This window comes from Heterodontus francisci, chromosome 11 (assembly GCF_036365525.1).
Source record: "Heterodontus francisci isolate sHetFra1 chromosome 11, sHetFra1.hap1, whole genome shotgun sequence".
Lineage (NCBI taxonomy): Eukaryota > Metazoa > Chordata > Chondrichthyes > Heterodontiformes > Heterodontidae > Heterodontus > Heterodontus francisci.
Genome location: NC_090381.1, coordinates 42,469,711 through 42,538,010, shown reverse-complemented (window position 1 = coordinate 42,538,010; position 68,300 = coordinate 42,469,711). Strand labels below are relative to the sequence as shown.

Genomic DNA, 68,300 nt, shown 5'->3' with positions numbered 1-68,300 from the left:
GGGATCGGAGCCTGGTGTGTGGGAGGATCTGGGTCTAGTCGTGATGGGGAGATCAGGGCCCAGTGTGCAAGGGGACTGGGGGCTGATGTGCGGGGGCATCGGGATCGGGGCAATTGGGGCATGGTGGTATTGAGGGAATCAGGGCTCGTTGTGAGGGAGAAAGTTGGTGGCCTCAGGGCGAAGGTCATTAGGACGTGGAGCCCAATCACGGAGGCTCCTCAGGCAGACATTTAGATCCAGGAGTATGTTTGCAGGCACTCACCTCCTTAATCCACCAAGTCACCCCCTCGATGAAGCTGCAAGGTTACCGGACGCTCAGGGAAACCCACCCGAGAGCAATTAAATAGTAAAATCAGAATGACAATGAGGTTCGCAGTCTCATTACCATATTTAAAATTGCAAGCCACCTCCTTAAAGTTGGAAATGTGTAGGTTGGAAGTGGGTTTGTGTCAGGAAACAGATTTCTAAAACTTTAAACCCCCCTCCACCGGAACCAAACCCACCCATTTTTAAGTTGAAAATTCAGCCCATTGTTTCCATTGACTTCATTGGAAATAAAAATCAGGGCTGCCAACTCATTAGCACATGTCTTATACCATTGCATAACATCAAGATCTACCCCAGTGGGTTTGAGGAAGAAATCAGACCGCTGTTTATTTTACAATGAAATTGGTGTATTAGTCATATTGAACTATTCGCACTGTCTTGGTAAATAAGATAATGTTTTTTTTTGAAGGAAGAGAGAAGGATGCACGACCAAAAAATTAAAAGAATATTAGTGACCACAATGTTACTTTTAAACCACAATCACAATATAAGAAAGTAATGTGAAATCTCAGGTAAATCGGAACATTTTGGAGACTTAAGAGCCAATTATACAATGTTCAGTTTATGGGGATACAGGGGCCTGAAGCCTGCTCAGCATTGTTCTATAATGTGGTGCAGACATGCCTGCGATACTCAGAGAACAACATATCTGTCATACTATAGCCTATCAGCTGCCCAAATTTTTTAAAAAGTTGGTAATGGTTTTATAATGGGTTTGAAGCACTCAGTGTTCCAGATGCCCTATGTTCATATAAAATGGACACCGCATAGGTCAGTCTTGCCATTTGTTGAGTCAATTCTCTTAATGTGATCTTATAAGTAGCTATTGTGTTTGTTTTCACCTATTCCAAAAAGTTCCAAAAGTAAAATTGCTTTACTTAAAGGGGTACTGTCTATGTCAGAAAATGTTCATTAAACTTCCTTTCTGAGTGCATATGATGATCGGAATCATATTTGAAAATGACCCATTTTTTCTCTCCATCCAACAAAAACGTGTTTCCCAAGAACTTCTTCTAAATACTTCTTAAATGTCGTTTAGATGAGCACCTGAAACGCCATAGCATACAAGGCTACGGGCCAAAATGGGATTAGAATAGGTATGTGCTTGATGGCCAGCACAGACACGATGGGCCGAAGGGCCTGTTTCTGTGCTCTATGACTCTATGACATTGCAACTTAATCCTTCTGCAAAATAGTTTACATATCAATACAAATCTTTACTGTGTGTTCTGGATGGTTTTCAGAAGAATTTTCCTTGCACAATGACAGTTGCATTCTCGAATTTTCTCAGTAAAGTTTACAACATTTTATCAAAGAAAAATGATCACTTTTGACTATGCCTAGGGAATGATGCAGTTAACCTTATCAAATAAAGCTTTTCAAGTACCAGGGAGCCCTTGATAGTATCTTACTGGGCTGTATTCCCACCACTCTTAGATGGGTGTCTTGCTTTCTATTACTGGGTGCCTTTTTAACAGTACCTGAGTTACTTTAAACTTGCAATGAACAGATCTAAATGGTAGTTCCCTTATTCATGCCTTTTAACCCTCTAAACTTGACTATTCCAATGCACTAAAATAAAAGCAATATACTGCGGATGCTGGAAATCTGAAATAAAAACAGAGATTGCTGGAAATGAACACAAAATGAACTCTGTGGAGAGTTCTGATGAAAGGTCACAGACCTGAAACATAAACACTGCTTCTCTCTTCACAGCTGCTGCCAGACCCGCTGAGTATTTCCAGCACTTTCTGTTTTTATTCCAATGTACTCCTGGCTGGTCTCCCACATTCTATCCTCCATAAACTTGAGGTCATCCAAAGCTCTGCTGCACGCATCCTAACTTTGCACCAAGTCCATTCACCCATCATCCCAGTGCTCGCTGACCGACATTGGCTCCTTGTCTAGCAAAATCTCATCCTATTTTCAAATCCCCCCCATGACCTCGTCCCTTCCTATCTCTGTAATCTCCTCCAGCCCCACAACACTCTGAGATATCTGTGCCCATCTAATTCTGGCTTCTTGAGCATCCCCGATTTTAATCACTCCATTGTTGGTAGCCTTGCCTTCAGTTGCTTAGGCCCGAAGCTCTGGAATGTCCTCCCTATACCTCTTGCCTCATTACCTCGCTTTCCTCCTTAAGATACTCCTTAAAACCTACCTCATTGTCCAAACTTCTGGCCATCTGACCTAATGGCCCAGATTTTGCAGTCAACAGCAAAACAGCAACAGTCGCTGCAGATTACACAGGGAAATGCAAATTTAACTGGTTCATTGGCTGCAGAAAGAACTTCTTGCTGCAGGAGAGCAGTATCTGGAGAAACAGTGGGGGTTTCCAGCGTGGCGCAATATGGGCAAAGCCACGTCTCTAGTGACGTCATGAGCTGAAGATACACCCTTTGAGGTCAGTCTTCAGCTCAATTGCAGATGAGTTTTTTATTATGTTAAATATTTTAAAACAGTTATGAAACTTTTTAAAACTGTTATAAACTTTTAAATACTTTTATTGACTTTTAAAAAGTTATAAACTTTTAAATACTGAGACAGAGGGAGAAGGGGAGAGCGACTGAGAGACACAGATACAGACGGAGACAAAAAAGGAAACAGAGACTGAGAGAGGAGAGACAATGAGACAGACACCAGACTTCGAGAGAGAAAAATAAAATGAGCAAGTGGATTGAGACGCAGATAGAGATATAGACACACACACACAGAGGGAGAGAGAGACTGAAACACCAGACAGACAGAGAGAGAGTGTGAGAGAAAGAAAGAAACCCTAGACACACACTGATTCAATGAGAGAGAGAGACTCAGACCCACAGAGACACTGAGACAGAGGGAAAGACTGAAAGACCAGATGCAGAGAGACAAACAGATAGATATAGAGAGACCTAGAGCCAATCTTGTGAGTCTTGATTGCAGTCAGTAAGGCCATTAATTTCAAGGTATACAGGATGGGCCATTAAACCAGAAACATTAGAAGCATGTAGTGAGACTGAAGACAGAGATAAGAAGGGCCCAAGCTGACTGTGCCTGGATATATATGTATCATCAATATGATTGGCTAGATTGGAGAGAGTATGGGAGGAAACATGATTGTGCTTCAAGGTCCTGTTTGTGGGGTAGAACCAGGGGACTTGGGGCCACTTTCAGTGTAGATGATTCAACAGTGAGTACATGGAGGTGAATGAGGATGAACAGTATGGGAAACAATATCTGCCCAAGGAACATTGAGGTCATAGAATTCTCAACTGTACCTTGTAAACCGCTGCTCTAATACTGTACCAAATAAAAAAAACACTGTTGCCAATATGGTCTCAGCTTTGGACAATTGGAAAGAGTCCAAAAGAGCAAAAAGGCAAACCAACTACCCCTTTGTTCGACAAATTTATTAGAAATCTTTGAGGATGTAACAAGCAGGGTGGAAAAAGGGGAACCAGTAGATGTGTATTTGGATTTCTGAAAGACATTTGATAAGTACTATGTACAGTTTTGGTCTGCTTATTTAAGGAGGGATATACTTGCATTGGAAGCAGTTCAGAGAAGGTTCACCAGACTGATTCCTGTGATGAAAGTGTTGTCTTATGAGGAAAAGTTGAGCAGGTTGTGCCTATACTCACTGGAATTTAGAAGAATGAGAGGTGATCTTACTGAAACATATAACAGGCTGAGGGGGCTTGACAAGGTAGGTGTTCAGAGGATGTTTCCCCTCGTGGGGAAATCTAGAATGAGTTTAAAATAAGGGGTCTGCCATTTAAGATGGAGATGAGGAGGAACTTCTTCTCTCAGAGGGTCTTTAATCTTTGGAATTCTCTTCCCCAGAGAGCAGTGCAGCCTGTGTCATTGAATATATTCAAGGCTGAGCTGGACAGAATTTTGATATACAAGGGAGTCAAGGGTTATGGGGGGTCGGAATGAAAGTGGAGTTAAGGCCACAATCAGATCAGCCATGATCTTATAGAACAGAGGACCAGGCTCGAGGGGCAAATGGCCTACTCCTACTCTTATTTATTATGTTCTTTTTTGATTTTCTTCCCTAAATCCTGGCCAACTAGGTTTATGGTTCATTCAGACCACAGCATTAGGATGGCTGCAGAGTAGTTTGCACTTTGCAATGATACCAGAATTTTAATATAAATCTAGAAAAGGGATTCATACTGAAACTTTTGTGGTATTGTAAAGTATTTGAAGCATGGAGTTGCCGCCGTGAGATTTTAATCTTGAAGCTTCTCTGCTCTCCCAGGTAGCTCCACACCTCAAAACCTTGACCTTTGCGGCATTCACCTCCACATTCAACTTTGTGTTGCTCTGACTTCCTCCCAAATTCTGTAACTGTGAACAGTTCTGCTCTGTGGGCTGTTGAGTTAAGGCACTGCAAATGAGACAGCAATTGACTCTGTATATCACATCAGTAGATTTTCTTATGCTTGGTCTATAATCTTTCAGTTAAAAAAAAAATCTCTGGTTATGGCTAATTGCACTAGGGTGTACCTCTAAATGCAGATTTGTTTAAAAAAAAGAACCTTAATTACTTGTTATGTGTGTATATTAATTGTTGAACTAATTTTTTAACTGCTTTTTGTAAATTCATGTGTTGATGTCTCATACCAACAACCCCCAACTGGGGATTTTCCATATTTTGGCTCCTCTATTATGATTGACCACACAACAATGGAATCAAATCATTTCTGGAAGTGGGACTGAGATCGATTGGTGTGTGAAGGTGCTTGTGGAGCTGTACAGCTGGTCTGTTACTGAGAGCAACAAGTATGTTGGTAGTTTTCACTCAGAATTCAAATCAGACATGGAAAATGACTTGGAATTTTACTTCTACACAAATGTAAAATGGTAAGACTGACTTCAACACACTCAAACACCAGTCTGAGATTGGTAAATGTAGACTGTGAGGTGCAGCATTTCTTTACATTCACTCGTGGGATGTGAGCATTGCTGGCAAGCCCAGCATTTATCACCTATCCCTAATTGCGCTTGAGAAGGTGGTTATACTGAACAGCTGCAGTCCATGTGGTGCAGGTACATCCACAGTGCTGTCAGGGAGTTCCAGGATTTTCACCCAGTGACAGTGAAGAAGTGCATGGGCTGTACTTTCTTGCAACATGTATTCTTTCAATAATTGTCCAGGGACTACTTTTTAAAATCAAGTCAGAGTAGCTGGTGGCATTGGTTTTTCCATAATATTGACAAAAACAATCTCAGCACTAAGTGGACTGAATTTAATGAGTCCATCGTTGGTCCCTGAAATGGGCGACGTTCCCGTACATCATGTGTGCAGCCACACTGTGGCCATTTATCATAATGGAGACACCGGTCACCCCCAAACACATGGTGGGTGCAGGAGGAGAGACGCCGATTACAGCATCAACCTAAAGCTGATCACGTGCTGGTGCCATCCTTATAAGCCTGCCATCCCTGCAATCAGTCCTGCCTTTCAGTCAATAGAAGCTCTATGTGCTATGAAGCATTAAACTTTACAGAATTGTTACCTACACCACCCAACCTCCCTAGAGTGTGTGGACAGGATGGCAGAGGGTAGATACAGGGTGTCCCCAATGCTTCAGTGATGCCTTCCTGCAGATTTTCCTCGGGGCTGTAAGGGAAAGATGGGAAGTTCTCTCCCTCAGAGATGGTAAGAAGAGGTCCTCCCACCTGACCAAGCAAGCCTGGATGGAGATTGCAGAGGAGGTCAGCAGTCGTGTGGTCACCCACCGGAACTGGGTCCAGTTCAGGAAGAGGGTCAATAACCTCCTGCATTCAGCCAAGGTGAGTGCTTCATTTCAATGTTCTTTTTGGGGTTTCCATGTGACCACGCGGCAGGGTGTGTGACATAGTGAGGGTGACACTACCAGCACAATGGCAGAGAGGTTGTGACCTCACCATGATGATGCACAGCTGCATCTGGGCCACATGCCACCCTTGTTCATAGCTCAGCCCCAGTAAATCCCATGACAGCACGTATCATCATGAGATATATCAGATCGCCCATTTGGGATGAGAGCCCATAGAAACAGAACTGTTATTGTGGTATTTATGCCAATTTATAATTTCTCCATCCTTCCTCTTGCAGAAGAGGGCACATAACAGGAGGGAGGAGGCCAGGACTGGAGGAGGGGTCCCTGACATTTGTCCTCTAAGCCATGCCAAAGAAGAGGGTTTAGAACTGTTGGGGAGCCAGGGCAGACGCGCAATATCTGATGGGGAGACTGCAGTCCTGGCACAAGAGAGTGATTATTGCCATTCATTGTGTCTGGCCCGACCCGGACCCAGCCTGAACTGGACTCGGCCCGACCCAACACGTGCCCGAAAGCCAGACCCTAAAGAGAGGCCCAACCCGACCCAACCCGAACCCGACACGTCATCAGGCTATGTGCAGTCTGTCCTAAAGGCTTACTCAGGTCGGGAACGGGCCCAACCCAGACTCGACCCGACCCGATCCTGTCCCGACCATCCCTTTACTTACTTTCTGACTCAGAATCTCCAGGAAGCTGCAGCGCATACATGGTGATGTCATAGTGACATCAGTCGCTCACTGTGCAGACTCAGTTTCATCCCGGACTCCCAGCTCAGGTAAGTTTTTTAATTTCAATATTTACCAGCAGAGCACTTACCTTGTGTGTCTCGCCCGACCCAGACTCAGCCTGAACTGGACTCGGCCCGATCCAACCCGTGTCCGAAAGCCAGACCCTAAAGAGAGGCCCAACCTGACCCAACCCGAACCCGACACATGTCATCAGCTCCCGTCGGGTTCGGGTCAGGTAGCAGGCCTTTAGTCTAACCCACACGTTTGTGTTCTGTCACGCAGTTCGGCATTCACAGGTGACTGCAGCCCCAGAAGGACACCCGTCAACCTTGAAGGAGGAGAACCACTCAGAGAATACACCGTCGCATGACTCCTGCACCTTCCACCAGTGCAGATACTTTCACCTCAGTGGGTAATCTATCAGGTTTAGATTCGGGGTCACAAGCTGGTGAGAGCACCACACACATGCCTGAGCAGCTGGCTGACACTGAGATAGCCGAGGGCTCCGATAGTCGGAGAACTGTGGGTGGCCAGGCCCATGCTGAGCCCCAGGCTGATGACAAGCCTCTGGTGTAGACAGCACAAAGCATGCTGCAGTCTCAGAGAGGGGTTAGGCAACATATGGCAGAGATGCCAGAGCCCATGGTAAGGGTTAAGCGCATGCTGGACACATCCATCCATGTCATGAGTGCTGCCGTGTCCCAAGCAAATGAGCGTATGGCTTCATTCATCAAGGAGTTGGTGACCCGCTGGAGAGCCAGATCTCACAGATGCACGCAGACCTGCACACCATCACCTTGGCCATGAGCTCGACAAAGCAGTGGCAAGGCGACAGAAGGACCAGGAGCCTGGAGATTTCTCCCGCTCTTCGTCCTCTGGTCAGCAGGGAGGTTCAAATGAGCCTTGAAAGGGACGAGGGCCCTCTGAGTGTGGACAGCAGCTGTTTAGCCCTCTGCCAGCTCCAGCATCCGCCACACCTGAGGGGAATCCTGCACCAGTACAGGAAACCCTCCAGCAGCCGGGGCCCTCCAGGCCTCAGGCACCCGGAGGACGGCTGCCAAAGTCATCTCAGGCCAAGGGACAGCCTGACCAGCAGCCTGCCTCCAGCCCAGCTGCTACTGCAGGGGTCACATCATGTAGCAGCACCTGAAAGCATATTAAGTAAAGCACCAAGTCACACTCAGGGATTCACAGGTGTTCCAAATATGTACTTTGGAATTTAACTAAAGATTCTTTTGTACCAATCATTAGCCAATCATTGTGCAAAACCCATGTTCCATAATGCCATAATTGTGAAACTTCCACCCTACCCCTTAGTGCAGTGCCAATGCAACCATGACCCTCATTATCATGGCAATATAACTGCAGACCTCATTAACGTATGTTCTCCCATGGGCATCAGTGTCTATTGCAGCTAGTCAGCATTCAGGGAACACAGATGGAATGGAGGATGCAGATTACAAACATGAAGGTGAGTCTTTCTTGGATTCTCAGTGAGTGGACATAAGGGTGGCTGAAAGCGAGTCATTATGAGGTTGTCTCTTGCCTCCATTACCATGTACCCATCATCCATTGATGGTTGCCCCTGTCTCTTTTCCGCGTCCTCCTCATCGGAGGATGCGTGTTGCTCATGCATAGTTTCCTCATGCAAGGCCTGCTTCCCCTGTAGTGCTAGACTGTGCAAAACACAGCAGACCACCACGAGACATGAGACCCTCACTGCAGTATACTGCAGGGCTGCACCAGATCGATTGAGGCAGCAGAATCTCATCTACAGCAGCCCAGTGACCTGCTCAATTGTCACTCGAGTGGAGGCGTGGCAATTGTTGTAACTCTCCTCCACTGCATTGCAAAGGTTCCTCACAGGAATCAATAGCCATGTCTTCAATGTTCTTGTCCCCAAAAATCCATTCCCAAAGGCATGCAGGAGATTGAAAACCTGAGGGACCTGGGACTGTCCAAGTATGTTGATGATTTGGCTGCTTCTTGGGAAGCGGGCACACACTTACAGGAAACATTTCAGGTGGTCACAGAGCAGTTGAACATTGATTGAATGTTGATGAAGGCAGCTGGCTGGTCCATGGGAGCCTTGATGGCCACATGCGTGCAATCTATAACACCTGGCACCTGGGGGAATCCAGTGATGGCCCCGAATCTGATGACCCTCTTGATCTGACCATCAGGGTCAATCTGCTCGCGCACATAGCCACTGGCCCTATTATATAGGGCATTGGTCACCTCCTTGATGTAGCGATGGGCTGCTGCTTGGGAGATGTCACACATGTCTCTGGTGGTTCCCTGTAAGGACCTGGATATGCAGACGTTTATTGCCATGGTAATCTTCAGCGCCACTGGCATATGGCTGCCCCCAAACCCCTTAGGTCGCAAAGTGGCCTGCAGAAAGCCGCTTAAGTCAGGGACAGCCGACCGAAGAGCTGTAGTCTTAGCTGACAGTGTCACTTGGAGGTAGCTGATGTGAGTCCTGTAGACTCTCTGGCATACAGTGACCATAATTCCATAAGTTTTAAGGTACTTGTGGATAAGGATAAGAGTAGTCCTTGGGTGAAGGTGCTAAACTGGGGGAAGGCTAATTATAATAATATTATGGAGGAACTGAAGAATTCAGATTGGGGGCTGCTGTTTGAGGGTAAATCAACATCTGACATGTGGGAGTCTTTCAAACGTCAATTGATTAGAATCCAGGACCAGCATGTTCCTGTGAGGAAGAAGGATAAGATTGGCAAGTTTCAGGAACCTTGGATAATGCGGGATATTGTGAGCCTGGTCAAAAAGAAAAAGAAAGCATTCGTAAGGGCTGGAAGGCTAGGAACAGACAAATCCCTTGAGGAATATAAAAACAGTAGGAAGGAACTTAAGCAAGGAGTCAGGAGGGCTAAAAGGGGTCATGAAAAGTCATTGGCAAACAGGATTAAGGAAAATCCCATGGCTTTTTATACGTATATAAAGAGCAAGAGGGTAACGAGGGAAAGAGTTGGCCTGGTCAAGGACAGAGAAGGGAATCTATGTGGGGAGCCAGAGGAAATGGGCGAGGTACTAAATGAGTACTTTGCATCAGTATTCACCAAAGAGAAGGACTTGGTGGATGATGAGCCTAGGGAAGGGAATGTAGATAGTCTCAGTCATCTCATTATCAAAAAGGAGGAGGTGTTGGGTGTCTTGCTAAGCATTAAAGTAGATATGTCCCCAGGGCCTGATGGGAACTACCCCAGAATACTGAGGGAGGCAAGGGAAGAAATTGCTGGGGCCTTGACAGAAATCTTTGCATCCTCATTGGCTACAGGTGAGGTCCCAGACGACTGGAGAATAGCCAATGTCTTTCCTTTGTTTAAGAAGGGTAGCAAGGATTCAACTCATACAAGTTACTTAAAGGGTAATAATAAGGATCATGTAAGAAATGACACAGGAGAAGGTTTTGGTCACCAATAGCATTACGATGCCACCAACAGCTGTTTTACATTGTTAAGCCTAATTTTAAGATATTTTTATTCTCCTCTTTTAACTCTATTTACAGACAATATCCACAACCAAAAGCATGGACAGGTAATCGGGTTACAGACCTCTGCCAATGTCTCTCTGTAGTTGGAGATGAGATTATGGGTCAAGCTGACATGCTCCTTCACCTTCCTTGTCTCCTTCTCTCGAGGTGTCAGACCCAATAGCTGGGGATTTGTTGGAGGTGGTTTGAGGAGCTCATTTGTGTCCACCCCTCCAAATAATAATGACTGAAACTGTTTAATACTCCTATTCCACATGACATCCATGGCCTGTCAGTGCTATGTTATTTTCTATATTAACCAAAAATACCCGAAGAAAAATAATTACAGAACAAGTATGAATTTCATTACAAACAGCACTAATTAACAACGGGTTTGCATGTACTCTGCCAGAAAGGAAAAAATTGAAACTTAGTATGGACATTGTTTATAGTTCTGTGTACAAAATAAACAAGTCTGACAATGGGATGGAAAGTACAAGGCCCTCCTACATACACTCTTATAGGCAGCATTTGTGGTTCCTATTTATTTAATGTCCTTTCAAAAGCTGAACGGAAATTGTGCAGGGCAACAGCGTTACTTATATAATCAAATGGTGGGATTGTTTTGCAGGAAGTGGCTGTGAACACACATACATATCTCTTCAACAGTCGCGGCTTTTTTTTTTAAACAAAGGTGCTGGGTGTTTATTCTTTGTAATGCCCAGTGCAGAGCAAATTGGTGTTAGCACTCTGTGAACGTCAAGTCAGCCTACACACAAATAAAAATGTAGCGAATAAATAAATAAAGGTTAGAAATCATAATTCGCCTACGCCCGTGAAGAAAGTTGTGGATACACAGCAAGACTGTAGTGGGTGAGATGGCATTTTAAAAATTTCAATATTTTCACATTACATTTTATTGACGCGGCAATTAAAATTGTAATTTCAAATTAATTAATAGTTTTAGCGGGTTGATGCAAAGAGGGTCAGAAAACAGATGATTCCACAATAACTGAACCTGTGTTTTTAAAATTAAATTCAGAATCTCTTTTACCTTGTTATAATCTCTGGATCAAATATTTTCGCCAGCTTTTTTTAAAAGCCCCAGTCTGAAATCAAAGAGTGCAGTTTCTAATAAACGAGCCGCTTCGCACTCGGTCACTCTTGACCATTTGTCCAGCCCGAGTCTCTCAGTCTCACAGCCTCCCTCTTTGACAGTCACTCACTCACTCACTCACTCTCTCACTCCTCTTCCCCAGGCGGCACCTCTCAATTTCTTTGCACTAGCTCCGATGCAGGGTCACAGACCTGAAACATTAACTCTGCTTCTCTCTCCACAGATGCTGCCTGACCTGCTGAATATTTCCAGCACTTTCTGTTTTTATTTCAGATTTCCAGCATCTGCAGTCTTTTGCTTTTCTTTAACTGAACCTGTTCCTCTGGTTAGTAAATGTAGTTGTTTTCATCAATCAGTACATTGGTATCTGTATAAAATCTATACATCCTGGGATAAATCAAAGATTAAAAAGCTACCTGTCTTAGTTCTAAGTTCACTTTGGAACGATTCGGACTTTGATTCAGACATTCCCCAAAATAAAATTCTGATACCCACATCCACACTGAAAATTAACTGTTGTCAGTCAGAGATGAACAAAGACCACATAAAACTAGAATTTAAACATTCTTAGCCCTGCCAGATAGTTTAAGATGAGAAGTATCTATATATGCTCATCATTAAACAGATCTCCACACACACAAACACACGCAGACACGTATATGAATGTACAAGGAGTCCCTTTATAAATGTCACATTCTATTTCCCCAGTGCCGACAGCTTAGAATCACTCACAGGACAGAGGATGTGACCGGACAGAATTCATCACACGTCACTCAGCCAGAGGTGCTCTGAGCTCTTGTTTCTGACCCGCGCTCAGGACAGTGCAAAGAAATTGAGAGGAGCCGCCTGGGGAAGAGGAGTGAGAGTGAGTGAGTGTGAGTAAGTGAGTGAGAGTGAATGAGTGTCAGAGAGTGAGTAAGTGAGGGTGAGTGTCAGAGAGTGAGTAAGTGAGGCTGAGACTCGGGCTGGACAAATGGTCAAGAGTGACAGAGCCGAGCGGCTCAATGTAAACTCGTTTAATAGAAACTGTTCTGATGAAAGGTCACAAACCTGAAACATTAACTCTGCTTCTATCCTCACAGATGCTGTCAGAGCTGCTGAGTATTTCCAGCACTTTCTGTTTTTATTATTAATAGAAACTGCACTCTTTGTTTTCAGACTGGGGCTTTTAAAAAAAGCTGCCGCAAATATTTGATCCAGAGATTATAACAAGGTAAAATAGATTCCGAAGTTAATTGTTTTAAAAAGCAGGAGGATAATTAAAACCAACTGGAAACGTCCCGTTTTCCTTCAGATTGAAGTGAAACGCAATCGCCAATTTTCTGGTAAGGATTTTAAAAATTCCTTTTAATGTTTGGAATACGAAAGTTTTCAAGCGATGTTTCTGAACTGGAATAATATTTTATAGTTTCGTATAAAACGAGTTTGTTGAGTTTATCATTTCAATGTTTTGTAATATATTTCTCCCTCGAATATAATTCTCTGCAGTGAATTACTGACTGATGTTTAACATTATTCTTGTTATCTACATTGGAGGTTAGTGATTATATTAAACTTTCAAAGCTCGGGTGAAGTGCAGTGGGACTATCTTCAAATCTGGATGAACTAATAAGGAACTGAGCTGAAGCAATAATACTGCGGATGCTGGAAATCTGGAATAAAACAGAACATCGACCTGAAATGTTAACTCTGTTTCCCTCTTCATAGATGCTGCCTGACCTGCTGAATATTCCCAGCATTTTCTGTTATTATTTAAAGAATTGATCTGCTCTGAAGTGTCTCTGAGCAGATTATTGTAGCGCTGCCTTTAGCGACTCGGATTTATAAATCTTGCCGGAATTTGCACTGTGATTCCAGTTGCTCTTTCTCACGCCCTGTTTTTATTTGCTGCACATCTGTATTTTGAGAAGGGAATGTTATAAAGTGTATCTCGAGGTAAGTGCTCACTGGACCCGACGGGCAGAACACATTTAGCGGGAAAGCTGCATTTCTGCTGTTCTGCGGACTTTGCCCATGTTTTAAGAGGTAAAGCCGCGGTAATTATGAAAACTGTACATTGTGCATTACCGGTACGGTTCAGTGGATTGTTACTCAAGAGGGAATGGGATTTTTATATTTATCAATCTAAAATCGATTATGTGCGATCTGCTTAGGGACCTTTCCCTCTATTAAAGGCGCTATATAATTGCAATTTGATGTTAAATATGAACTGAAACTTGGAATGTCCTTTGGTATTAATTTTTAAAAAACAGAGAATGATCAATTTGTGAAAGTAACCGTTTGGTTGCAAACCTGTTCCTCACCTTAACTTCAATTCCAGAGTTCCTCCTGGTTAGAATTCTCTTGGTTTTAAAAAGGGGGAAATACTAAAATTGAATTATAGTTTTGTGAATTGCTTTGACGATAAAGCAGAATCTAAGGATAATTTGTAACATCACAAAATTAAAGACCGTTGTACAGGAATTAATTCAATATTCACTGTGCCGGCTAAATCTGTTTTTTACATGTGTCTGTTTTAAGTGAATCCTGTTCCATTTGTATTTTGTACTCTTTAGTGGGACAGTTTTCTTCAATGGGTGAAGATTTCATCCGTGCATTAGCGGAAACAAAATCCTTATAATCACCTTTTTAGTGTTCTTCATTTCGTCTACAGACACAATCCTTACCTGATACATTCAAATTGGAAATATTTCAGAATCTTCCATTCTCCTTGTTAATATCATCTTTGCGTGACATTTGTAAACTTTGAGAAATACCTCAACTTGTTTAATGTCAAAAAGACAAGTATTGTTTTCTCTCACTGCACTTTGTTGGCCGATTATTTGTCAAAGTCAATCATTCCACTTAAATTGTGATGATAAAACTCAAGAACATGACTAAAATGCGGGGGGAGGGGGATCAAATGAAAGGAGATGCAGCGCAGCCTCGCTTTCTCTCTCACACACAGTAGTTGATATTTGGAATAAATTTCCATTCATAGTAGATCAATGCTACTCACATCTTTAAGAACGAGCTGGATGATTGAGAGATAGATTACTAATATTGAATGGGGTTTCTGGGCATCAAGTAGACATAGATATAAAAACAAGAAATGCTGGAACCACTCAGCAGGTCTGGCAGCATCTGTGGAAAGAGAAGCAGAGTTAACGTTTCAGGTCAGTGATCCTTCATCGGAACATAGATAATTATTTATACTTCAAACAATGGATCCAGCTCTGTTCGGATCATGGGAATGTCCTGTGCAATAAAACTACTCCTGGCTGGAATACATAGACAGTAATGTTAGATTGATCTCCTGGAATCTTGTGTTTCTGTGACTGGTGATTAAAATGTATTATTTATTCTGGTTATGTGACCAGATTTTAAAAATAAGATATTATTTTGTCAGCTTAATGGCTGGCTAACATCATGCAGATCTTCACAGTCATTTGGCTTTATTTTATGTTACTAACCTCCAGTTCATTATGTGTGTACAGGAGGTAAAATTAAGTCAGAAATGGAAACTAACTTTTCTGCTATTTACTGTTGTACACCCAAAATTAAAAGGCTGAATCAGAAAAAAGTAGTCTATTTGCATACTTTAAAAGCACTCATTTATCTTTGTATTTGCACTTTATAGAAAGCTAGACTGAGAAAGTATGCATCGCTGTTTTACTGAAAATTTGAAATGATCCTTTAATTACTTTGAACATAGTCTATGAGAAGGTGAATAGGGATAAGGTGGGTAAAAATTGGAATCTGCCTTAAAGTTAGCATATCTGTTGCATCTGCACATAGCCATTTGCCTTTGCGTGGCCTGCTTCAGCTGCAAGCTCTCTGTGGTCCCAACCACAAGCTTCTCAATATAGCAAATGTATCTCTTAATAGGTCAGTAGGACGTGTGATATTAATGGCACGAAGCAAGCAAAGTGAATTTATTCTCCCCTGTAGTTTAATGCTTTGCTGTTGCAAATTCCTCCCCCATGCCTGGGACTGATGAGACTCAACAGACTTGAGAATGTCAAATTGTAGTGATATGATACATTCCCATTTAAAAACATAGCAGTCAAACCACTGCTTGGAGTTGGACACCATACTATATATGAAGAGCCTCCTAACACCTTCTCACACTCGTGGACAAGATGCAAGAAAAAGCTTGCATAGGGCAGACAATATTTCTCTGCCTACAACCTTTTTTTGTCACACATTTGTCTTTCTTGATTTAATTGATACTATTCTGATTACCAAACCTCTGAGCTTTCCGATCTTGTTTCTTGTAAATTCCAAATGCATCATTTTGCGAACTCTTTATCTTCTCTGTATTCTTCATTCTTTTCCGGGACCTCAAATTTGTACATCTCACACTATTTTTTTCATTTGCCTCTTCTTCCCAGAATTGTTACACTTGAAACCCAAGCTTGGCAGCAAATGCCCAAATGCTTCTCAAATGATTAGATCTCAGTCTTGGTTGTGCTTTGTACCATAACCAGTGGCCATCACTGATTCTCAACTTACAAACAAAATGCCTCAACATACTCCAATTGGGTAAACATTAAATTCCCATGAAAGGACAAGTGCTGTTACTCAATAAATTTATTTTATTCTTCTGCAGATGAAGTTCTTTTAGAACCAGCACTGCAAACAAGAAACAAAAAATAAACAGTACAAAGCACAGATATAAAGAATTTTCACCTGTTCAATGTGAAAATGCTGGCACTGCTTTCAGGTAAACACTTCTGGAATTATTAAGCTATTGTCATTCAGAAATATAAATATTCATCAATTTAATGTCGATATATTTATTTTCCTTTCCAGTATTTCATTTGCTTACACTGTGTGGGTCAGAGATCTCAGCCGTGCCCAATAGCATCATTAATGCCATTGTGGGAGAACAGGTTCTGTTCCCTGTACATAACCATTGTGGAGCTCAGTATGAAGTAACATTTCTGACTAAATCACCAACTCATGCTATACTTGCTACATGGGGATTCAACAAATCTGACAAACACCCACTGTACGAAAACAGACTGGAAAGAAGCACAAAAGATTCTGTGGTGTTGTACAAGGTACAGATTAATGACACTAAACTATATGGATTACAAGTCGAATGCTACAGCAAAACCATGACAGAGACAAATGAAAGATTATTTGATTTGCGAGTGTTTGGTAAGTTACTTGATAATATAACTGTAAAATAAAACTGAGGTTTTTAAACTCAATGTCTCTCTGAGACAATTATTAGAAGGCACAATAGTGTTTCTCTCCATGAGGAGGTTCCAGACCTCTACTCAGGACTCCAACTGATAGCAGGAACAAAGTGGAGAGGGAGGAAGGGAGATTGCTCACTCTGTGAGAGGCCTTCTCATTATCCCAGATCTGTTAGTTATCTGGAAGCTCCATCAACATCTGAAAACAGAATCTCTAGGCAAACATTTTGAATAAGCCTCCAATGTCAGGGCCTGCTGTGTGTGTCCAGCTTTTATATTAACTCATTTGAACTGTAGTAACTTCATAAAATTAACTGGAGGTTTACTGTGGACAGATTGTACCAAAAACGGGCTTGTGTTTTGTGAGGAAGATTGACCAAGCATTTTCAGCAATCCAGTTATAAATATTACAGATTTGTATACTTTACTAGACTTAACCAATCACTTATTCTACACTAAATTTCATGGTTTGGAGGACATACAGGCATTTCTGTAACCATCATCGTGAATCCCGCTTGGTGTGTTGCCTCCCTGGTGCCACGATAAAGGACATCATGGACAAGGTGCAGAATATTCTGCAGTTGGGAAAGTAGTGAGCCAGAAGTTGCAGTACACATTGGTACCAACAACATAGAGAGAGCAAGTATTGAGGTCCCACGGTCAGATTTTCAGGAGCTAGGGATGAAGTTGCAAAGTAAGACCTGAAAAGGTAGTAATTTCTGGATTACTCCCAGTACCACACACCAGCAAGAGTAGAAATAAAAAGATAGGGAGAATCAAAGCATGGCTTGAGATATGGTGCAAGAGGGATGGCTTTAGATTCTTGGGACATAAAGGAATGAGAGTGTTGGACAGTGCGAGAGATGGGAGTAGTAACATATTAGATAGAAGCAGACTAAGAGGACTAAGAAGAATAGAAAACCAGGTTTAAAATGCATGTTTGTAAAAGCACAAAGTGTGGTGAATTAGGTTAATGAGCAACAAGCATAAATAGCCATGTGGGAATATGATGTTTTTTTGTTTGTTTTGCTGGATGTGGGCGTCGCTGGCTCGGACCGCATTTATTGTCCATCCCTAATTGTCCTTGAGAAGGTAGTGGTGTGCTGCCTTCTTGAACTGCTGCAGTCCATGTGGTATAGGTACACCTACAGTGCGGTTAGGAGGGGAGTTCCACGAGTTTGACGCAATGACAGTGAAGGAATGGCGGTTTAGTTCATGTTAGGGTGGTGTGTGACTTGGAGAGGAATTTGCAGGAGGTGGTGTTCCCACGCACCTGCTGCCCTTGACCTTCCAGGTGATAGATGTTGCAGGTTTGGAAGGTGCTGTCAAAGGAGCCTTGGCGAGTTGCTACAATGCATCTTGTAGAGGGTACACATTGCTGTGGTGGTGGAGGGAGTGAATGTTGAGGGTGGTGAATGGGGTGCCCATCAAGCAGGCTGCTTTGTCCTGGATGGTGTTGAGCTGCTTGAGTGTTGTTGGTGCTGCACCCATCCAAGCAAGTGGAGAGTATTCTATCACATTCCTGACTTGTGCCTTGCAGATGGTGAACAGGGATTGGGGAGACAGGAGGTGAGTTACCTGCCGCAAAACTCCCAGCCTCTGACCTGCTCTAGTAGCCACAGCCTTTATGTGGCTACTCCAGTTCAGTTTCTGGTCAATGGTAACCCCAAGATGTTGATAGTGGGGGATTCAGCGATGGTAATGCCATTGAACGTCAATGGGTGATGGTTAGATGCTCTCTTGCTGGAGATGGTCATTGCCTGGCACTTGTGTGGCGTGATCGTTACTTGTCACTGATCAGCCCAAGCCTGGATGTTGTCCAGGTCTCGCTTCATATGGACATGGGCTGCTTCAGTATCTGAGGAGTCACGAATAGTGTTGAACATTGTGTAATCATCAGTAAACATCCCTATTTCTGACCTTGCGATGGAGGGAACGTCATTGATGAAGCAGCTGAAGATGGTTGGGCCTAGGACACTACCCTGAGGAACCCCTGCCATGATGTCCTGGGACTGAGATGATTGACCTCCATGCACTACAATCGTCCTCCTTTGTAATAGGTATGACTCCAACCAGTGGAGAGTTTTCCCACGATTCCCATTGGCTCCAGTTTTGCTAGGGCTCCTTGATGCCATACTTGGTCAAATGTTGCCTTGATGTCAAGGGCAGTCACTCTCACCTCACCTCTGGAGTTCAGCTCTTTTGTCCATGTTTGGACCAAGGCTGTAATAAGGGCAGGAGCTGAGTGGCCCTGGCGGAACCCAAACTGAGCATCATTGAGCAGGTTATTGCTAAGCAAGTGCCATTTGATAGCACTGTCAACGACCCCTTCCATCATATTGCTGAAGATCGAGAGTAGACTGATAGGGTGGTAATTGGCCGGTTTGGATTTGTCCTGCTTTTTGTGCACAGGAAGCAAAGCCTGACAGGAAAAACTGTAATGGAACAATGGGTGATCTTTGAAGAGGAGTTGTTTCAGGTACAGGCTGGGTATATTGCAACAAGGGAAAAAAAGGTAGGGAACCAAAGCCAGAGCTCGTTGTGTGATGAGGCAGATAGAGATTATGATGAAATGAATAAAGAGGGTGTATGATGCTTATCAGCTGAATTCTTCAAGTGAGGACTAGGCCAAACACAATAAGTTAAGAGGGGAAGTAAAGACTGGAAAAGAGATAATATGAGAATAGAATAGCAATTGACATGAAAGGAAATCCCCCAAATCTTCTACCGGCATGTCAGTTGTAAGCGGGTAGAAAGAGGTAGAGTGTGGCCTATTACGAACAAAAATGGTGATAAATGCTTAGAGATGCAGGGCAAGCTTAGAAGACTTAATCAGTACATAGTATCAGTGTTTCCTAAGGAGGAGGATGCTGACAATATTATGGTAGAGGCGGAGATGCTAGAAGTAATGGATGGGGTTAAATTTGATAGGGAGGATGTACATAGAACATAGAACATACAGCACAGAACAGGCCCTTCGGCCCACAATGTTGTGCCGATCCTTTGTCCTCTGTCAAGGACAATTTAATCTATACCCCATCATTCTCCTTTATCCATATACCTATCCAAAAGCCTTTTGAAAGTCCCTAAAGTTTCTGACTCAACAACTTCCCCGGGCAAGGCATTCCATGCCTCGACCACTCTCTGGGTAAAGAACCTTCCCCTGACATCCCCCTTATATCTCCCACCCTTCACCTTAAATTTATGACCCCTTGTAACGCTTTGCTCCACCCGGGGAAAAAGTTTCTGACTGTCTACCCTATCTATTCCCCTGATCATCTTATAAACCTCTATCATGTCACCCCTCATCCTTCTCCTTTCTAATGAGAAGAGGCCTAGAATGTTCAGCCTTTCCTCGTAAGACTTATTCTCCATTCCAGGCAACATCCTGGTAAATCTCCTCTGCACCCTCTCCAAGGCTTCCACATCCTTCCTAAAATGAGGCGACCAGAACTGCACACAGTACTCCAAATGAGGCCTTACCAAGGTCCTGTACAGCTGCATCATCACCTCACGGCTCTTAAATTCAATCCCTCTGCTAATGAACGCTAACACCCCATATGCCTTCTTCACAGCCCTATCCACTTGAGTTGCAACTTTCAATGATCTATGCACATAGACCCCAAGGTCTCTCTGCTCCTCCACATGCCCAAGAACCCTACCGTTAACCCAGTATTTTGCATTCATGTTTGTCCTTCCAAAATGGACGACCTCACACTTTTCAGGGTTAAACTCCATCTGCCACTTTTCAGCCCAACACTGCAACCTATCCAAGTCCCTTTGCAGACGACAATAGCCCTCCTCGGTATCCACAACTCCACCAACATTTGTATCATCTGCAAATTTACTGACCCACCCTTCGACTTCCTCATCCAAGTCGTTAATAAAAATCACAAACAGGAGAGGACCCAGAACTGATCCCTGCGGCACGCCACTGGTAACTGGGCTCCAGGCTGAGTATTTACCATCTAAGACCACTCTCTGCCTTCTATCAGTTAGCCAATTCTTAATCCAACTGGCCACATTCCCCACTATCCCATGCCTCCTGACTTTCTCCATAAGTCTACCATGGGGGACCTTATCAAATGCCTTACTAAAATCCATGTACACCACATCCACTGGTTTACCCTCATCCACTTGCTTGGTCACCTGCTCAAAGAATTCGATCAGGCTTGTGAGGCAAGACCTACCCCTCACAAAACCGTGCTGACTGTCCCGAATCAAGCAGTGTCTTTCCAGATGCTCAGAAATCCTATCCCTCAGCACCTTTTCCATCAACTTGCCTACCACCGAAGTAAGACTAACTGGCCTGTAATTCCCAGGGTTGTTCCTATTCCCTTTCTTGAACAGGGGCACAACATTTGCCACCCTCCAATCACCTGGTACCACCCCCGTCAGCAGAGAAGATGAAAAGATCATTGCCAGCGGCTCTGCAATTTCATCCCTTGCTTCCCATAACATCCTTGGATATACCCCGTCAGGCCCGGGAGACTTGTCTATCTTCAAGTTATTCAAAAACCCCAACACATCTTCCCTCCTAACGAGCACTTCCTCGAGCTTACCAGTCTGCTTCCCACCGTCCTCTTCAGTAATACACCCCTTCTCATTCGTAAATACCGAAGAGAAGTACTCATTCAAAACCTCACTTATCTCTTCCGGCTCAACACACAGTCTCCCGCTATTGTCCTTGACCGGACCTACGGTCCCCCTAGTCATCCTCATATTTCTGACATACGCGTAAAAGGCCTTGGGGTTTTCTTTTATCCTACCCGCCAAGCATTTTTCATGCCCTCTCTTAGCTCTCCTAATCCCTTTCTTCAGATCCTTCCTGGCCATCTTGTATCCCTCCAGAGCTATGCCTGTGCCCTTTTTCCTCAACTTTATATACGCATCCTTCTTCTTCCTAACAAGACTCTCAACCTCTCTTGTCAACCACGGTTCCCTCACATGACCATCCCTTCCCTGTCTGACAGGGACATGCTTATCAATGGCCCCTACTATCTGCTCCTTGAAAAAGTTCCACATTTCGACCGTGCCCTTCCCTGCCAGCATATGCTCCCAACTTATGCTCCTCAGTTCCTGCCTGACAGCATCATATCTACCCTTCCCCCAATTGTAAACCTTGCCCTGTTGCACATACCTATCCCTCTCCATTACCACAGTGAATGCTACAGAATTGTGATCACTATCTCCAAAGTGCTCGCCCACCAACAGCTCTATCACTTGCCCTGGTTCATTACCTAGTACCAAATCCAATATTGCCTCCCCTCTGGTCGGGCAGTCTACATACTGAGTCAGAAAAGCTTCCTGGACATACTGCACAAACACTACCCCATCCAAACTATTCGATCTAAAGAGTTGCCAATCAATATTTGGGAAGTTGAAATCCCCCATAATTACTACCCTGTGACTTCTGCTCCTTTCCAAAATCTGTTTCCCAATCTGCTCTTCCACCTCCCTGCTGCTATTGGGGGGCCTATAGAAAACTCCCATCAAGGTGACTGCTCCTTTCCTGTTCCTGACCTCAACCCACAGTGCCTCAGTCGGCAGATCCTCCTCGAAAATTCTTTCAGCAGTTGTTACACTATTTCTAACTAACAATGCCACCCCCCCACCTCTTTTACCACCATTCCTAATCTTATGAAAACATCTATAACCAGGTACCTCCAAAAACCATTCCTCCCCCTCACCTATCCACGTTTCAGTGATGGCCACAACATCGTAGTCCCAAGTGCCCATCCACGCCTTCAATTCACTCACCTTATTCCTGATGCTTCTTGCGTTGAAGTATACGCACTTTAACCCTTCTCCGTGCCCATCTGTCCTCTGTGACAGTGCTACCTTCCCCAATACCTCACTACACTCTTTGTCTTTCTGAGTGGACCCACTGGTCCCTGGATTACAAGTCCGGTTCCCATCCCCCTCCCAAACTAGTTTAAACCCTCCCGAACAGTACTAGCAAACCTCCCTCCCAGGATATTGGTGCCCCTCTGGTTCAGATGCAGCCCGTCCTGTTTGAACAGGTCCCATCTTCCCCAGAATGCAGTCCAATTATCCAAGAACTGGAAGCCCTCCCTCCTACACCATTCCTGCAGCCACGTGTTCAGCTGTGCTCTCTCCCTATTCCTAGCCTCACTATCACGTGGCGCCGGCAACAAACCAGAGATAACAACTCTGTCCGTCCGAGCTTTCAGCTTCCAGCCTAACTCCCTAAACTCACTTCTAACATCTGTGCCACCCTTCCTTCCTACGTCGTTGGTGCCAATGTGCACCACGACCTCTGGCTGCTCCCCCTCCCCTTTAAGGATCCTGAAGACGCGATCACAAACATCACGGACCCTGGCACCAGGGAGGCAACAAACCATCCGTGCGTCTCGCCTGCGCCCACAGAACCGCCTGTCCGTACTCCTCACCATCGAGTCCCCGATGACTAGTGCTCTCCCATTCTCCCTCCTTCCCTTCTGAGCCACAGTGCAGGACCCCGTGCCAGAGGCCCGGTCACTGCAGCCTGCCCCCGATAGGCCGTCCCCCCCAACAGTATCTAAAACTGTATACTTGTTGTTGAGGGGAACGACCACAGGAGATCCCTGCACTGACCTCTTCCCACCTCTAACTGTTACCCAGCTGCCTTTGATTTGTGGAGTAACGACTGAAAGGACTGGCTATGATTAGAGTGGAAATGTCGCCCGGTCCAAATGGCTTGCATTCCAGGTTGAATATTGACTTGAATATTGGAATAATGAGTAAAATTTCAAAATTTGCCAATGATACCAAACTTGGAGGTGTTGCACACAGTGAGAATGATACAAATCAACTACAACAGGACATAGATAGGCCGGCAGAATAATCAGACAAGTGGCAGATGAAATTTAATACAGAGAAGTGTGATGTGATGCATGTTGACAGAATGGATAGGGAGAAGCAATATAGACTAAATGGCACAGTTCCAAAGTGCACACAGGGACAGAGGAACCTGGGGGTTCATGCACATAGATCTTTGAAGGTGACAGGATATATTTACAGATTCATTAGCAAAACATTTGAGATCAAGGTGTTGAGTACAAAAGCAGGGAGGTTATGCTGAATCTTCATAAAGCTCTGATTAGGCCACAACTAGAGTATTGCGTCCAGTTCTGGTCACCACACTTTAGGAAGGATGTAAGGGTCCTTGAGATGTTGCAGAAGAGATTTACCAGAATGGTTCCAGGGATGAGGGATTTTAAATTGGAGAAGCTGGGGTTGTTCTCCCTGGAGCAAAGGAGAGTGAGCAGAGATTTGATAGCGGTGTACAAGTTTATGACAGGTTTGGATAGGGTAGACAATGAAAAGGTGTTCCTATTAGCTGATTGTACAAGGACTAAGGGACACAGATTTAAGATTTTGGGGATGAGATGCATGGGTTGGGTGGGGGAGTGGGGGGGGGGGGGGGGGGGGGTGGTGGTGTTGTGGGTGAATGTGAGGAAAAATGTTTTTATGCAGTGAATGGTAATGACCTGGACCTCCCTGCCTATGAGGTTGGTGGAAGGGGAGAAGATGAATGATTTTAAAAGGAAATTGGATGGGCATTTGACTGAAATATAATTAAAGGGCTATGGGGATAGAGACGGGGAATGACACTGATTGGATTTCTCTATAAAGAGCTGGTAGGACTTGATGGGCCAAATGGCCTCCTTCTGAGCAGTAACGACTCTGTGGCTACATGTAAAATGTGAAATTCAGGAAGTAGTACCAAGTCTCCTCATTTACCTCCTAACTATTCTTTTATTTTAGAACCAGTTTCTAAGCCTGTGCTGACAATAACTGCCAAAAGCTCAACTCCAAATATCACTCTGAGCTGTTCTGTCTCCAAGGGAAATAACGTCACATTTCACTTGTCACAATCCTTGTCTGGAGCCATCAATAGAACCTCTGATGGTGAAGAACTAGTGATAGACCATTTTAGTGAACAGGAACAATACGTGTACATCTGTACAGCAGAGAATCCAGTCAGTAATGCAACCAGTGATCCCTGGACCAGACAGCAGTGTAATGGGAATAATTCTGGAGGTAAGAGATTGTAAAAGCTACTCGTACTGCAGTACTTGACTATTTCCTTCTTCTAGCGCAGCCTCCCATTTTCCACTTTCCATAAACTTGAACTCATCCAAATCTCGGCGGCCCATATTCTAAGTAACATCAAGTCCCATTCAGCCATCACCTGCTGTGCTCCCTCTCCTACACTGGCTCCCTGTCCACAACCCCTCAATTTTAAAATTCTATTCCTTGTTTTCAAATCACTCCATGGCCTCGACTCTCCTTATCGCTGTAACTAGTCCAGGCCTACAACCCTATGGGATGTCTGCACCCCTCCAATTCTAGCTCTTGCACATCCCCAATTTTAATTTCTCAACCATTGGCAGGCAGGCTTTCAGCAGCCTCGGCCCTAAGCTCTGGAATACCCTTCCTAAACCTCTCTCTTTGCCTCTCTCTGCTCAGAGAAGGCTCACTAGGCCGATTCCTGAAATAAGGGGTTTGTCTTATGAGGAAAGATTCAGCAGGTTGGGTCTATACTCATTGGAGTTTAGAAGATTGAGAGGTGATCTTATTGAAACTTATATGATTCTGAGGGGGGTTGACAGGGTAGATGCTGAGAGGATGTTTCCCCACATGGGGGAATCCAGAACTAGGGGGCACAGTTTCAAAATAAGGGGTCTTCCATTTAAGATAGAGATGAGGAGGAATTTCTTCTCAGAGGATCATTAGTGTTTGGAATTCTCTTCCCCAGAGAGCAGTGGAGGCTGGGTCATTGAATAGATTCAAAGCTGAGTTAGACAGATTTTTGATTGACATGGGAGTTAAAGGTTAGGGGTGCAGGCAGGAAAGTGGAGTTAAGGCCACAATCAGATCAGCCATGATCTTATCGAATGGTGGAGCGGGCTTGAGGGGTCGAATGGCCTACTCCTGCTCCTATTTCTTCTGTTCTTACATTCTCCTTTAAGCTGCTCCTTATAACCTACCTTTTTGACTTAGCTTTTGGTCACTTATCATAATATCTTCTTATGTGACTCGGTGTCAAATTTGTTTGATAATGATTAGATTAGATTAGAGATACAGCACTGAAACAGGCCCTTCGGCCCACCGAGTCTGTGCCGACCATCAGCCACCCATTTATACTAATCCTACACTAATCCCATATTCCTACCAAACATCCCCACCTATCCCTATATTTCCCTACCACCTACCTATACTAGTGACAATTTATAATGGCCAATTTACCTACCAACCTGCAAGTCTTTTGGCTTGTGGGAGGAAACCGGAGCACCCGGAGAAAACCCACGCAGACACAGGGAGAACTTGCAAACTCCACACAGGCAGTACCCAGAATCGAATCCGGGTCCCTGGAGCTGTGAGGCTGTAGTACTAACCACTGCGCCGCCCACAATAATGCTTCTGTAAAGTGCCTTAGGATATTTTACTCTGTTAAAGTCGCTTTATAAATGCAAGCTGTGATTGCTGTAGTAATGAGAGACAGGCACTGATACAGAAATATTTTTTAATATAGATACTGAGTGGAAAGAAAAGTGGAATAACTGTACCGTTAGAGTCAAGCTTGGTGAAAATTGGTGGTTAGATGTGGGGGAGAGGGCATTCAAAGTGCTGACAAATTGAGTCTATTTATGTTTAAAATGGCTTACTGAAAAGGCAGGGTACTCTGAACATACATGTGACGTGTACCGACTTTTAACTCATGCTGCATTAATTTCCGTGACGTTTCTCTTGATCTTGATTTGTACCTTCAGAGTTCTGGTGAGGATGATTTACAGTGAAAGTAACAATACATTGATGCTGTTACTTGGCTGTACCAATTTTCAACTCATGATCTTTTACTTTGGAAGTCTATAGTATACTAAGTTAGTTATGGATATTTATATGTCAGTCTTGGTTCAAGTGTAGCATTCTCACTGCTGAATTAAAAGATTGGAATTTCAACTCCACTCTAAAGAGTTGAATACATTATCTAGATGGACACCTTTGTTCAGTACTGTTGGAAGTACGGTCTTTCAATAAGATGTTAAACCTTCTCAGGTGGGCATAAAAGATCCCATGGCACTATTTGATGAAGAGCAGGGAGTTCTGCCAGCAAAGATTTATCTCATCCAACATTACATGAACAGATCATCTGATCATCTATCTTATTGCTGTTTATGGGTCTTTACTGCGTGCAACTTGGCTATGGCATTTTCCAATGCTGCATCAGCGACTACACTTCAGAAATAATTTATTGGTTGTGAATCATTTTGGGGCTTTCATGAGGCTTTAAAAAGTGATTTAGAAATCAAATTCTTTCCCTTTCTTTACGCTGAATGTTACTTGGCTTCCTTGACAATATTTGTTCAACCTTTAATATCATTGATATTTTCGAGTCATGTACATTAGTACATAGTATTTCTCCATGACACTTGGGGTATGGGTCTTGATTTGGCAGGGTCTAATATGCATGAGCATCCCCTGTGCAATATTGTTGAAGTCAGGTCTCTAATGACCATTTTAAAAAAATGGATCTCAAGGTTTATACAATATTTGGTAGCAGAAATTCTGAACATCATTATGTAGTATTGAATATTGACACATTATTAAAGTGTTCCGCAATTCTCAGCTACTGAAACTATTCACAGACACACACCTCTTTCAGACTGCTTGTAAAAAATGGCAATGGAAAAACTGCAATCTAAACCAAACTGAGCAATGTTGATCAGCAGTGATCACCATAAGCAACTGTAAAGGTACCATATTCAATATGGTGCGGTTTTGAGCATTGCATTCACTTAACACTACCAAGAGCGAACACGACAGAGGAATTCCGCAGAGCATAAAATAAAGTCTTGCATTTAGGATGTGCAGTCACATTTCAAAGTCTTAAAATTATATATAAAAAAGGAAGAAACTTAATCAAATCCTGTGGGTTTTTTCTCCGAGCTCAATAATGTGGCCTCTTCAGCTAAATGTTTACAAACAGCAGCGATTCACAGAAAGTTCCCTCAACAGTTAGTTTCTAATTGAGCTAAGAATATTTATATTTAGGTCACTTCCACAGCAAGAACCGGAGCAGTGACCTTAAAAAGTGGCCAATCAGATTAAAAGCAGCCTCCCCTTAGAAACTAAACATCAAAATTATTCTCCAAATCTCAGACAATCCATGAAAAATTAAATGGGAGATCAGCTATTAATAGTAAAAAAGACATATAGGCCTCAAGTTGTAGGTTAGATCCCTTACTCCTGGTTTTTCTTGCACTTCCTGAAAATTGGTTTTAAAATGTTCTCTTTGCTTATGTGTGCAAACACAGTAAGTTAATTACCCATGTAACAACAAGACATGATACAACAGTTCCAGACATATGGTATTTTGCCAATATCTATCCATATATACATATGTTAGTGTATAACAATAATTGCTTTCCACTCAATCTACCACATCACAGGTTTGTTAAACTGCTATTTCAATGTTTTAACCCCTTTCTATTTTAGATCATAAACTGCTCTGGAATATTCCCACCATTGCTGCACCAGTATTGCTGTTAGTCTTGGCTTTAATATTATACATCTGCTACAAAATAAAACTGACTGCCTGTGCTAAAGAAAGCAGTAAGTACAATGGTTATTATTAGACAAAACTACAAGGGTTCAGCAGAAGTTCAAGGGTGTTTGTTATTTATTCCATGTATTATATGATTTACAAAGAGCAAAAATTACTCCTGAAAATATTCAGAAAATACACAGTTGATCAAAATACTTCATCATTTCAGGACTAAGTATTGGGGCTAAAACTGCACTCTACATTTTCCAGAAGTTATATTTAAAAAGTCCAGCATCAAAATTATTTTCATTTTTACCGATAATTATTAAACAAAAAGCATAGTTTTCCTAAACATTTTATTCTTGCAGATTAAGAACATAAAGTGCGTGACTGGATGGTTCCAAAATTAATACCTCTCAAAGGCCCAGTCTCCCAAATATCTATCCAACCCTCCCTGAAATGTTCCCACACTGCCTCCTTGCGACTGCCCACTCCACACATTCCCATCTTCTACATAAAGTAGTTCAATCTAGGAACATAGGACAGGAGTAGGCCATTCAGCCCCACAAGCCTGCCCCACCATTTAATTAGATTATGGCTGATCTGTACCTCAACTCTATTTATCTGCCTTAGCTCTTTCAGTCTTGAAAGCTACAATTACCCCAGCAGCATAGGTTTTTTTTACTGGGGATTTTAGATTTCTTCTACCCTTTGTGTGAATAAGTGGTTCCTGGTTTTCCCTGCTAAATAACCTAGCCCCAATTTTAAGATTGTGTCCCCTCATTCTTGATTCCCCTACCAGAGGAAATAGTTTATCTGTATCTACCCTAATCCTTTTAACAGGGTATTCAGGCCGACTGGTCCATGTTATTGTTTATGCTCCCTATGAGCAACCTCCCATTCCTCTTCATTTAACCCTATCAGTGTAAAGAAATGTGAAGGACCGAATCATACAGCACAGAAGGAGGCCATTCAGTCCATCAGGTCTATGCTGGGTCTTTGAAAGAGAACTATTGAATTCATCCCACTCCTCTGCTCTTTCCCTATAGCCCTGCAAATTTCTCCTTTGCCGAGTGTATATCCAATTCTCTTTTGAAAGTTTCTATTGAATATTCTATCACTCTTCCAGGAGTACATTCCAGATGATTACAGTCAACTCACTGCAGACATCACCTTGAGCCTAGAATTAGTGCATTGTGCAGGGGAAGACAGACTATTTTAATATAACAATTAAAAAGAGGTTGTATGTTTTTATATGGTATAGAAATAGCATAATTGCTACCCGCTATTCCACTATATAATCAAAACAGTTCTGATATTATCAAGCAAGTATTCTAATCCTCAAAATTGATTACTGATGTTATGATAAATTGAGGCTGTGATACTAGGATTCTGAATGGAGTCTTCCTATGTTAAATTGAATGTCGTTAATGCTTTAGCTGTAATTCTGAAATTAAGTTACTGCTTTGTTTGTGAAATTGCATTGCTAAATATATTATCCTGAACAGATGCAGTGTAATATTGCAGTTATAGGACATTAAACTGTGCCGTGTTCAATCCTTGATATATTTGGACTAAGCAGAGTTAAATGTGTCCTTTTAGTTGATTCATTATAGTCGACTTAAGAACCAATTTAAGTATTTGACAAAGTCTTGATATGAAACTAAATCCCAATTTATTAATTTACAACTGCTATATTTTGACTGTAAGGGCCCTGCTCCAAATGATTTTCGAGTCAGGGGTCGGGGGGTGAAGGGAGGGGTCTGAACCCAGTTTTCCACCAATCATGAGCCCATAGCACAAAAGTGGTAAGAAAAGCACATCAGTAAAATATCAAAGTAACATGTGAAAACTTTGTAAATTGATTGGTTGAGATATATAAATATATCTAGAATTAAAAATTTTACTCAGAGAGACCACGGCAAGTGAAAAAATGTTGTATGGGAATTTTGTTATGGGGGTGAAGCTTGGGCACAATATTGGAGCTGAGTGGATGAAGTTTTACTCTGTGCTGGATAAGGATATTGGGTGCTTAACAAATTCATTTAATCTGTAATTTTTTGAGCATATATTTGAAGCACAACTATTTTAAACATTCAGAACTCAGTCAGTCATTGACACCTGCTGTAGTGCATAATTACTTTACTGCAACTAACAGCACCTGCCTCCTATAAGTAAGCAAAACTAACAGCAGCTGAACATCCCAATTCACGATTGCACTGAGAAACTGTCCCACTGGTCTCTTGTACACAGAGATTATTTCCAAAAAAATGTCACTTGGGGTAAAAAACATGAAAACCAAATTCCATTGACCAGCTGAGAAATAAAAATAGAAAATATCAAAAGAAATGTAAAAGTCACTCCATTTGTAAATGTTTGTAAGTCTCATTTTTTTTCAGTTGGCCATTTTTATTAATTTCTTTATTGCCGACTTTTTCTAAAAATAGCTCTTGTACTCTTTTGAACAGGGTAAATTACATACTGACCTTTTGTTCCTTTCTCCAACATGTGTTTATCTAGTTTCCCCTTAGATGTATCTATGCTATTTGCTTCAAATACTGCTTGTGGAAATGAGTTTCACATTCTAACCACTTTCTTGTCAAGAAGTTTATGTAATTTTATTTAATCTTCCCCCCACAAACCATATAGGGAAGTAATACTTTCAATAAATATAGTTCCCCTGATAGTTGTGCATTGAATTAACAGAGCTGTACACTTGGATTATATTACAGTGACTAATCACGCATTTCTGACTGTTTTACTCCAGAAAGCCAGTGGTTGAAGAGCAAAACAGTAGCCAGTCTTTACTTAGTCTTACATTTATTTACATTGTCAGGCAAACCCCACCTGCCAATACTGAGGCACACATTATTTCGCCAAATGAACATTAAAACTTAGGACATTTGCCTAGTGCCAGACAATGTTGAAACAATGTCTGCAACTGAAACGAGTAGCTCTCCAAGCCAGGGTGAAGTAACTTGAGATAAGCTAAAAGCACTGTCTATGGATGAGTTGAGAAAAATGGCTGAGCAGTGTGGGATCATTGTACGTGGCAAGACTAGGAAGTCTGAACACGTAAGGCTTGTGGCCAACCATTTTTCCCTTGAATCTGATGAAGCAGAAGCAGGGTTAGAAGCAGACCCAGACAGGGTAATGCTAGGAAAGATACAATTGGAACAAAAGAAACTTGAATTAGAAGACAAGGAAAGAGAAAGAGAGAGATAGGAAAAAGAGAGAGAGATGCAGGAGAGGGAGAAAGAAAGAGTCTTCCAAGAAGAAAGTGAAGAATGTGAAAGGAAGGAGGAGTAATGAGAGAGAGAGGAGAGAGAGAGAGAGAGAGAGAAAGAATATTCCAGAAAGAATGCGAACAAAGAGAGTTGAGGCAGGTTGAGTTAGTTAGGGGGCGACAGAGTAACCCTGGTGAAAGCATGGCCAATATGGAGGAGCAGAATTCAGGACTGCTAAAACTCGCCCAACTAATTCTAAAATTCAATGAGGAAGACGTGGAAGCGTTTTTCATGTCATTCATTAAACTGGCAAGGCAGCTAAAATGACCAACTGAGACCAAGCAAACTAACTGGACAAGCTCATGAGGTCTATTCCTCGTTGCCAGATGACAGTTCATCAAACTATGAACTGACCAAAAGTGCATTCCTCAGGGCATATGAATTAGTACCCGAAGCCTACCGCCAGAAGTTTAGAACCCTCTAAAAGCAAGCCAATCAAACCTATCTGGAATTTGAAAGAAGTAAGAAGCTGGTTTCTGACCAGTGGCTGAGGGCTTGAAAAATACAGCTCAGCTACGAGACTTTCGGAGAAGTAATCCTGTTAGAGCAATTTAAAAACTCCCTCCCATTCTCAATAAAAACTCATGTCGAGGAGCAGCGGGTTCAAGGAGCCCAGCAAGCAGCCATTCTGGCCGATGAGTTTACTTTAATTTATAAATCGGTTTCCCAGGGGAGAACCTTTCCTAATCACCCCCACAAATCCGAAAAGGACAATGGGTGGAAAGATGATATCCACCCAGGCAGTCCTGAAAGAGAAAGGAAAGCAGGAGACACAGGGGGACACACCTCCAGCCAAAAAGGAGCTGTGAGCAACAGTGAGTCCCAGAGACCTGTGTGCTTCCACTGTAACAAGGCAGGGCATTTAAAAGCTGACTGCTGGAAATTAAAGGGGAAACCGGTAGGGTTAATCAGGGAACACCCGCTCAGTGAAGACGAGGGCCTGATGGAAAACCCGGAACGGGCTGTGGCTTTGACTGCAGTAAGGGTGCAACCCAGGAAGCTTACTACAACCAGTGCAGGAAAAGTTAATAGGATTCCTGAAGGTGATTAGGGTTTTGTATTTGAAGGGAAAGTAACCCCATATCCCTCGAGTGGGGCAAGCAAGCCCATAGTGATTCTCAGGGACACAGGGGCCACCAGACCCCTTTTACTGGGAAAAGGCCTGACCTTTCCCCCAGAAAGTGCAATGAACACCAAAATGGTGGTGAATGGTATTGGAGGGCAGTGTATGCCTGTATATGTACACTGGGTGCACCTGGAGTGCGACCTAGTTTCAGGACAGGTGACTGTAGGGATTGTCCCTAGTTTGCCTGTGGACGGGGTTGACCTGCTCCTAGGTAATGATCTGGCAGGGGTGAAGGTGGTAGCCCCCCAGTAGTGAAAGAAAGACCACAGGAGGTCAGAGAGAAAGGGCAGTGGCAGGAGACAGTCCCCTGCAGTGTCCCTGAATGTGTAGTGGGTCAGGCCATGATCAAACTAGCTTCCCCAGAGGATACTGAATTGGCACTGCAGACAAATGACCATGAGGTCTCCTGTCCAAGACTTTCTTTGGAAAGTCAGGAGACCCGGGGAATGAATTAAATGGACTTTCCCTAGGTGAGGCTCAGCGTGCCGACCCAGTATTGTGAGAGTTAGCACAGGCTGCCCCAGTCTGAAAGTGAAGCAGAGGGAGTCCCTGATTGCTACTTTTTAAAGAATGAGGTACTAATGAGGAAATGGAGTTCTCCTCACAGACCTGAGAGCAAGGAGTGGACAGTAGTTCACCAGTTAGTGGTGCCACAGAGGTACCGGGGAGAAATATTAAGAAGGACCCACGAGACTACAGTAGCTGTACATGCCAGTATACGAAAGACCAAAGCTCGCATAAGACAGCAGTTTGACTGGCCAAAACTCCACAAAGATGTGGTGGAGTACTGCAGGAGTTGCCACATGTGCCAGGTTGAGGGGAAACCCCAACCTACAGTGAAATCTGCACCCCTAAGTCCTGTACCAGTGTTAGGAGGACCTTCCAGCAGAGGACTGGTGAACAGTAAGGGACCCTGCTGAGAACAAAAGGGACAGGCAAGCACATGGCTGGCAAAAGTTTAGAAAGAGTAGGGGGAAAAGTGACCAAGAGGGCAGGTTAAAGGAAGTCCAGGAAAAATCCTGGATGAAAATCCTACCGCCCGGTCAAACAACCCAGAAAAATGTGAAAAGTTAGATCCCACATCCTCCTATGTAAATGCAGACTCTAGAAGCACTCCACCAGAGTCGCTGACAGCATTTACAGGAACCTGCAGAGACAAAGAGAGACCTCTAGGGGGCACAGAAACCATGAAAATGATGCCTCATCTAGTCAAAGTGTCCCAGAGAACAAAGGAGAGTGTAACAGAGACTCCGCCCCCACAGAGGAAAAGGGAACCACCCATCCCCTGAAGCCAAAAGAATGCATGAATCAGGGAGTGCAGGATAGACCCTCCCCCACTAACTCTCCTGAAAAAAAGGGGAAATTAAAGCAGCCCTGCACCACCCCCCCCCGCAGAACAGACCATTTTTATGAGCTTTAAGATCGGTGAATGAATGGAAATGAATGGTTTTCTTTCTGTATCTTATATTTCTCTCACACTCTGCAATGAATTTTCTTCGCATCACATTTCATTCCCCTGGATGTGGAGGTGTCAGGCAAACCCCACCTGCCAAGACTGAGGCACACATTATTTCACCACACGAACGTTAAAACTTAAAATTGCAAGCCCTGACTGGAAGAACATTTGCCTAGTGCCAGACAATGTTAAAACAATGGGGATCCAGCAGTTGCTTCCCCAATACACAGAAGTGGCTAAACCAGTTTTAGTTATGTGACTGGCTGGAGTTTTGAATTTGAACTTCTAACAAAGAATTAGATCAGAAAGCCATGTACTCATGGAGTAAAGACCTCTCCTGGGACTGAGAACATCTTCTCTCCTATCCGCCTGCCTTCATCTCTTCCCACAGAAATGAATCTTGTGAAAACACATGAAACTCAAGAGAGAACAGTTTCCTACGTGAACAAGGTTTTTTAAGACGAATACTGGGCCCCAACGAAACACAAGACCATATCTTCAGTCAAGGACTACAGCAAACTCGAGAAACAGTAACAAGATATTGCCTCAAACTGTTCTACTTATCTTTTCTTCTGCTCTTTTCTGTCCCTATTTTTGCATGTTTATATCACATGTGCACACTAACGTGGGCGCATCGTATATCCATAGATATGAACTGTATTAGAGTTCAAGTTTAAGGTATAATAAATTTCATCTTTCTGCTTTAAACCAAACAAAGCCTGTTTGTGCTCATTTCTTTGCCTTATAATTAGAACCTTTAAACAAAGATTCACAAAAAAGGGAGCTCAAAACACAGTGTGTTTAAAATTAAACCCTCTTATAATAAGATCAGGTAAAGACAGCAAAAGACCCCGAGACACATTGTTCACCTGGTCGTAACAACAGAGTGAAAGATTACAAACATATAGCTGCTAACTCAAACCCCCACTCAGTTTCTCTAAGTGTCTCCTTATAAGTGCTCAAGTAAGACCCCAATTAACACCCTCCACCTGCATATAACTAAACACAACTGATAGATTATCCCTGACTAGTTTTCAAAAAAATAATAAAATTGTGTGAATCTTATGTACTTTTTCAGATAGAGCAACACAAAGGAAGAATGAAGAAATAGCTTACCATAAAGAAGGATTTATTGAAGCCACATATATTACTAGAATTGATTTAAGCTAAAAAAAAATACCCACACAATGCTACTCGCACTGTCAGTCTCCCTGTGAAAAGAGGCAACTAACTATAAAAGCAGGAGAAATTGATTGACTCTCACTGGGCTGCCAAATGAGGATCATTGGTATGGAGTTTTTCATTTAGCTCTATTGTGTCAGAAAATGCAATGGAATTGTGATAAATTTTATACTGTCACCACACTCTGACAAAACTGCAGTTAATGTAATAGCTTCACCCAGATTCCAACACGCATGCATCAGATGGCAGGTGCTGTGTGTCTATCAGGGCCCTGGCAATTTATTCTACTGTCTGCTCTGGAGAACACAGGTGCCAATTGCATCACATTGTTTCTAGAGCAGCAATCAGCTTGTGCGTTTTGATCACTGATGTACATTTGTAACATGAGGCTCTTGTTTAGCTTTACTACGTTGCATGTCTGTGTATTGAGAATGGGAATCCTATTCAGCTATGTTGGAGTACTGAACTTAATGGTCACTTACATCCAGACTGTAAATCTTGTTTTGCAATAAAGTTAAAACAAATGTGGGGGTACATATCCTATTCGCTGCTCAGGCACAAAACTGGATTTGTGGATCGATGATTTCACTGAAAATTGGACACCCTCTATAATGATTACCCAATCCCAATGTCAGGTTTGTGCCTGGGTAACAAGTTGAAAATCTACACATGAAGTCAACTGCTGTAAACAGCAGCCATGATGTATTGTAGATTGACAATGTGTGTATATTACCAATGGTGTTTTACAAATCAATTCATACTTTACTTCCAGATGGCAGTGGTGCCCATGTGACTGTTCATTAGGGATGACATTTGGCTCAGTTGTGATCACCAGCCCAAAGTTTAATCACCTTCACTGTTTGGGTTCACCAATGATGAATGGGCATTTAGTTTGGCTATCAAGGCAACCAATGACTGTCGAGCTGTATCCAGCAAGGAGGAAAGAGAAAGCAAAATTGGAGAAAGATTTACAGCAAAGAGGAAGTAACAGTCAAATCATACAACCATATGTATATAAAGAAAACAAGGATAGAGTTGCAGCAATATCTGCAAACATTGAAATAAAAGCAAAATACTGCAGATGCTGAAAATCTGAAATAAAAACAGAAAGTGCTGGAAATACTCAGCAGGTCAGGTAGCATCTTTGGAGAGAGAAGCAGAGTTAACGTTTCAGGTCTGTGATCTTTCATCAGAACTGTCAAAGGTTAGAAATGTAATAGGTTTTAAGCAAGTAAAGCCGGGGGGGGGGGGTGGTGAGGGGGTGCAGGTGGGAGGTGTAAGAGAACAAAAGGGAAGGTGTGTGATAGGACAAAGGACTGGAGGGATTAACTGATAAGGAGGTCATACGGCAAAGGCAAAGAGAGTGTGCTAATGGTGTGACCAGTTCATTATTCTGTCATTAACACTCTGCACTAATGCTTTGTCTTTCACCACTTTATCCAAAAACACTTCCAAATAATACATATAAAACTGAATTATTCTTTCTTGTGCATTCCCTTAGTGCCTGTCCTGTGTGTGACTTTGCTTGGCTTCGTGCTCCTACACAATGCTAACCCAGTGGCAACAGCACGACTGGTGGAAGGCTGCTGACATTCAGTGGGAAAGACTGCAGATGGTTTTGCAGGACGTCGTTGAGTAGCTCTGAGCTTTGAACCTTGTGGGTGGCAGCAGGCTGAGTGGCTGGCTCACAGGCAACAGCAGCGGCACTGGCAAAGTAGCAGTGGTGGGATCATAAATGCTGTCATCCTGATAGAGTTTTGATGAAAGATGTTGCGAGACCTGCTGAGTATTTCCAGCACTTTCTGTTTTATTTGTAAAAGGCTTGATTAATCTAATTGAATTTTTTGAGGAAGTAACAGAGAAGGTTGAAGAAGGGAATGTGGTGGATGTTGTTTATATAGATTTTAAGAAAGCATTTGACAAAGTACCACATAAAAAGCTGGTTAACAAAATTGAAGCTCATGGATTAGGAGGGTCAGTGTCCAGTTGGGTAAAAAATTGGCTCAAGGACAGAAAACAGTGAGTCATAGTAAATGGTGGTTTTTCAGACTGGAGGATGGTAGACAATGATGTTCCCCAAGGGCCAGTGCTGGGACCACTGCTATTTTTGCTATGTATTATCACTCCAACGTGCTATGTTGAGTAATAAATTTTTTAATCCACTGGCTGGGGACCTGAATTATTTTTTTTTAAATATTAAAAAAGGAACAGAAAAAATGTGACTTAGCTAGCAGATTAAGATGGCCACCTAATTTGCAACACTGTATCCTACATTCCAAGAGCTGTGAGGCGGAGACAAAATGTCTGCCCTGTCCAAGCAAGAACCAAGACCTGGGAAATTTAAGGGAACTGCCTGTTCCCATTAACAATGCATCAAGACTATTCATGAACAATGGGACCCTGGTTGCAAGAAAGGAATCCCGCGAGATGGATTGTTTTAGTTATGAGAAGTACATTGATAACTACCATGCTTGAATCACTGGGTCACTGTCATGTGACAAACACCCCCCATCTGTGTTTTATAAACTGGTGTTACTCTGCAGCAGGTTGACAAGAGCAGACACAAATGAGGGTCCCTCCCTTCTCTCTCTCTCCATTCCAGCTTGCAAGCTTTGAACCCTGCCTGCTGACTGACCACCTCTGCATACTCTGGCTGCAACAAGAGACCCCTTGGAGGAAATCAACCACATCACTGCCTCCAAGAGATCCAATGAATCAGCCATCTATCTCTTCAAACTGGAAGCCTCAGAACCACTGAATTCAGCTAGAAGCCAGCTGAATTACCAAACTCCACAGACTGTATACCCCTTTTTTCTATGGACTCTAACTTGACCGATCCACCTTTCCCCACTTTGCAACCTATTTGTGTGTGTGTGAACCTCAAATGTGTGTTTGTGTGAAAGTTGGACTGTAATTTATTATTTTACTTAGATCGATTTAAGTACTGTTTCAACTGAGGCAGCAGGAGTGCACTGTTAATTCAGTCCCACTTCTCCTTGGGTCATAGCATATCAATACGTTTTCCCATCTACTGAAAACCAGCCAATTACAAACTCTATTTGTCCCCCAGAATAAAGCACACCAACCAGGTTTCTTTAATCAACAACAAAATTAACTATTTATTAATAAACTAAGTCTTAAACATTAAAAGATAAATCTATATACAAAACGATTTTAAAACTCTGTATTCTCCCTAACCCTCATGCACACACACATACATCCAAAAACTGGCTAACCATGGGAAAAAACAGATTTTTTGGTTTACAGCTGTTTCTTAGGAATAAAAAGGAAGAAGGGTCACTGACCCGAAACGTTAACTCTGCTTCTCTTTCCACAGATGCTGCCAGACCTGCTGAGTGATTCCAGCATTTCTTGTTTTTGCTTCATATTTCCAGCATCTGCAGTATTTTGCTTCTATTATTATGTTGTTGTTGAATAAAATAATTGGATTTGTCTGGTTCTGGTAGGATACTTTCAGGTCAGTGAGTTGCCCCAGAGCCAAATAGTCGGATGCCACTCAAAGTCTCTCCCAGGCGAGGTTGATGTACAGTCTGTGATGAATAGGCATTCAAGGCAATTCATCTGCAACAGACTTCACATAGGTCCTTCTGCAGGGGTGTAGCAACAGGTCTCACAACAGCATTATAACTGTAGAAGCTTTCTTCAGATTTCATGATCTCCCAAAACACAGGAGGAAACAGGATCCACTCAATGCAGGGATTCATTAGAAACAGGAGGCAATATGAATCTACTACCTCTGACATACAGGGGTTTCTTCTCTAGAGATGCAGGCTTCCTCTACAGAGAGGGTCTTTCTCTCTCTCCAGGCAGGTCACAGCCAAATTTCAAATGCCTGCTATTTGTCCAACTCACTGGTTTTTAAAAGTGTCCAAAGTGAAAACAAAAACCTTTCTGAGCCAATCACATGACCAGTGAGTCTCCCCTGTCATTCAAAGTGTTGCTCTTAGGAAGTCAAAACCCCTTACTGTTTCCTTAAAATTGTCTGTTTTCCAGTTCTTTTGTATAGAGTCACCATCCAAAAATTTCAGCTATTTGCAGGTCAATGTCCACTGAGCAAAAATCCTTTTCTCAGTTTTTTAAAACACACAGAATTTTAAGTACTTAGTACAAAAAATAAAACTCTTGTAACAGTACAATAAAGCCAACTTCTTTCTTTGTTAAACTCAAGGAAACCTGTTTGGTTGATTCTTTTAATGATCATAGCATGTAAATAATCAGTCACTGAATTGGCAAGTACATCCACTTTAAAACGGAATTAAACTTGTTGTGTTCAAACAAGGAGGGAAGCCCTGCGACCCCCTCCTCACCTGACCATAACAATATAAATGCCTTGGATCTTGGAATGCAGAGTAGAGTCTCAAAATTTGCCAATAACACCAAATTTGGAGGTGTGGCAAAGAGTGTGGATGATAGCAACAGGACATAGATAGGCTAGCAGAACGGACAGAGAGGTAGCAAATGGAATTTAATACTGACAAGTATGAGGTGATGCATTTTGGCAGAAGGAATAGGGAGAGGCAATATAGACTTAATGGCACAGTTCTAAAGAGAGTGCAGGAACAGAGGGACCTTGGAATGCATGTGCAACAATTTTTGAAGGTGGTAGGACATGTTGAGAGAATGGTTAGTAAAGGAAATGGGATCTTGAGCTTCATAAACAGAGGCATTGAGTACAAAAGCCTGGAGGTTTTGCTGAACCTTTATAAATCTCTGGTTCAGCCCCAACTGGAGTATGGCATCCAGTTCTGTTCACCACACTTAAGGAAGGATGTGAGGGTCCTTGAGAGCATGCAAATGAGATTTACCAAATGGTTTCAGGGATGGGGGATTTTAGTTATAAGGTTAGGTTGCAAAAACTGGGGTTGTTCTCATTACCACAAAGAAGATTGAAGGGAAATTTAATAGAAATATACAAGATTATGACAGGCTTAGATAAGTTAGACAAGGAAAACTGTTCCCATTAATTAATGGCACAAGGACTAGGAGACACAGATTGAAGGTTTTGGGCAAGAGATGCAGGGGGAATATGAGGAAGGACTTTTTTATGCAGGTGGTGGTAATGACCTGGAACTCGCTGCCATCAAGGGTGGTGGAAGCAGAAACAATCAATAACTTCAAAAGGAAACTGAATGGCCACGTGAAGGAAATAAACTTGCAGGGCTACAGGGATCGAGCGAGGGAATGGGACTGACTGAATAGCTCCGTGGAGAGCTGGCATGGACTTGATGAGCCAAATGGCCTCCTTCTGTGCCATAAATGATTTTATGACTCTAACTATTGCCAAACAACCTCTCAGGCACTGAAAATTAAATTTTTCAAGTATCAAGACTCATTCCTTCGGAATGTAATTAATGCTGGAAATTTGAAAAAATGTTTTTTCTTTTTATTCGCTTTTATCTCCCTCTTTTAATCTTATCTTTCTTTCCCTCTCTTTATTTCACTTTCTGTACCTGATTTGACATTGAATACTATCTAATTTTTACATCCTGATGTAGATGCTCCATGGTCAGACTTTTACCAGCCCCTTGGTGATGAACTGGGAGGCAGGAAGTCTGGTAAAATAGAATGGCAAAGCTTGTAGATGTGCTGCCCACCGGGAGCCCAATTGAGCCACTTAAGTGACCAGTTGATAACCTCTTCCCACCTCCGCGGGCATTTTGCCAGAGGTGGGGGGGGGGGCACCCTGCCCAGTGAAACCTGGTGGCACCACAGCAGTTCCATGGCCCAAAGAGAGGCCCCCCCACCAGCAGCAATGTCTGCCCCAGGGCAATGGCTCACCTGCCCTCCTCAACATGACCTCCCCCCACCCCAATCCCCAGGGCCTGCCTACCTGGTTCCAACTTACGACTCTTCGAGGGCACATGGCCATCGATGCACCCTCATCCTGGAGGTGCAGCCTCAGCACTGTCCACTGCTAGTGGTGGCACTACAGAGGCTGCTGAGCTAATGGCCCTCTGATTGGGCCAGCAGCTCCTGGGGGCGGGCACCATCCTTAATAGGGACAGCAGCCCTGGCGGTGATCACATAGTTGGCCACCACCAGGAATATGTTTCCCCGGAGCCTGCTGCCGGCCAGAGATGGGTCCCCTCCCATTTTCAGCCCCAGCGGTGGGACTTCAGCTTCCGTCATAAAATGCGAATTCATGTTTCAGTGAGAATTCAGCAATTTAATAGTTGAAGAGCCATGCTGTTGCTTGCCCTGTAAGGAGAGGGGGGGGGGGGGGGGGGGGGCGCCATGGTTGATTAGTTTCCTGATGAACGCATGTTGCTGTTCACAAGCCCGCAAAATGTCTGTGGCCAGCAGTAGGTGTAGTGAACGGCAAGGGCTGTTCCTTTACCACTGAATGCAAAATTTGGGCCAAATAGCTTAACCATTGTTTTTCTTGTATTATACCCACCTTTTTGAGTTTTCATAAGAACATAAGAAATAGAAGTAGGCTATTCAGCCCCTTAAGCCTGCTCCACCATTCAATAAGATCATGGCTGATCTGATTGTGGCCTTAATTCCACTTTCCTGCCTGCCCACCATAACTTCCTTTAAAGGTCTCCCCAGGCGTCCCCCATCTCATACATTCCACTTCCTAAGGACTCTCCAAGTCTCTACTAATTGCACTTTGTAGTTGACTGCTCGGATGCACATGAGAATGGCTCAAGTTGATTGTCTCCATGGAGAAGCAGCTTGACCCTGCTCAGCATCTACTTCCAATGTCCCAACTCCCCATAAAGAACATCTTTTGTGGAGAATTCGGAGTGTGGACCTCGAGTTCCAATTTTACCACTTTTAGAATGTTAGTGCAATCTGGCTGACACTTCTTTCTTTTAATCTTTCTTTTAATTCTGGAATTTATGTAAAAAGATTTGGAGAAAAATCAATCAGAAATTTAAAAAAATTAATACAGTGACCCGGTGAAGTTTGAGTATTATTCTTAAAGTTGTGTTTACAATTATGCCAAAAGCAAAATATGGCTGCAGTTACCTTGATTGAATAGACTCCCATTTCGATTGAGAAAACATACATGCCAATTTCACAGTGATCTAGATAAAGGTTACCCTATTATTCATCTATTCAGAATGAAGAGTTTACCATTTTTTATGCTGTTATGCCATTGTGTATATACCTTGTGTATATGTCCAGCTTATCCCATTTTCCAGGAATCTACAGGAAGAGATAGACTTAACTCATTTTACACCTTTAAATAGGTTAAAATAAAAACAATATAAAATAGTGAACCATCAGCTAGAAAAGTAATGTAATTCCTGTTAATTACCTTGTAACTCTCTTGTAGGAATACATTTGTCAAATTCATTCAGCCATTTTAGCAGTAAATTTCTGTGTTGTTGTTGCACCTGCCTTTCTTGTCCCCACATGAACTCCTCTTTATTTGGGGAGCTCCTAATTTTGGAGAAGGAATTTCCAACCTGCACACTCTGCCTGCCGCAAGTGAAAGAACAGCTGCAAGCAAGGCTGATGAAGAAGAAGAGTTGCTGTGCAAAATAAAATCAGCTTTCAACAGCAACAAGAAACAAAGCACCAAAGAAAATGTGGATAAAGACAGATAATAAACATCTCTCAGATCATGAGGTTTAGTGTAAATTCTGTTACTATGGTTTGGGGAATTATGATGAGACTTGCACTAGATGTCAACATGCTCCAATCATAAGTCAGTGAAGAAGTAGAAGGTTAATTATGGGCTGAATTTTATCAGCCCCTTAACGCCGTGGGTCGCCATAAAATACAGTGGGGAGAGGCCCGCCTCGACCCCTGACATCGAGAAGGGCCCGCTGCGTATTACTGGCAGCGGCGGGGGACATCGGTGCAGCCCCCCACTCCGCTTGCCGGCAGGGCCTTCATCTGAATATTTAAACGCAGAATATTGAGATGTAAATTGAACTACCTACAGGCGGTGGCCGTCTCACGCCGATTTTACCGCCGCCGAACTCAGCTCACGCGCGGAGTTGCGAGGCAAAAACCTGGGGGGGAGGGGGAGGAATAAAATTTTCGGGGTGGGGGAGCGGGGAAAACAATTTTAATTGGCTGTGGGGATGGTGGGAAGGGGTTGAAGGGCAAATGTTAGAAGGTTGGGAGGGAAGGTTCGTGTGGGGAATAAAGTAAGCTTTGTCAATAAGGGCCAATTAAAAGACCTTTGGGGGGTGGGGAAGGGCCTCCATATCATAATTGTTTATTTTAAAAAACCAGGACTACTGTCACCTTTAAAAATTAAAATCACTGCCAAGGGCTTAAAGCCCTTTCAAAATGGCGGCAGTGCCTGTACAGTGGCACCAGATGCCGTTGCTGGGGACGGGGCAGCCACCCCGTGCCCTCCATTTAAATCAGTCCCCATATGTAATATCGCGGGGGCTGTGCAGTGGCACTTCCATGTCGGAAGGCTGCCGCTCTCACAGTGCGCCGCTGCACTAATAAAATCCAGCCCTATGTGTCTGCTTCTTGGCCAGGCAGCACTAAATGGAATGGCAGTTTTCTCTGCTTAAAAGTACATTCTGTTCTAAGGAAACCATTAAGCAAGTAGTTAATGAATCATGCAATTGCGATATCATATCAACTGGCTTCCAAACAAATGCAAAATTTATTCAAAGTGATGTAACACCTGTGTGAAAAAATGTATCTGCTTCTGCCCCACTTTTCTGTAAATTAAGCTGTGTCCAATGCTAGAGCTTATAGTGCACAGAGCAGTGCAAAACCACAATCTCTTGATGCTCAGCATCATGAGTTCACATAAATTCCTGCACTTTTTTTGATTAGCTTGCAGTCTGATTGGATTGGAAACCCATCTCCAGACTTGAATGTCCAAGGTAAAACAATTTGACATGAGCAAGATCCAAAATCATTACATTGAACCATCGATAGACCCAGGTGAATTCTGACATATTTCCTAATCAGTTGTGGGCATTGTAATGTTGACACCAATTACTGCCCTCAACACAATGCCCGCACCCAACCTTACTTATGCAGTACAGTCTTGTGAAGTGCTGTCAGTAATATTGAGCCATCAGTTCAAATTAAAACAAGTCTGCAATCCCGAAACAAGAATCAAAAAGGCTGAAAATACACAGATAACTCATCAATTGTAAAATAAAAAAGGCATAAATACCATTCAGACTAGTCCACTGCACAATCTGTAACACTACTACACAAGATAAAGAAAATCCATGTACATTTGGTCCAGAGAGACCCGAATCATGATGGGGGAGAACTGAATGGAAATGTTAAACCTGATACAGAATCAATCACAATTTACATTTAAAATCTAAACAATTTTCAATCATGTAATCCTATGATTTCAATCCCACTTCAGCACTGTATTGGCTCAAGGTCTCCTTAAAATAAGGAGTAGGTGATTTCCAACAAGCAACCAATGACAGCTTTAGGTAGATGGTGTTATTCCTGGCTTCAATTTGCTCTGCCCCCTACTGTCTCATTGACTTCATCACAGGACAACTAGTAGAAGCAGCAGTTCAATTCCTCTGTGTTTGATTTGCCCATCTCCTTGTGAATCCAGTAGCCTAATTACATTGCTGTCTCTTCTTCCCCCATATTCACAGTGAGCACAGAGAGAGATACAGGCTATATTTATACCAAATTAGGCCGAAAAGACTCATGAATCCCTTTGAGGCAGCAGTAGAAAATCATTTAAACTGCATACAAGGGAGGGCAGGGAAGAAATGAGATCCAGACAAGACAGATCATAGGATAGAAGGTAGTCAGCAGGCAGTAAGGAACTCAAACTCAAGACAAACAGCTAAACCAGAGACCAGCAATAGGGTACATGACAGGAGGAGGTACGTCTATAAGATATATATTTTTTTGATTAAATAACAGTTGAAGGAAATGCAATGGATGTTTATATGGATTGTAAGAAATCATTCGATAAAGTACCACATAAAAGGCTGGTTAACAAAACTGGGGCTCGTGGAATAGGAGAATCAGTGTCCAATTGGATAAAAAAATCAGCTTAAGGACAAAAAACGGCGAGTTGTGGTAAATGGTTGTTTTTCAGACTAGTAGATGTGGTGTTCCCCAAGGGTCAGTGCTAGGACCACTGCTTTTTTTTGTTACATCTAAATTACTTGATCTTGGAATATGGAGTAGAATTTCTAAATTTGCGGATGATACCAAACTTGGAGTTGCAAACAGGATGATACGAACCGTTTGCAACAGGAGATAGATAAGCTAGCAGAATGGGCACACAAGAGACAGATGGAATTTAATACAGACAACTGTGAGATACATTTTGGCAGAAGGGAAAGGGTGAGGCAGTATAGACTTTGGCACAGCTCTAAAGAGTGTGCAGGAACAGAGGGACCTGGGGTGCATGTGCATTGATCTTTGAAGATGGCAAGACATATTGAGAGAATGGTTTGCAAAACATATTTAATCTTGGGCTTCATAAAAAGAAGTATAGACTACAAAAGTAGGGAAGTTATGTTGAACTTTTATAAAGTTCTGGTTAGGCCTCAACTAGAGTATTGTGTTGTGTTCTGGTCACCACACTTTAGGAAGGATGTGAGGGTCCTTGAGAGGGTGCAGAGATGATTTACCAGACTGGTTCCCAGGGTGGGGGATTTTAGGTGCAAGGTTATGTTGGAAAAGCTGGGCTTGTTCTCAAAACAAAGAAGATTGAGGGGAGATTTAAATAGAAGTGTACAAGGTTATGACAGGCTTGGATAAGTTTGATGGTACAAGGACATGCGGATGCCAATTGAAGGTTTTGAGCAAGAGATGCAGGGGGAATATGAGGAAGCACATTATTACACAGTGGGTGGTAATGATCTGGAACTCTCTGCCCACAAGGGTGGCGGAAGCATAGACAGTCAATGATTTCAGAAGGAAGTTGGATGGGGACTTGAGGCAAATAAACATGCAGGGCTATGGGGATCGTGTGGGGGAAATGGGACTGGATAGCACCATGGAGAGTCGCCATGGACACAATGGGCTGAATGGCCTCCTCCCATGCTGTAAATGACTGATTCTATATGCATGAGTTAGAAACATTAGTAATTATATAATAATATAAGGCTATTGTGGCATTAGGGAACTATAATATAGTGGAAATATCAGAAAGACGGCTAAATCTAGTTGATGGAAATGAGTGGTTAGAAAAGAAAGAATGAACAAAAAGGAGGACATGCAGGGCCACACAGGAACATGAGTAGGCCATTCAGCCCCTCGAGCCTGCTCTTATATTCAATTAGATCATAGCTGATTTGATCCTCAAATCCATTTATCTGCCTTTGTTTCATACTTAGTTTTAGAGATACAGCACTGAAACAGGCCCTTCGGCCCACCGAGTCTGTGCCGACCATCAACCACCCATTTATACTAATCCTACACTAATCCCATATTCCTACCACATCCCCACCTGTCCCTATATATTTTCCTACCACCTACCTATACTAAGGGCAATTTATAATGGCCAATTAACCTATCAACCTGCAAGTCTTTGGCATGTGGGAGGAAACCGGAGCACCCGGAAGAAACCCACGCAGACACAGGGAGAACTTGCAAACTCCGCACAGGCAGTACCCAGAATCGAACCTGGGTCCCTGGAGCTGTGAGGCTGCGGTGCTAACCACTGTGCCGCCTCTTGGAGATACTTACCTAAAAATCTCTATTAATCTCAGTCTTGAAAATTTCAATTCATTCAGCAGGCACATCCTTTAGGGGGGTAGAATTCTAGAGACAAAATGATCTCTGTACCCTGTCTAGTGCAATCACATCCTTCCTGTAATGTGATGACCCCAGAACTGTATGCATTACTCTAATTTTAAGAATAGATCCTTTTGTTCTGGATTACCCACTAGAGGAAGCAGTTTCTCTGTTTCTAACCTATGGAATCCCTTTATTATTTTAAACACCTCAAATAGATCACCCCTCAGTCTTTCATACTCAAGGGATTACAAATCAAGTTTATGCAAACTGTCCTCAGAGTTTAACCCTTTTACTATAATATCACTTTAGTTAATCTGTGCTCACCCCTTTCAAGGCCAATGTAATCCATCCTGAAAACTCCATAGAATCATAGAAATTGACAGCATAGAAGGAAGCCATTTGGCTCATCATGTCTGTGCCAGCTGAAAAAGAACTGAAAAAAGCACTTTTTACCTCTTGATCCATAGTCTTATAGGTTGTAGCACTTCAAGTGCATACCCAAGTATTTTTTTTAATGTAATGAGGGTTCCTGCCTCTAACACCCTTTCAAGGCCATGAGTTCCAGATCCCCACCATCCTTTGGGTGAAAAAGTTTCTTCTCAGCTCCCGTCTAACTCTTCTTCCAATTACTTCAAATCTATGATTCCTGGTTATTGACCTCTCTGCTAAGGGAAATAGGTCCTTCCTATCCACTCTATCTAGGTCCCTCATAATTTTGTACACCTCAATTTAATCTCCTCTCAGTCTCCTCTGTTCCAAAGAAAACAACCGCAGTCTTTCCTCATAGCTAAAATTCTCCATTCCTGGCCACATCCTTGTAAGTCTCCTCTGTACCCTCTCTAGTGCCATCACATCCTTCCTGTAATGTGATGACCCCAGAACTGTATGCAGTACTCTAGCTGTGATCTATCTAGTGTATTCTACAGTTCCAGCACAACTTCTAACGAGAACAGAGGGATGATAAAGGAGTGACCCAGAGAGCACAACAAGACTGGTAGGGAGGATCAAAGAGTAACCCAAAGAGCGAGAACACAGTGAGACTGCTAGGGAGGATAAAAGAACAGCCCGAGAGTGAGAGCACAGTGATACCGGCAAAGCGGATAATACAGCAGACCAGAGAGCAAGAACACAGTGAGACTGGTAGGAGGATAAAAGAGTGGCCTGAAGAGTGAGAGCACGACAAGACAGCCAGGGAAGATAAAAGAGTGGCTTGGAGAGCGAGAGCACAGTGAGACTGCCTGGGAGGATAAAAGAGCAGCCCGGACAGTGAGAGCATGGCGAGATCAGCAGGGAAGATAAAAGAACGACTCGAAGGGCAAGAGCACAGCAAGACGGACATACGAACATACAAATTAGGAGCAGGAGTAGGCCACACGGCCCCTCAGGTCTGCTCTGCCATTCAATAAGTTTGTGGCTGAACTGATTACTCCACATTCCCACCTACCCCCAATAACCTTTCACCCCCTTGCTTATCAAGAATTTATCTACCTCTGGCTTAAAAATGTTCAAAGACTCTGCTTCCACTGCCTTTTGAGGAAGAGAGTTCCAAAGACTCATGACCCTCTGTGAGAAAGAATTTCTCCTCATCTCTGTCTTAAATGGGTGACCCCTTATTTTAAAACAGTGACCCCTAGTTCTAGATTCTCCCACAAGGGGAAACATCCTTTCCACATCCATCCCTGTCAAGACCCCTCAGGATCTTATATGTTTCAATTAAGTCGCCTGTTTATAAATTCCAGTAGATACAAACCTGGGCTGTCCAACATTTCCTGACAAGACAGCCCGCCCATTCCAGGTGTTAGTCGAGTAAACCTTCTCTGAACTGCCTCCAATGCATTTACATCCTTCCTTCAATAAGGAGACCTATACTGTACACAATACTTCAGATGTGATCTCACCAAGCCCTGCACAGCTGAAGCATAATCTCCCTATTTTTGTATTCAAATTCCATCACAATGAACAATAACATTCTATTAGCTTCTCCTAATTACATGCTGTACCTGAATACAAACCGTTTGCGATTCATGCACTAGGACGCCCAGATTCCTCTGCACCTCAGAGCTCTGCAATATCTCACCATTTAGATAGTATGCTTCCTTTTTATCTTCCTTCAAAAATGGAAATTTCATATTTTTCCACTGTATACTCCATTTGCCAGGTTGTTGCCCACTCACTTAACCTATTTATATTCCTTTATAGCCTCTCTTTATGTTCTCTTCACAACTTATTTTCCTACCTATCATTGTGTCATCAGCAAATTTAGCAACCATACCTCAGTCCCTTCGTCCTAAGTCTTTTATATAAATTGTAAAAAGTTGAGGCCCGAGCACAGATCCTGTGGCACACCACTCATTACATCTTGCCCACCAGAAAATGACCCCATTTATGCAACTCCTCCGTTTCCTGTTAGCTAGCCAATCTTCTATCCATGCCAATATGTTATCCCCCACAGCATGAGCTTTTTTTTGCAATAACTTTTGATGTGGCAGCTTAGCAAATGCCTTCTGGAAATCTAAATACAATACATCCACCAGTTCCCCTTCATCACAGCACATGTAACTCCCTCAAAGAACTCGAATAAATTGGTTGAACATGATTCCTCTTTCACAAAACCATGTTGACTGTGTCTGATTACCTTGGATTTTTCTAAATGCCCTGCTATAACATCTTTAATAATAGCTTCCAATATTTTCACTAAGACAGATGTTAAGCTAACTGGCCTGTAGGTTCCTGCTTTCCATCTCCCTCCCTTTTTGAATAAAGGAGTTACATTCGCTATTTTCTAATTTATTTATTTTTATTTATTTATTTAGAGATACAGTACTGAAACAGGCCCTTCGGCCCACCGAGTCTGTGCCGACCAAGAACCACCCATTTATACTAACCCTACAGCAATTCCATATTACCTACCACCTACCTACACTAGGGGCAATTTACAATGGCCAATTTACCTATCACCTGCAAGTCTTTGGCGGTGGGAGGAAACCGGAGCACCCGGCGAAAACCCACGCGGTCACAGGGAGAACTTGCAAACTCCACACAGGCAGTACCCAGAATTGAACCCTGGTCCCTGAAGCTGTGAGGCTGCGGTGCTAACCACTGTGCTGCCCTCTAACTGAACCTTCCCCGAATCTAGGAAATTTTGGAAAATTAAAACTAATGCATCAACGATTTCACTAGCCACTTCTTTTAAGACCCTTGGATGAAGTCCATCAGGACCCGGGGACTTGTCAGCCCGCAGCTCCAACAATTTGTTCAGTACCACTTCCCTGGTGATTGTTATTTTCTTGAGTTCCTCCCTCCCTTCCATTTCCTGACTTACAGCTAATTCTGGGATGTTACTTGTATCCTCAATAGTGAAGACTGATGTAAAATACCTGTTCAGTTCATCTGCCATCTCCTTATTATCCATTATTAATTCCCCAGACTCACTTTCTATAGGACCAACACTCACCTTGTTAACTCTTTTCTTCTTAAAATATCTATTGAAACTCTTACTTTATATTTCTAGCTTTTTTTTCTCATACTCTACTTTTGCCTTTCTTATCAATCATTTAGTCATTCCTTGCTGTTTTTTATATTCTGTCCAATCTTCTGACCTGCCACCCATCTTTGCACAATTATATGCTTTTTCTTGAAGTTTGATACTATCTTTAACTGTTTTAGTTAACCACGGATGGCTGGTTCCCCCCCTCCCCCCCCCCCACTCCTCCCCCCCACTCCATCCTTGGAATTTTTCTTTCTCGTTGAAATGTATCTATTCTGTGTATTCTGAAATATCCCCTTAAATGTCTGCCAATGCATCCGTATTGACCTATCCCTTGACCTAATTTGCCAGCTAGCTCTGCTTTCACGCCCTCATAACTGCCCTAATTTAAATTTAAAATACTAGTCTTGGACCCACTCTTCTCTCCCTCAAACTGAATGTAAAATTCATTCATATTATGATTGCAGCTACCTAGGGGTGTCTTAACTAATGAGATCATTAATTAATCCTATCTCATTGCACAATACCAGGTCTAGTATAGTCTGCTCTCTGGTTGGCTCCAGAATGTACTATTCCAAGAAATTATCCCGAAAACATTCTATGTACTCCTCATCTAGGCTACCTTTGCCCATCTGATTTTTCCAGTCTATATGTAGGTTAAAAATCCCCCATAATTATTGCCGTACCTTTCTGACAAGCTGCTCTTATTTCTTCTTTTATACCCTGTCCTATAGTGTGGCTAATGTTAGGTGGCCTGTACACCACTCCCACAAGTGACTTCTTGCCTTTATGATTTCTCATCTCTACCCAAACTGCTTCTACATCCTGGTTTCCTGAACTTAAGTCATCTCTCTCTATTGCGCTGATACCATCATTAATTAACAAAGCCAGCAACCCCCACCCCCTCCCACCCTCCCACCCCCCCCCCCCCCCCCCCCACCCCTCCCGCCACCTTTTCCTAGCTTTCTGTCTTTCCTAAATGCCATGTAAGCTTCAATATTCAGGTCCCAATCTATATCATCCTGCAGCCATATCTTTGTAATGGCTATCAGATCATACTTATGTATTTCTATTTGTGCTCTCTTGCCTTGTTTCGAATGCTTCATGCATTCAGATACGGAGCCTTCAGTTTTGTCCTTTTATTATTTTTGTAACCTCTAGCCTTATTTGCTGATTTTCTCTTAGATTTGAACACTCTGTCCCTTCCTGTCACAGTCTGTTTATCATTTCCCATATTAATACCTTTCTCTCTTGCCTTGCCTCTTCTCCTTGTTTTACTATATCGTCCCAAATTTGACCCCTTGCCCCCACTATTCAATTTAAAACTCTTTCTACTTCCCTAGTTATGCAGCTCACTAGAGCATCGGCCCCAGCATGGTTCAGATGTTGACGGTCCCAACTGTACAGCCACCACTTTCCCCAGTACTGGTGCCAGTGCTCCATGAACCAGCACTCACTTCTACCACACCAGTCTTTGAGCCACACATTAATTTCTCTAATCTTATTTGCCCTATGCCAATTTGCAGGTGGCTCAGGTAATAATCCAGAGATTATTACCTTTGAGGTTCTGCTTCTTAATTTGGTGCCTAGTTCCTCATACTGACTATGCAGAACCTCTTTCCTTGTCCTGCCTATGTCGTTGGTACCTACATGGACCATGATGACTGGATCCTCCCCCTCCCACTGTAAGTTCCCCTCCAGCCCTGAGCAGATGTCCCGAAACATGGCACCAGGCAGGCAACACAGCCATCTGGACTCTTGCTCTTTGCTGCAGAGAACAGGGAGGATAAAAGAGCAGCCCAGAGAGTGCGAGCACGGTGAGACTGCCTGGGAGGATAAAAGAGCAGTTCAGGGGGCAAGACTGGCAGGGAGGATTAAGGAGCTCTTGGGAGGGTTCAGAGCGGTCCCACCATATTCGAAAAAAAATACCGAAGTGTGATATCACAGGAAAGCAGGTAATTGACTGGATGGTGTGTACTTTTGTCTCTTTTTCTCTCTCTAAACTCGGTCATTCTTTCAAATTACGAACCGGGAAATTAAAATCTTCAATCAGGTGAGAATAACAGTAAGTGAATTAATAAGAGTATTAGCACAGAGCAGGTATAGAGGCATTAATTAAAATTAATAGTTTAAACCAGGTACTAACTAGATTATAAAAGAGGGAATAGAAATCTTTTTTAGATCACTGCACACAGTACTCCAGATGTCTCACCAATGCCCTGTAGTACTGAAGCATAAAGGCCCTACTTTTGTATTCAATTCCCCTCGCAATATATAATAACATTCTATTAGCTTTCCTAATTACTTGCTGTACCTGCATAGTAACCTTATGCGATTCATGCACTAGGATACCCAGATCCATCTGCATTTCAGAGCTCTGCAATCTCTCACCATTTAGATAATACACTTCTTTTTTATTTGGACAATTTCACATTTTCCCACATTATACTCCATTTGCCAGATCTTTGCCCACTCACTTAACCTATCAATATCCCTTTGTAGCTTCCTTATGTCCTCTTCATCAACCTACTTTCCTATTTATCTTTGTATCATCAGTAAATTTAGCAACCATACCTTCGGTCCCTTCATCCAAGTCATTTATATAGTGGTGATGCCAAAGGATTGGAGTGTGCTAAAAGAGACACCCTTATTCAAGAAAGTGTGTAAGGTGAGTCCTAATAACTACAGGCCACTCAGTGGGGGGTAAGTTTTTAGAAACAATAAGCAGGGAAAAAAGTCAACAGGCACTTGGAGAGGTTTGAGTTAATTAAGGATAGCCAAAGCAGATTTGTAAAAGGCAGATCATGCTTGACTAATCTAATTGAATTTTTTGATGAAGCAACAGAGAAGGTTGGCGAAGGGAATGCAGTGGATGATGTATATATGGATTTTAAGAAAGTCTTTGACAAAGTACCACATTAAAGGCTGTTTAACTAAATTGAGGTTCATGGAATAGGAGAGTCAGTGACAACTTGGATAAAAATTGGCTTAAGGACAGAAAACAGCGAGTTGTAATAAATGATTGTTTTTCAGACTGGAGGATGGCAGACAGCGGTGTTCCCCAAGGGTCACTGCTTGAACCACTGCTTTTTTGCTATATATAAATGACTTGGATATCAGAGTGGAGAGCAACATTTCAAAATTTGCCGATGACTCCAAATTTGGAGGAGAGGCAAACAGCGAGGATGATACAAATCAACTGCAACAGGACATAGATAGGCTAGCAAAATGGACAGACCAGTGGCAAATGGAATTTAATACAGAGAAGTGTGAGGTGATGCATTTTGGCAGAAGGGACGGGGAGAAGTCCTATAGACATAATGACACAGCTCTAAAGAGTGCGCAGGGACAGAGGGACCTGGGGATTCATGTGCACAGATCTTTGAAGGTGGCAGGATATATTAAGAGAATGATTAGTAAAGCATATGGGATCTTGGGTTTCATAAATAGAAGTATTGAGTACAAAAGCAGGGAGGTTATGCCAAACATTTAAAAAGTTCTATTTAGGCCCCAACTGGAGTATTGTGTCCAGTTCTGGTCACCACTCTTCAGGAAGCATGTGAAGGTCAGTGAGATGGTGCAGAGGAGATTTACCGGAATGGTTCCAGGGATGAGAGATTTTAGCTAGAAGGTTAGGTTGCAGAAGCTGGGGTTGTTTTCCTTGGAACAAAGAAGGTTGCAGGGAGATTTGATAGAGGTGTGAAAGATTGACAGGTTTGAGTGGGTGGACAAAGAAAAGCTGTTCCCATCAGTTGATGGTACAAAGACTAGAGGACACAGATTTAAGGTTTTGGGCAAATGATGCAGAGGGGATGTGAGGAAGAACTTTTTTACGCAGTGAATGGTAACTACCAGGCACTTTCTGCCTATGAGGGTGGTGAAAGCGGACAGAATTGATGATTTCTAAAGGAAATTGAATGGGCACTTGAGGGAAATAAACTTGCAGGGCTACAGGGATAGAGCGGGAGAATGGGGCTGGATTGCTCTATGGAGAGCTGGCATAGACTCGATAGGTCAAATGACCTCCTTCTGTTCCATGAATGACTCTATGACTTCCCTGCTCTTACATATTATGCCTTGGCTAATAAAGGAATAATCCAATATGCCTTCTTGACCACCTTATCTCCCTGTTCAGCACCTTCAGGAATCTGTGGACATGCACTCCAAGGTCCCTCTATTCCTCTACACTTCTCAATATTTTACCATTTATTGTGTATTCTCTTGCCTTCTTTGCATTTGTGGAAGGCTAAAGAGGCAAGGGCATATGCCACTGTCCAGTTAAATGCTTAATTTGTACTTGATTCGTCGGGCCGCCCACATAAGGGGTGACACAGGGTTCTCACTGGCACTTGTGCCAGAGATTGAGACATCCATCACCCGGATAAAATCCCGGCCAAGAACTCTCTGCCAAACATTGGCCAGTGGAAACTGAGACAACAGCTTCAACACATGAACTTTTACTCAGATGGGCCAATGACAGGTTTAAATACCCACCTGAACTGTGGCTCAAACTCGCCTCTGTTTCACTGGTCAGTTTTCCAAGCCCTGCAGTACTGAAGACATGCTGCACAGTCAGAAGTGTCATCTTTCAGATGAGACGTTAAACCAAGGCCCTGTCTATCGTCTCAGGTAGACTTAAAGATCCTATGGCACTACTTCAAAGAAAAGCAGGGGAGTTATTCCCTGGCCAATATTTATGTCTCAATCAACATTGCCCAAACAGATTATCTGGCTGTTAACACTTTGTTGTTTGTGCGAGCTTGCTGTGTGCAAATTGGATGCCTCATTCCCTACATTACAACACTTCATGAAAGTACTTCATTGGCTGTAAAGCACTTTGGGATGCTCTGATGTTGTGAAAGTTGCTATATAAATGCAATTCTTTCTTTCTATAATTCAAACTTTTTAAAAATAATTTGGCACATGTTAATGGGCATTACATAATTAAAATCTTGAATAAAAATAAGAAGTGCTGGAAATACTCAGAAGGTCAGGCAGCATCTATGGAGGAAGAAGCAGAGTCAGGTCTGTGATCTTTCAACAGAACTGGCAAAGGTTAGAAATGTAATAGGCTTTGAGCAAATGAAAGAGGGGAGGGGGTAGAAGAACAAAAGGGAAGGTGTGTGATAGGGCGGAGGGCTGGAGAGATAAAATGACAGAGATATCACAGAATAAAAAGCAAAGGCAGTGCTAATAGTGTAGTAAAAGACAACGCATTAGTCCAGAGAGTGTTAAGGGCAGAATAATGAACAGTTCTGACTGAAAGCAAAAACATGAAAAACAAATTTAAGAAAGGCACATGGTTAAAAATAAAATAAAATTAAAAAAATTTAAAATTAAAATAAAAAACTGGCAGTCACACTCAGAAATTGTTGAACTCAATGTTGAGTCCAGAAATCTGTAGAGTGCCTAATTGGACGAAGGGGTCCTGCTCCTCAAGCCTGCGTTGAGCTTCACTGGAATACTGCAGCAGGCCAAGGACAGAAAAGTGGGCATAAGAGCAGAGTGATGAATTAAAATGGCAAGCAACCAGAAGTTCAGGGTCATGCTTACGGAGGTGTTCTGCAAAGCAGTCACCCAATCTGCGTTTGGTCTCCCCATTGTAGACGCAACCGCATTGTGAACAGCGAATACAGTTGGAGGTCAATCATCTGAGCTCCAGGACATCACTACAGGAGTTCCTCAGGGTAGTGTCCTAGGCCCAACTATCTTCAGCTGCTTCATCAATGACCTTCCTTCAATCATAAGGTCAGAAGTGGGGATGTTCGCTGATGATTGCACAATGTTCAGCACCATTCGTGACTCCTCAGGTACTGAAGCAGTCCGTGTAGAATTGCAGCAAGACCTGGACAATATCCAGGCTTGGGCTGATAAGTGGCAAGTAACATTCGCGTCACACAAGTGCCAGGCAATGACCATCTCCAACAAGAGAGAATCTAACCATCTCCCCTTGACATTCAACAGCATTACCATCGCTGAATCCCCGACTAGAAACATCCTAGGGGCTACCATTGACCAGAAACTGAACTGGAGTAATCATATAAATACCATGGCTACAAGAGCAGGTCAAAGGCTAGGAATCCTGAGGCGAGTAACTCACCTCCTGACTCCCCAAAGCCTGTCCACCATCTACAAGGCACAAGTCAGGAGTGTGATGGAATACTCTCCACTTGCCTGGATGGGTGCAGCTCCAACAACACTCAAGAAGCTTGACACCATCCAGGACAAAGCAACCTGCTTGAGTGGCACCCCATCTACAAACATTCACTCCCTCCACCACCGACGCACAGTGGCAGCAGTGTGTACCATCTACAAGATGCACTGCAGCAATGCACCAAGGCTCCTTAGACAGCACCTTCCAAACCCGCGACCTCTACCAACTAGAAGGACAAGAGCAGCAAATACATGGGAACACCACCACCTGCAAGTTCCCCTCCAAGTCACACACCATCCTGACTTGGTACTATATCGCTGTTTCTTCACTGTCGCTGGGTCAAAATCCTGGAACTCCCTTCCTAACAGCACTGTGGGTATACCTACCCCAAATGGACTGCAGCGGTTCAAGAAGGCAGCTCAACACCACTTCCTCAAGGGCAATTAGGGATGGGCAATAAATTTTGGCCTGGCCAGCGTCGCCCACATCCCGTGAATGAATAAAAAAAAACAAATTGTCGGTTTGGCAGTACAGAACTTGAGAATTACTGAAAATAGAGACATGCTGTTGAAGCTTTTCGTCTTGCACTCATCTGGACAATACGCATGACGTCCTGCCTATCACACAAATGAGTAACGTGATATAGAAATGTCAATGCCAGTGTAATGCTAGCTATACAGGCCATATATCCCAAAGACTGACGGATCGTATCAAACAACATGTCACTTTCACTGTTCGCAATGGGCAAGGTACAGGCCATACCCAACCAGCCCGTGCTTGCAAAACTCAAAACACACTGTCCAACATTAGATGTGATTCCACGACTGGACAACATTTGCTAAATAATCCTCAGTGTGCTAAGAACTATGCTGACAGCCAATTTGAGATTGTCAGTCGGGCTCGCAGTGTGGCACATTTGCCTGTACTGGAAGCTACATATATTAATACACAGGGCCTTGTTCTTTTCAGACAGAAAGAACATGTACACACATTGCGCCTCTTTCAGCTGAACAAAATAAGTGACAGCCATTCGCTGGTTCATTCCTCAGGGCAATGCCTTGACCAATCAGAGTCAAGCTGCATGGTTTAAATTTTAAACAAAGCTTGGCAGTTAACTGTCAGTTACTGTAAACTGGTGCATTCTCCATGGCAACACCTCTACCAATCAGAGTTCACTTGCAAACTAATCAGCTCTTTTCATGCAATATAAGTTGTTGTTTTCCCTTACATTGGTTATTCTTGCGTATTGTCCTGATTAGTGCAAGATGAAAAGCTTCGACAACATGTCTCTATTTTCAGCAATTCTCAAATACAGAAGTACAAGTAAATTGCTGAAGGAGTGTTTGGGGCATTAGATGGTGAGGAGAGAGGACATAAAAGGGCAGGTGTTACATCTCCTGCGATTGCATGGGAAGGTGCCGTGGGAAGTGGGTGAGGTATGGGGGTTGATGGAGGAGTGGACCAGGCAGAGGGAACAGTCCCTTCAGAATGCTGACAGGGGAGGGCAGGGTAAGATGTGTTTGGTAGTAGCATCACACTGGAGGTGACCGAAATGGCAGAGAATGTTGCTTTGGATGTGGAGACTGGTGGGGTGGAAAGTGAGAACAAGGGGAACCCTGTCATGTTTCTGGAGTGAGGCTGGAAGTGCTGGAAATGGGTTAGACACATTCGAAGGCCAAGTCAACCACAGTGGGAGGAATCCTCGGTTAAGCAAAAAGGAAGACATGTCAGAAGCACTGTTCTAAAAGGTTACATCATCAGAACAGATGCATTGGAGACAGAGAAACTGGGAGCATGGAATGGAATCCCTACAGGAGGCAGCGTGTGAGAAAGTGTAGTTGAGGTAGCTGTGGGAGTTGGTGGGCTTATAATGAATATTAGTGGACAGCCTATCCCCAGAGATGGAGAGAGAGAGGTCAAGGAAGGAAAGGGAAGTATTAGAGATGGACTGCGTGAAGGTGAGAGAAGGGTGGAAATTGGAAGCAAAGTTGATCAAGTTTTCCAGTCTGGGGTGACAGCAGGAAACAACATCAATGTACTGGAAAAAGGAATGTTTGATATACCCCACAAGAAGACAGGCATAACTAAGACAGACAGATGCTGCCAGACCTGCTGAGTGGTTCCAGCATTTCTTGTTTTTATTTATAACTAAGACCCACACGGGTATCCATAACAACACCTTTTATTTGGCAGAAGTGAGTAGAGTTGAAGGAGAAGTTGTTCAATGTATGAACAAGTTCAGTCAGGCAGAGAAGGGCGGTGGTGGATGGGGACTGTTTGGGCCTCTGTTCAAGGAAGAAACAGAGACCCCTCAGACTGTCCTGTTGGGGGCGGAGGTGTAGAGAGATTGGACGTCCATAGTGAAGAGGAGGCAGTTAGGACCAGGAAACTGGAAGATGCCAAAATGACGCAGGGCATCAGAAGAGTTTCGAATGTAGATGGAAAGAGACTGGACCAGGGGAGAAAAGATAGAGTCAAGATAGGAAGAAATAAGTTCAGTGGGACAGGAACAGGCTGAAATGATAGGTCTACCAGGACAGCCCTGCTTGTGGATTTTGGGAAGGAGATAGAAGCAGGCTGTCTGCAGTTGCGGGACTGAGGTGGGAAGCTGTACAGCTGTCCAGAGGAGATGAGGTCAGTGACAGTCCTGGAAATAATGGCTTGATATTTGGTGGTGGGGTCACAGTCTAGTGGGAAGTAGGAAGAAGTGTCCGAGAGTTGGCGCTCAGCCTCTGCAAGGTACAGGTCAGTACGTCAGACAACAACAGCACCACCCTTGTCAGCAGATTTGTTCACAATGTTGAGGTTAGACCTGAGAGAATGGACTGCAGCAAGTTCGGAGGGAGACAGGTTAGAGTGAATGAGGGGAGCAGAGAAATTAAGACAGCCAACATCACGCCAACATGTCTCAATCAAAAGATCAAGAGCGGGTAAGAGGCCAGAAGGAGGGGGCCAGATGGAGGGAGAATACTGGAGGTAGGTGAATAGGTCTGCTGGTCATGGGGAGGACTCTTGGCCAAAGAAGTGAGCCCGGAGGCAAAGGTGATGGAAGAAATGCGAAAATCATTGATGTGGGGGCGTAAGGGAATAAAACTGTGTCCTTTGCTGCATACAGATTGTTCAGCATCAGAGAAGGTAAAGTCAGAGGGTAGTGTGAATACATGGCAAAGGGTGAGAAGGGATGTAGTCAGAGGGAAGTGAAAGGGAAGAAAGATCTGAAGGGGCGTAGGCACCCTTGAGCTGCTGGAGCTTGTGTTCCTTAACACCTAAAAGGAAGAGAAAATGTTTTGTGTTAATGCGCCAGATAAAATGAAGAATGAATGAAATGTTGGAACAGGACAACTTTGAGATAGGGTGATTTGGTGCTACTTGAGAGAGAGGTCGAGTGCATACACATGGTGGCGCATGGCACTGAGCGTGGATCTCAGGATGTGGCGAGAACAGCAGTCTGAGGAATGTTGTATTTCTCAGAGATACCTGTCATCCTGGGTGGATTTGAAACATGAAGGATGGAACTTCAGTTGAATCCACGAGCCACAGACAGTCGCTGAGGAAGGAGATGTGGCCATGAAAACAAGTTTCGGTCGACACCTTATCAAACACCAGGAGGGAAATGGAAAGCAATGAATGAATTATTTTATAATTGAAAGCTTTATTTCTTTAAATCATTTTAATATCAAGATCTCTCTGGAGAAATGGATTAAGATGGGTTGAAGTGCCTTCCTTATCTGTAATTATGGAGATGCATTTGTAACATAGTGAATCCTGATTTTCCAACCTCAGAATGTCACCTAATGTGTGAAAGAACTGACATTAGTCACTGAGGGGGGAAATTCCTACTGCAGAGCTGGGTTAAATGCTTTTAATGCTAATGTTATGAAGTTAGAGGTTTAGAATCAATAAACATCTGTGAGTTGCCATGAAAGTTTGTGTTATATCTACCTATTGATGTATCCAATTAAGCTCACATTTTATTGCAAACATTATTTTCTCTGTGGAGTTATATAATTTCACGAACAGGTATTATAGATATTTATTGTTCCCTCACCTCGGGATCTCTTTACAATTCTTCAACCCTCATTAGTGTTTGCTGTTTAACTGGTCTTGACTAAACAGGATTTTCTGTGCATTTAGCACGGTAAGGATTTGGCTTTTCCAGTAAACAATATATGTTTTGCTGATCATTGAAAGATAAATGCGAGTCAAAGTTTCACAATTGTTGCTGAGACACAACTAAAGCAGAACAGAGACACAGGAACAAATGAAGAAGGAAGCAGAGAGAAATCTGGCAATTGAGAACAAAGAGAACAAATATCAGAAAGGAACATATAACACAATATAATTACTTTACTGTGAACATTACTCATTTCTATTCATTTTACTTTTAAGACTAACTATTCTATGACTGAAGTGCAGCCCCGGCTAGCAGGGTATCCGCGGAATTGGGGATGTAGAGATAGAAATGGACCTCCACCAGAACTGAACTAAAGCAACACATTTTTGAAGATGATGCAAGCAGGCTGCAGATTCAGTGTTGATGGGGCTGCTGTTTAGAAACAGGACAGTTTGAGAAGATATACCAGTGTTTTTTTACATTGGAAGTAAACTACAATCTGGTGAATGGCCCGAGCAGACTTCAGGCTCAGAGAATGGACACTTAAAGAGCGGCAGAGTATGTCTGAATTGAACACTGAGTCACGCATTAATTCCGGCATCTGGAAAGTGACTCCTTCCTATTGGTAAGTCGCAAACTGCTCGCTTCAGGTTAGCGACAGGAAACAGCGAGACTTACAATCAGCTCAGTTTCTTTATTTTTCACAAATAGGTTGTTCAGTGCTGACACTGTTAAAATACATTTAATGTGGGAAGAGGCTTAGTTGCATGGATATTGATTTATCAATAATCTGTCAAACTATCAGTTAACTCGCGATAAATGAAACACACACTAAACAAGAGTAAAACATGAATATTGATTTCACCTTTAAAAAGACAATACAGTTTAAAATACGTTAACACATTCCACCCCCCCGGCCTGTCTTTTTTAATGACTTTAGACCAATGCCAAAGTCAGGTATTCAACTGAAGCCTGGAAACCAGGAACCCGGACCATGTTCCACCTGAACTGAAAATTTAACACGAAGACAAGCATTTGATTATTTATTGAAGACAAGTTTAATTAAAGACACTGCTGATTGTAAAGTTCCAGGCCGGCGTAAGTTGAACGGGAGAAATAGGTGAGTGTGTGGACATTGGGAAGCAGCTCCTGGACAGGAGAGAATCAATTCACTCAAACACCAGCTGGTGGCTTTGAACAGACGGGAATTAATGTGAGTGAATTCAGCCTGACTCTCTCTGCTCACTCATTGTCAATTCACTGACTGCTCAAACTGTACACAAGGAGCTGACAGAGAGCAAATATTGGAAGGAATTTCAGGAACACGTTCAGGTGAGTTTCCACATTCAAGTTTATCTTTTTACTCGGAAGAAAAAATGTGGTGGAGTGAGGTTTAGAAAAAGCTGGTTTAATAACAATATCCTGTCGATCAGCACAGAATGTAATCTTTCAGGTGAAGGGACAAATGAACATCTTTTTTCCACTTTTGACTTGATGGTGGTTCATACACAAGGAGTTTAAAAACAAGCTACATTTAAAATAATGTCTGCAGCTTAATTCAATGTAAATGTGAAAATTGTTCAGTTGTCTCCAAAGCTACAGTTAGAGGGAGAAACCAAGCTATCTTCAAACATAAATATACTGTGATTTGTTCAGTTAGTGTACGACTGGCAGTTACTTTTAAATTTAGCTGTTAGTAAAATCTGTGATCGGAGGATTTATGGGGTTGGAATGTTCAAATCATTAAGCAGTTTAAAATTTTCATGGAAATAGATCAAACCAGTTAGCTCCCAAAGTTGCAAAGATTTTTAGAGGAAATGAATCAATGTGTATATAAAGGCTAACTAGAAAATAAGTTTAGTTATGTATCTAAAAAACTGTTATTTCTATTAGTCAATTAATTTGTTCAATAAAGACTGAATCAAGATCTTATATTGTGACACTAGTGCTGTTTAAAACACCAGAAAGATCCTTTGGAAGCACAGCACAGATTGAACAGCTGAAGAAACTGGTTTTTAAAGTTGTTCTGCTCATCTTCCTGGGTGAATGTTTGATACCATCACTTTGCAGTAAAATTTTACATGTGTCAATCTGCTAAACAGGACAAACTATCGAACAGCAAAACATGCTTTTTTTTTATTCATTCATGGGATGTAGGCGTCACTGGTCAGGCTAGCATTTATTGCCCATCCCTAATTGCCCTTGAGAAAGTGGTGGTGAGCTGCCTTCTTGAACAGCTGCAGTCCATGTGGGGTAGGTATACCCACAGTGCTGTTAGGAAGGGAGTTCCAAGAATTTGACCCAGCTGCAGTGAAGGAACGGCAATATAGTTCCAAATCAGGATGGTGTGTGACCTGGAGGGGAACTTGCAGGTGGTGGTGTTCCCACGTATTTGCTGCCCTTGTCCTTCTTATTGGTAGAGGTCGTGGGTTTGGAAGGTGCTGTCTAAGGAGCCTTGGTGCATTGCTGCAGTGCATCTTGTAGATGGTACACACTGCTATTGTAACTGCTAATGACTAATGGCTCCACTTATATTCTGAGTGCAACTAACTCATCTTGAGAAATGACTTCTGTGCACCATCACTTGCAGAGTCTCCCATGGATCTGTCCATCACCCAGTCATCTTTCACCTCTTGGGGACATTGCCAGGAAGTATAGGATCAGCTTCAATATGTACACTGACAACACCTAGTCCTATGTCTCCACCACTTCACTCAACCCTTCATCTGCCTTCAAGCTATTAAACAGTCCAAGATGTATGGGTCACAAATTGTTCTATTGAACATCAAGATAATTGGTGTCATTTTTTTCAACCCCCACCATAATTTCAGCTCACTTGTCACTGACTCCTTTCTCATCCCCAACCACTTACTTCGACTGAACCTGAGCTTGTCCTTCCTGTACATTCCATTCTTGTGGCTCTAGCTTGGTGTTCCTTGTCTCATTCCTTTCAGATGTTTTAGTCTTTCTCTCTGCAGCTCTCTCTCTAAACCTCTCTGCCTCTCCGCCTTTAAAAGTCTTATCAAAATAAATCTTTATGTTCAAACTTTCAATCACCTTATAATCTCTTCCTTCATGGGTCAGCATTTCCTTCTTACTAACAATCTGTTAAGTGCTGTGGGAATTTTGTTAAAGTTGCAATATAAATCCATGGTATTGTCAGTATGTGTTGTTATGACCAGGTGAGGAGGGCTCAAAAGTTTCCCTTCTTGTCCCTCTCCTTGTTTGGCCGCAACAGGTGGCCACCTGGTTCAGGATTTTCTTTGAGCAGTGATGTAGATGGTTTTCTCCCTGGAGTCTCTGTCTGCAACAATGATAGACTTGGATGTTTTGCTACCCGCAGCCAGGGTTTTGAGCTTACAGTGATACCTGGAGAAAGAGAGAGAGAGAGAGATAGAGACAGACCCACTAGGGCCCTGCACTTATTAGCTCAGATGCATGTCTGATATGTTCAAAAGAAGCTCCAAGTTTTCACACAGACTGGAGAGACTGTTAAATGATTCTCCAAGCGTATTTTCATTTGCACTTTAATGAGATCCAATTCTAAGAATTCTAATCTCTCTCTGATTGTTTCAATGATTACCCTCGGAGGTTCGTCTCCACTAGTGTTAATGTTCCAAGATAGCTTTGAATGTCTTGCAAATAAAAGCAATACCAGGTTGCATTCAAACTGCTCAAGCCATTGTTCTGGATGAGAGCTATTCAGACATGCATCTCCAACTCAATATCTTGGAATGTGAGGTATTTCAGTGCAAATTGCAGTGGCCATCTTAGCTGCTGCCTTTTTAAAAGTTTAATTTAGGTTTCCAACCGATAAATTAAAAATCATCATTCAGCATAGCACATTTTCATGACAATATCCACAGTCTAGAGAACCTTTACCACAGTGTTAAAAACCATGGTTGGTAGCTGAGATCTCAGCTGTAGCAAAATGGCTCACTGTGTGAGTGATTATATGTCCAGGTCTAGGTGTGATCCAATCATGTAGAGAAAGTCTGGTTATGAGACATGAGATTGTGGGGTGTGCATGGACACATGATGCAAGAAATATGAAAGGTGAGGGGTAACCTGATACATGTCTTTAAGATTATGAAAGGGCTTGATTTGGTAGACATAGAGAAGACATTTCTATTTGTTGGACAGTCCAAACTAAGGGTCCTAAATATAAGATAGTCACTAATAAATCCAACAGAGAATTCTGGAGAAACTAGTTGAATGTGGCTGTTGCCACCACAAGGAGTAGATGGGGTGAACAGAATAATGCATTTAAGGGGAAGCTAGATAGATGCATAAAAGGAGTAGAAAGTTATCCTGATAGTGTCATCAGGAGCATGGAACAGCTATGGCTGTTTTCTGTGCTGCAACTACTATGTACTATTATGTAATAATTGATCAGCTTTAATATTGTTCATAGATAACCAGGACTGGGAAGGGTAGGAATTTAGAGGAAATAAACATGTGGTTGGAGGCTGGCACAAAGGTAGCAATAGTAGAGTATGTTGCATTGTAATCTGCCATTGAGCAGGTGGCAACACCAGTGGTGACCCCGGTTATGTAGGTCATTGTACAGTAGGATCAAATTTCAGGAATAATTCCACTGCCACTACAGCGACTTTGGGGTCTTAACTGTAAAATGTGGCCATATTAGGCTTCAACTTAGTGAATCATGTGAAAGCAATCTCAAAATGTATGAGATGGCCATTACTCTAAACTCTCACAGAAGGATCTTGTGACAGAAATGGTGATCTACACTGCAATTGGTCAATGGCTTGCTATATTGCCAGGGTTTTGTGGATTCGTTCGCACAACCCAGTCACATTCTCTTGCTGACTCTGCATTTCCTTATGCACTGCTTTTCTATTCATATTCCATATTCAAATGTACTCCTAGCCAATATTTGGTCTTCAACCAACATTACTAAAAGCAGATCATCTGGTCATTGTCACATTACTGGGCAGAATTTAATGTGACCATTGAAAGCAGGAATGGTGGCATGGGGGATGGAGAATTGCATCGGAAGCGTCCACCCAGAAATCTGGTGTCTTGACATCGCTTCTGGATTTTGTCAGCAGTGGGAAAGCACAAAGCGGTATTGACACCCTGACGTGACAGGAATCTATTTTACACTGTAAAACACTGACTTCACAGTCAATTAGCATCTCATTCGGCCCAATTCAATGGGAGGCTTGGGATTAAGTGCACGGCAGGCAGCACTCGCGTGCCTTTGGGTTCACTTTCATTAAAAGCTGGCGGCACCAAGGTGAGGTTTCAGTGTCACAACGGTGAAGCAGCCCTGACCAGTACTGCATAAGAGAAGGGAGAGGAGCAGAGGCCATTCTAGGACGGTGTTGCCACATGCTCTGCCGGGGAAGTCATCTCTGTATCAACAGCACGCTGTAGGTCCACTGGTCACCTGGCATGGGTCTCATACACCCGGTATTTTTGGACCCTCATGGTGTGATGTGGTGCCTCCGACGGAAGGAAGACCAAGAGGCAGCTACGCCTCCCCATGATGCTCCACAATGCGAGCAACAGCAGCCAGCCATGCCAAGAAGGATCCATCCTTGCCAGAGAGAGAACCAGACTTGAATCAGCTATCTTCAAATGTCCGAGCGGCATTGTCAGTGAAGACTATGGCTCTCCAGGGAGGCCATCCCTGACTTATGCACCCTGACTCAGGATGGGTTGTGACTTATGGGATTTAAGGGTCACCCTATGACAGTGGCCCTGAAGATCACAGTGGCACCAAACATCTGGATCTTTTCAAGGATCTACCGGGGACATGTGTGGGGTCTCCCAGACAGCAGCCAACCGCTGCATCAAGGAGGTGACCAATGCCCTGTTTAAGAGGGCCGGCAACTATGTGCACTACTGGATCAACCATGACAGTCAGGCAGAGACGGCCATCGGATTCAAAGCCATCATTGGATTTCCCCAGGTACAAGGAGTGATAGATTGTACGCATATGGCCATCAAGGCTCCCATTGACCGGCCAGCCGCCTTCATCAACAGGAAGGGCTTCCATTCAATCAATGTTCAGTTGACTGCGACCACCAGAGGTGTTTCCTGCAGGTGAGCAGCCACGAGGCCAACATACTTCGATAATCCCAGGTGCCACAGCTTTTCAGGCCCTTCCGTCGCCTTCAGGGATGAATTCTCGGGACAAGGGCTACCCATTGAAGACTTGGCTGCTCAAGCCTGTGAGGAACCTTTGCAATGAAGTGGAGAAGAGGTACAACACCTGCCAACAGCTCCACTCGAGCGACCATCGAGCAGGCCATTGGGCTGCTGAAGGGGAGATCCGAGGCCTAGATTGATCCGGTGGAACCCTGCAGTATATCCCAGCGAGGGTCTCGTGTATCGTGGTGGTCTGCTATGCTCTACACAATCTAGCACTGCAGAGTGGGGAGGCATTACAAGATGATGAGGTGCCTGAGCGTCACTCGTCTACTCACGAGGAGGACACAGAGGAGGGAGAGGAAGAAGCACAACTAGATGGTGAAGACCTTAAGCCGGAGGCCAGGCAGATTGAGCAATGTGCCAAGGAGGCAAGAGACAACCTTCTAATCACCTGCTTCCAGCCTCCCTGATGCCCACTCACAGAAAAACCAATAAAGACTCACCTCAATGCATCTGGTCTGTCACCTCCTTCCCATTTATGTTCCCTGACTTGCGCCCAGCTGGAATCCACACTAGTGCCCATGGGATAACATATGTTAAAGAAGGTTGTGGTTACAGTGCACAGTCCTCCGACTGTCAGAGGCCTCGGCTGTCTCAGCCTCAGCCAGCTGCTCGGATGCTTGTGTGATGCTCTTCTAACTTGTGACCCTGATTCTACAGCCAACTGTGTAACAGCCCTGACAAACAAATTTTTCTGCAGCACCTGTGGAAGAGTCTGTCACTCTAGAATTGGCCTTTATAGCCACTCCAGGCGCTGCTCCACACACCACTGACCACCTCCAGGCGCTTACCCATTGTCTCTCGAGATAAGGAGGCCAAAGAAGAAGAAGAAGGTTACATTAACATTCCAATAAGGGGCAGGATGAAGTCAGCAGCTCACAGTTAAGACCTAATGGAACAATAACTTTTACACAATGATCATTAGTTGACTCAAACAAAGGAACTTTATATTAATCATTACATGTCAGTTCTCAGCCACGAGTGAATCCGCAAGTGTGGCTAGGTAGTTTTCTTAATACGATTGCAAATGCTCACACAAGATGTGATTTCATTGCCAGCAGCTGGGCTGGAGGCAGGCTGCTGATCAGGCAGCCCCTCTGCCTAAGATGATGTCAGCGGCCGTACTCCGGCTACCTGAGGCTTGGAAGGCCCCGGCTGCCTGAGGGTTTCCTGTAATGATGCAGGACTTTCCTCATGGCTGCTGGAGCTGGGCTCACTAGTGGAGCCACTGTCCACACTCGGAGTGCCCTGAAGGGAGACCCCAGTTGTGGAGGTCAGCCTCCCCTCCTGCTTTTCAAGGCTCGCTTGAACCTCCCTGCTCACCAGAGAAGGACGAGGAGTGGGAGAAGACTCCAGGTGCCTGGTGCTTCTCTGACTTTACCACTGCTGCACTGAGCTCATGGCTAAG

General features: G+C 43.2%; 1 protein-coding gene across 15 annotated transcripts; it reads left to right on the top strand.

The window, feature by feature from the left end:
* The first annotated feature begins 11,158 nt into the window (after positions 1–11,158).
* LOC137375214 (SLAM family member 5-like) lies at positions 11,159–38,557 on the top strand. 15 transcript variants are annotated; one of them, XM_068042029.1, is made up of 7 exons: positions 11,159–11,234; positions 12,637–12,803; positions 16,070–16,183; positions 16,273–16,623; positions 24,435–24,710; positions 28,170–28,286; positions 35,166–36,863. In XM_068042029.1, exons 3-7 carry the CDS (start codon positions 16,165–16,167, stop codon positions 35,255–35,257), a joined length of 855 nt encoding a protein of 284 aa, XP_067898130.1. In that variant the 5' UTR covers positions 11,159–11,234; positions 12,637–12,803; positions 16,070–16,164; the 3' UTR covers positions 35,258–36,863. The 15 variants fall into 15 exon arrangements, 13 of the variants coding, with proteins under 13 accessions (XP_067898130.1, XP_067898135.1, XP_067898129.1 ...); XM_068042028.1 differs by lacking the exon at positions 11,159–11,234 and adding an exon at positions 12,191–12,261; XM_068042025.1 differs by lacking the exon at positions 11,159–11,234 and adding an exon at positions 12,270–12,353.
* Positions 38,558–68,300: the final 29,743 nt, after the last annotated feature.

Excerpts from the sequence above, each read along its gene's own strand:
- LOC137375214 (XM_068042029.1), top strand. Across the intron at positions 24,711-28,169 it reads TAATGGGAATAATTCTGGAG|ATCATAAACTGCTCTGGAAT; the intron begins GTAAGAGATTGT and ends TTTCTATTTTAG. Across the intron at positions 28,287-35,165 it reads TGCCTGTGCTAAAGAAAGCA|ATAGAGCAACACAAAGGAAG; the intron begins GTAAGTACAATG and ends GTACTTTTTCAG.